The following is a 72,089-nucleotide window of genomic DNA, read 5'->3' as shown; positions in this document are numbered from 1 at the left end:
CCTTCCATCGTAGGCCTGATTTGACTAGAGGAACGCAAGCAGCAGCTATATTTTTTCTTCTAGGATACAACCATGAAACAGGCCTGGTCCATGTCCTCTATTTTTGCCGAAGGGCTCGGAGGAGGCTTGTTCGTCCCACATTCTCTTGTTTGCCGAGCCTTGGTCTGCGGCTCGAGCTACAGTGGCCACCGGAGCAGTGGTTGCCACCGCTTCCATGAATTCAGCATGGAGCACAGTCGCCGGGGATGTTTCGCGTCGGGACGGGTATGGTGCCGAGTGCCCAAAGGATCGCTTAACATGCTTCTCCCAGTGAGCAGGGAGGCCTAGGTCGTCGCACGGTGAATACACAAGCTATAACAGATCTACTTAGAGTACTGAAACTGAGAATAAACGCTGAAAATTAGAGACTCGGTTCATATGTTGCTGTTGCCCTCTGTTGGAATGGCACATACTCACAGTGCCGAATTGGCCATATAGACGGTCCGCTAATCGTCGTACTCCTCGTCTCGTGATGAATTTAGTTGATGCAGAGAAAAGCCGACGCTAAAATTTATTCTCTTGCCAATCTATTTCAGTTCTGATCCTAATCGAATTCTGAATCTATTCGCATGACATTTCTACTCGAAATTGCTTTTTTGATACGTTTTGGCTGAGTCGTTCTTGATATTTTCATTTTTACTGAGTTATTTTTGGTCTGGCGTCTCTTTCCTGTCTACAAGTAGAGAGGAGTAAGGAAGACAAGAAGGCAGTTGGCATGTTGTAAGTACAGAGAGGGAACTGTTTTAAACGCTATCTGCTACATGCCACGGCTGGGAGATGGAGGCCATACAGGCGCCCGACAGCTTTCGCCTTCATGATCCTCGTAAACCTGTCACCTTAAAAATGACGCTCATAATACGAAAAAATGAGCAGAGTAAGGTAAGCTTGTTCACTTACACTTCGCGCGATTCTTCCCACAAATACTGTATTCTGAAGCGAGTAAACAATGTTGTTGTGCTTCTTTTAGGGCGCTTTTCAAGTTGGTTTATTTTACGCGAACAAAAAGAGCTCAACGTCGAACAAAAGGATTAACAAGGTTCTTCGTTCTAAACTTCTTGCATAGGCTTTGTTGTTTCAGGGTTGTCTTTGCTTCCTGAAGGTAGCCCACTGGGCGCGGCATATTCATTGTCTGAACGTAGTAAGGCGTCTATCTAATTAAATGAAGACTTCTTGTTCAGCTGCCGCATCAACTAAAACATACAGAGTTCACTAATAGGCGCTGCACGCGCAGTACACTAGGAGGAAACAAGGCTAACGTCGTCACCATTTTCGGGAAGCCACATCAAAAATAGGAAGCCACGCATCAGCCAGAAATGAAGCGCAGTTAAGCGTCCTTTGTTTATTTGTACGTCTAAATGCACTGCCTCACTAGAAATTGTTCGCCTCACTTTTTTACACTCCCGGAGATTTTATGCCTGCCGCGTAGACCTCACACATGCTTCTAGCGACAAGATTATGATGGTTCTGTACAGCTCTCAGAAGAATGTTGACTGTGTTTTAAAAAATATTCTCAAGTAAACTGTAAAGAATGAACTCAATTTTTTTAGTTTTCAGTCCCCGCACTTACGTGAGAGCAGTCTCGTAGAGCCTGCGTATGGCCGTGGAAAGCAGCAACGCATTCCAACTAGACGGCTCTGATACCTTTTATAGCGCGGTTAACCTGAATAAAAAGTTAAATGTTACCAGCACTGTCTACTATTGAACGTTCAAATGTATGAAAAAAAGCAGATAAAAAAGCAGCAGACTTTTAATGAGAGCTATCTATCATTGCTTCACTTGCTGCTTTGAGTAGATGAAATTACTTGTCAATCATTTTGACATTTTGCCACTACCAAGCTTGCATGAAAAAAAGGTTAATTTTTGTCAGTCTAATATGCATGACGAGGTTTCCACTGCAAATGACACGGCACGGATATCACGTTCAAAATAAGAAATGAAAACAAAAATGCGACTGGCCTAATAAGAAATATTTTGTAACGAGTTAGCTAAGCGAACTGCAGGAAATGAGACCCCTTGCTTTTTAGTGATTCTTGTGGAACGCTTCCGATCAGTCTCCAGTTTTTTTCTGTGCTTTTGCAGGCATATGACCGGGGCGCCATCCCCCGTCATACTGCAATGGATCTGAGTCCTCCTGGGCATCCCACCAGCCTGGTGGCTTCCTTCTCCAGCTCGTCAACGAAGCGATGCCGCCTTCTGACCGATTGCGCTCGCCCTCTTTCTCCCACAAGTCAAACATATCATTACCGAATCGAAGGGGGCCTGTCGTAATTATGAGCTTGGTTCGATACCTCCTCTCGCCTGGCGCATCCTACAAAATTGCTGTCCACCCAGCGACCCCAAAATTGCAACCTCATCTGGGCTCCTGGCCACCACGGACTACAGGGCAATGAGTTAGCCAATCAGGCAGCCCGCGCGCTCTCTGCCCGGGCACTCACACTTGCTCTGGAAGCCTACTCTGAGCCTATTCAGTCTCTAATTACATTCAAAGACATAACTACATATTATAAGGACAGTCATCGGCGCTTTCCGGAACCCATTAAACACTTGAAACACATAAGTATTCAAGCACTTCAATTGATAATTTGATTGTGGCTGCAGCATATGTGGAGCGACCTTCTCAGACGTTTTCCACATGGTCTGGGCCTGCCCTTCCAAACCCAACCCTTCCCAATCTTTCATCCCCCACCCTTCTAGGGAGGCCTGGGAGGCGGCGCTGCTCAGCTGCCGTAACCTACAGTCCCAAGGAAGCTCCGTCGCCAGGGCGCGATTTACAGGTCAAGTGAAAATAGGCAGGAGGTGTCACAGTAAGGTCGCTCTGTTGCCGATTCCCCAGCGAGGTTGGGGAAAGTGTCGTTAATGGCAACAAAAAACAATTAGGAAACTCTTAAGCTTCGCTTCAAGCGTAGACGCGATAACACCTTTTCGTCCTCTTTTCTCATCTTATTCTTTCTTTTCTTATCTCTCACGATTACCAATCTACAATTACATTACCGGTCCTGGTCATAAATTACAATTACAATCACCGAGCACATTACTGATTGCCAATCGCCCATCACAATTATCTATTGCCAACCTCCTGCCAATATCTTGGCTACACTGTACAACATACTAAGCCGTTCTATACTCATACACATACAATACACTATTTGCCTTATTACAGTAAAGCACAATAACACTGCTTTTCCATTTCACGTAATACCTGACGCCTAATTAGCATATTTTTACTTGGCTTTACTTTCTAAATTACTACATCAGTACTCATTCCAAACACACGTTACTAAGTCGTGCACACCACAGAGCGTTCACTGGCTGTCCCTCTCCCAAGCTCGAACCAACGACCCTTCGTGGCCTAAACGTTGCGTGGCCACCTGGAATGGAGAAGGCCTGGGTTTCAACTCTATATCCAGCCATTTTCTTTTAATGATTTACTTCGGTATTCTGGTTTTTCTATAATCTGGAATTGTTTTCGGCTGAGGTAGGACGACGACCGACGCTGGGTTCTCAGCAGAACAGGCCGCACACACAACTACTGGGTATCATCGGTGCCGGTAAGGCGAAGTGGTTAACCTTACCACTGGTCTTATTTTTTCCCGCAGTTCATCACGAGGCACGTTCCGATATTTGTTTGCATAATATATCTTGCGCGACAGAAACATTGCGCCCAATACGCTTACCCATTCTGCCCTGCTTTTTTTTTCGGTATGTTTGGTAAATATTTAACTAAAAAGCTTCTGCGGAAAAAAAAAAGCGCTGAGATTGCTATCCTTAGTTGAAGAGCAATTTATGTGCGGATCATCTATTTTCACTCTTTTGGGAGTGCAAATTTCTTCGGCACTGTCTGTTCGCAATCGAATTTCACTCGTTTAGATCTGACACTCCAAACTCAGCAGACAACATCGCTGAAGGCCCGTCTGGTGGTTCTAGTCTGTGCGATCTTAATATCTGATCAGCGCCATCGGCCAAGGTTAAGAGACGATCCTTGTATAACGCATACGCGTTGACACTGATTATTGGTACAAACAGCGCCTCTGCAAAACACCATACATCATTCGCTTAATCCTTCAATATTTCTACTTGTTCATATACCCCACACTGTCTTCGTGTGATAACCACGGCCATTGTGTGTTGAAGAAGCAAGAAGCGGTGCCCAACGCTGTAATCTCGTCTATGATGCGCTCGTACCTACTAGTCCAGCTCACAAACCCTGTTTAGCCCTATCCTTTGCCTTCCGAATAACCGATGAGCACCAACGGCCGACCATGCCACACGATAGCTTCTATGTCGCGTACCCGTTCACACTGATGAATTGGATAGCCTCAGCCATCCTCACCTTCGCTAACACATCAATCGCTTATTCCTTCGCAAATTTCCAGAACTGTGTGTTACATTGTGTATTTGTGCTTGTCTTCAGAGCGCTATTTTGTAAAGTCGTGCCGTGTTCAACAGTGCTTCATATTCTAAAGGAGCGCACTGCTCCCTCGCCTATAATGTCATGTAAAGCTGTGTAGATGAGTAAAATCACGTATGATTGCAACTGTCGCGAGAAATTTACTCATTTTCTGCGAGAGCATTAAATGGCTCAGTTCAAGGTCATCTGTCCGCAAAATGTGTCGACAAAATTTGTCATTGAATAAAAAGAAAAAGAAAATCTGGGTCGATGTGGGAATCGAACTCGCGCCGCCGGCGTCCGAGACGCAGATGCCGCCACTAATCCACGATGCTTCTTTTTTTTCTTTATTGGATGGAAATATTGCCGAAAAGAAAATTCTAAGCATGCATTCGCCACAAAACACCAGGCCACCATACTCCTGCATGACCCCCCCCCCCCCCTTCCAAAACATCAAAAGTCTGGAAGGCACACATGCATACAGATAGGGGAGCCAGCTAGGCGGCTCTTCCAAGGCAGCATGAACTCCACGCACCAAAGCGCATTGCTCACGAAACAAAGATTTCGCCGACCATGGTTATTCGGCGTGGCGGTCCACCATGCGGCTCTTCCAGAGAAGAAATAGTCCAAGAACATAAATAGAACATATGCGCAACGCAGTTTTTCTCTACGGGCAATTTCCTTCTTAAGTGTTCGTTGTAATATGTACTAGAATAACATAACATTGAGGTACAACGCCAAGTCGAATCCGCCACTATGCTCCGACGGTTAGAGCTGAATAAAGGCGCGTCTAGTGACTGCACAGTTCTTAAAAACGTATCTTCGAGGTATCTACTCAGGCCTACATGAGTAATTATAAGCATGTTGAGGACTTATTGCGCCATCCAGCGAGTACCAAATTTCCTTTGTTTCCGGTAAATTTTTTCAGTGCTTGGCGTGAATTCGTAACGCCATCATGCGGCACCCACTAAAACCCCCTCGCAATGTACGTCGCTGGCCCAGTAGATGGCGCAGGTGGCGGACCGCACACAGCTCTCGCATTTTCGCACGCAATCAGATTTAAGTGCACTTAGTAATTTTTTGATGTGACATTTACAAGCCTTGAACAGAGAGAAAAATACACGGAGAGGGGAAAGGGCTTCGCATCTGTGCCGCATACAAGGCCTATATATTGAAGGCAGCCTCATTTTTTATTTCTGCTTCATCTGTCCATTCCCCAACAAAACTGCAAAGAAGTAATTGCGTGTTTTGTTTTTAAAAAGTGCAGCTTTCTTGGACATCACTTCCAATTGTGAAGCAACTGCAGAATATTGTTAAGATACGGTTATGAATATATTGATAGAAATAGTTCTAACCTTCCGATGCGTAGCGACATCTTCCTTTAAGGGCTTGTCTAGAGCACACACCATATAGTGGAAACTTGTGTATAAAACCATTAGCGTAATTTTTTTCACAGCAAAAAGCAGGATGCAAGCGTCCCAAGCAGGGATCTCCGAATAATTCACTTGTTTTGGCTCAATCCTATGGTATTCGAGAAAGCTGCGTTCATAAACATCTTCGTGAAGAAATGTGCTTTTCCAGAATTTCTGGCTGCAGCTCGGACGAAATTATACAAAATCTGGTTTGCCTAGAATTCACTGTCTGGCTTGCAGAAAAAACTGTTTTCATGTCATTTACGGTGACTCAGCCCAACACAGTTATATGAGGGTTCACTGAATGCAGATATCTAGGGGTTAAAATGAGGATATGTACATAACTCGTATGAAAGTATTGTATTCTGTTCCTCAGGCATTCGGCTGAATACATGTCAGAAGATAATGTAGCCTCCTCGTCAGTCAGAGCAAAACAGGGGTCCCAGCTAACTTTAAAGAGGCTGCCACAATACAATCAGTTTGAAGGAAAGCGAGCCCTACCAATGCAAAAGCAATTTTCATTCTCTCGAAAACAGCATATATTAACGCCCATGCTCTGACATTGGCTTTTTATCATAGAACAAATAAAACAGCTCCACTGCTTGGAGAACTAGTAAAGCTAAAACAAAATAAATAATAAAAACATATTATTGTCCTCCCTCTGTGACATCGTTTCCAATTAGCTTTCGGTGGTCTGTCTTTCTGATTCTTTGCTCTTTGTAGTGATCCCGTCCAAACTATATTATCGCATGCATCCCTCCCATCATAAATAAACCGGTGCTTAGCCTCCACGCGTGGCTAACGCGACACTGCAGTGAAATGTTCCCTCCATCTTTTGCTACGTACCTCCTCAGCATGGGTGAGCCCATTCGACTCCTACCCTCCGAAAGCATTGTGTCGCATTTTCCTGCGATGTGCTGAGTAAAAGAGGGGGCGCTTTCCGATATCATATCCTGCTTTATCAACATCAGATATTTGATAATGGAATAAGTTTGTTTACAGCAAATAGAAAACACTTCTCGTTTCGTAATTGCCTCGCCAGCGTTTCGCACATTTTTTTGCGTGCCCCAAAGCGCGTCTTTCCTGCTCCAGGAGCCTAGGCGCTTAGTTTCAGTGGTACTCTTTAGTTGCGTTCCGGAAACGCTTGGAGGATGCCGAGACAGATGTTGGGTGGCGAGGGCCGAATGAAGAGGCAACTGGGATTCTCGCGTTCTCTCAGCATCATGAGTGCACGTAGCGCGGGTATTCCACAGAGAGGTAAATAATTTATGATTCCGACGTCCACTGTGATTCATATGATTCGCGAATGTGGTAGAGCAGTCATCGACTTTTGTTTCAAATTGCGACAGTTTGTGAAGTTGCATCATCTCAATACAAAAGGCTGAAACTGTGTAGCAGAGGTTGCAGGCGTTTAATGGTGGAGAAGCAAGTCAAGCCGTAAAGGTAGAAATGAAACATATCGCGTACACAGATAAATCCTGAAGGTACTAAAGTAGAATATATTCAGAGTTCAAGCCGAACTTGAGCATAAAAGTAGGCTTTCATCTAAAGTTATCAACAATGGCTCTAGGGCAAACTTTACGTCCTCTATGCGTCCCAACATATATGAAGGCATATTTAATGCCAGTTTCCACAGGAACTACTCATCACAGCTTCATGTGATTTTTTAAATTTGGTTCTTGATTTATTGGTATTTTAACAGAAGTTAAATTATTGTTGCCTGATGAGAAATACAGTTTCGCAAAGCTCTTAACGAAAACTGCTTTTCTTGATGCTCGCTTTTTAGCAAGCTAGGGCTCATAGTGGCCATTCCCCGCCTGCCTGCCTGCCTGCCCGCCTGCCCCCCTGGCCGCCCGCCTGCCCGCCCGCCTGCCTCACTGCCTGCCTGCCCGCCTGCCCGCCCGCCCACCCGTCTGTCTGTCTGTGTCTCTCTGCCTGTCTGTCGGTCTCTCTGTCTGTCTGTGTCTGTCTATTTATGACTGTGCCTTCCTGCCTGCCTGCCTGTCTGTCTCTCTGTCTGTCCGTCTGTATGCCTGTCTGTCGGTCTCTCTCTCTGTCTGTCCGTCTGTCTGCCTGTCTGTCGGTCTCTCTCTCTGTCTGTCTGTCTGTCTGTCTGTCTGTCTGTCTGTGTCTGTGTCTGTGTCTGTGTCTGTGTCTGTCTGTCTGTCTGTCTGTCTGTGTCTGTCTGTGTCTGTCTGTGTCTGTGTCTGTCTGTGTCTGTGTCTGTCTGTGTCTGTGTCTGTGTCTGTCTGTGTCTGTGTCTGTGTCTGTCTGTGTCTGTCTCTGTCTGTCTGTCTGTCTGTCTGTCTGTCTGTCTGTCTGTCTGTCTGTCTGTCTGTCTGTCTGTCTGTCTGTCTGTCTGTCTGTCTGTCTGTCTGTCTGTCTGTCTGTCTGTCTGTCTGTCTGTCTGTCTGTTGTGATGACCCCCATAATGCGCAGGTCCACACGGGACGGAGAGGCAAAGAGACACCGTATGGCTCAGTTTAAACAAACAGTTATATTCAATAATTACACATGATTAAGATTATACATCAGAGGCTGGGGCGTCCGAGCTTACGTGCCGACGACTTCATGGGGGCGATGGAGTGGCTCCAGAGTTGGGCTCGAGCGGTTGCTGGCAGAAGCTGCACGCTGTCGGGCTTCGGCGCTGAAGGCCCTCTTGGCGAACGATGTCGTCCTGAGCGTGTATGCAGTAGAATTTCAATAGTCGTCCGTTTCTTCGAGGATGGTTCACAAACCCTTCCTCTAGTGTCGTTCGGCTTGGAAGATGAACAGGAGGCGAGCTTGTAGATGATGACAGCAGAGCATAATTTTACAACATACATATACAGAGAGTTAAACTGGAAAAAGCAGAACTGAATTTACAAAAGAACAAACTTTGCACTACTTTACTCATCGACCGGGCAGGTTAGTGCCTAAGTAGCATCACATTACATGCTAAGCATGGAGCCCCAGCTCAGACTGGACTGCATCCGTTTACATGTGCTTTTAAGCACTTGATTAACAAAGGACTAAGGGCGGTCATTTCCAGTGGCCCGCCCAAAGCATCAATTCTCCAATCCAAAATAATATGCGAGATGGGGACCACCCCTTGGGTTGGGCTTAGCCTCGAACCCAGAGTCTGTTAACAATACAAACTAAATAAACAACAAAAACGCCACCACTCTCTCTCAAGTGAGAGTATACACAGGCTCTCTCTTCGGAGCTAATTCACTAGCGCCTGTCTTTCCACATTCTTGGCGAGTACTGCCTGTCCGCCATGACAGGTGTCCGCCGCGGCCCTTCTGGGAAGCTGTGGGTGCCTTCCCGGCGATAGCCCACGACAAAAGGGGGGGAGGGAAAGAATGTCGTCTTCGCGGTAGCGCATAGCGTCGGCTGTGGTACGGCGCGCTCTGGCCCGCTGACAGCTCCCTTGTCCTGGAATGTGCCCGGAAATTGGGGAGGATAAAGCCTGTTTCACCGCGGCGGCGGCGGCGGCGGGTCCGGTTGTTCAGGTCGTCACTCAAAGAGCATGGCTGGGTAATTGATGATGCCGCTGTCACGGGTCTCCGTCTACGCCGCGCCGTCGAACGTGGATCCTCGTAGCACACACGGAATGTCACACTGTCTGTCTGTCTGTCTGTCTGTCTGTCTGTCTGTCTGTCTGTCTGTCTGTCTGTCTGTCTGTCTGTCTGTCTGTCTGTCTGTCTGTCTGTCTGTCTGTCTGTCTGTCTGTCTGTCTGTCTGTCTGTCTGTCTGTCTGTCTGTCTGTCTGTCTGTCTGTCTGTCTGTCTGTCTGTCTGTCTGTCTGTCTGTCTGTCTGTCTGTCTGTCTGTCTGTCTGTCTGTCTGTCTGTCTGTCTGTCTGTCTGTCTGTCTGTCTGTCTGTCTGTCTGTCTGTCTGTCTGTCTGTCTGTCTGTCTGTCTGTCTGTCTGTCTGTCTGTCTGTCTGTCTGTCTGTCTGTCTGTCTGTCTGTCTGTCTGTCTGTCTGTCTGTCTGTCTGTCTGTCTGTCTGTCTGTCTGTCTGTCTGTCTGTCTGTCTGTCTGTCTGTCTGTCTGTCTGTCTGTCTGTCTGTCTGTCTGTCTGTCTGTCTGTCTGTCTGTCTGTCTGTCTGTCTGTCTGTCTGTCTGTCTGTCTGTCTGTCTGTCTGTCTGTCTGTCTGTCTGTCTGTCTGTCTGTCTGTCTGTCTGTCTGTCTGTCTGTCTGTCTGTCTGTCTGTCTGTCTGTCTGTCTGTCTGTCTGTCTGTCTGTCTGTCTGTCTGTCTGTCTGTCTGTCTGTCTGTCTGTCTGTCTGTCTGTCTGTCTGTCTGTCTGTCTGTCTGTCTGTCTGTCTGTCTGTCTGTCTGTCTGTCTGTCTGTCTGTCTGTCTGTCTGTCTGTCTGTCTGTCTGTCTGTCTGTCTGTCTGTCTGTCTGTCTGTCTGTCTGTCTGTCTGTCTGTCTGTCTGTCTGTCTGTCTGTCTGTCTGTCTGTCTGTCTGTCTGTCTGTCTGTCTGTCTGTCTGTCTGTCTGTCTGTCTGTCTGTCTGTCTGTCTGTCTGTCTGTCTGTCTGTCTGTCTGTCTGTCTGTCTGTCTGTCTGTCTGTCTGTCTGTCTGTCTGTCTGTCTGTCTGTCTGTCTGTCTGTCTGTCTGTCTGTCTGTCTGTCTGTCTGTCTGTCTGTCTGTCTGTCTGTCTGTCTGTCTGTCTGTCTGTCTGTCTGTCTGTCTGTCTGTCTGTCTGTCTGTCTGTCTGGTGCATTCCACTATGGTGTCCCTCACAGCCTTAGTCTCTTCAGGACGTTAAACCTCATAAAACCATATCAGTTTCATGCGACAAACGTCAAGCTAGGTTGCCACCACGATGTTAGGAGTCGCTTTTAGCCAAAGTGAAATTATTGTGGCAGTCTCTTTTCCGAAAACTCAGAATTATGTTGTTCAGTGACGAATAAGAAAGAGGCTATTTTCTGCCTTGACATGTAACCGAAGCGAGCGCGTCCTAAAACAGAATAAAGTGCTCCGGTACAAAGGTATATGCGTGTTTCATCGCCGAAAATAGACGTGTATGCAAGTAAACGTACCCATCCCTTACCTTATCACGTTTGGCTGGGAGGACTGTCAATGACGGCATGCTAGTTTTGCTCTCGGTTCTTTAATTATGTCAGCCTAGCCGGATATCCCAATAATCTTGTTCAAGCCCGAAAGAAAAGAGAAAAGTACGGCAGCACGTAAATGCTACACTGCTGTTCTGTTTGAAACACACACGATGGATGTACCATAAGTAAAAAAAATTGAACTGCCTACGATACGCAAGCACTCCATGCGACACAGCTGTTATCTGCTGGCCAGCTTGAGCCACAGGAGTTCCAGTAGCGTGACGTCATATAACAAGAGCCGCTTATTTGCTGAGACGGAATAACCGGTGTAGTAACAATCTAACTACGTTCAGAAGACGTGCAGCAGCGCTAATCAGCATATGTTCTACTCGTGTCACGGCTTTTAAGGAAAAGCGCATGGTAATAAAAGACGCATAAAATATAGTCCCCTAGTGCGTAGTTTGTACATTGTTGGAAATAAAATACAAACTGCTGGATATTATAATGTTTACCCGCCTCCATGAATATGTGTGCAGCATGCTCTGCTCTGTTCTTTTATGGTTTATTGAGGTGGCCCTCTGCTCTACGGTGCACACAGTAGTAACTTCCAGAAGCCTAAAAACTTGCACGACGTCTAGTTTCATGAAGAGCGCTTGAAAATCTTACTCTTCAGGCCTGTGACGTATATCTACATGTTATCGTCTGTGCGAAAAGACGCGGAACATCAAAACCACCCCTGGTTCCCAGCGGCGGAAGCGATACAACGCTTTCTGTATTAAAAGCTCTGTAGCACCGACTGTCCCACAGAAAAAAAAAAAAGGTTCGTGACTGGGCTGCCAGTTACTCGAAAATTTATCGCCAAGCCGATTCAAGTACGCTTTAACATTGAAGAATCTAATGAGCACCTTCTATTGTAAGACCGTCGTACTTGGTGGCTTCATGGACATTGTAGCCAAGGAAAACATGGATCTTTTCGTAGTTCTTGACATGGTCTTACAACTGAACCTCTCCTATGTGTAGGTACAATCTCTCATCTCGTTAAAATAACTCAGGCGTTCCATGGAAGGCGTCGTGTGTGTTCGCTGCTACCCGTAGCCGTGCGCTTCTAACCCACGCCACAAGCAACGATGTCGACTCACACCGGCGTGCTTTTTAAACGTAACGGGAAAACTACCACAGGCAATCACACACGGCTGGATTTGGCAATTTGGAATAGCATCCCAGTTTCGCATTTCTTCTCGACAACGAAGATTAGTTCACATAAGTTTATTATCTGCCCAGGAAAGATACAGGAGCGCGAAGTATGGACACAGACCACTTGATTGAACGGGACGGTCGGTTGTGTCACGCTCTCACTTCGTCCACGTGTTTACTTTGCGTTCGTGTATCTTTCCTGGATATGCATAAAAAAGCGCAGCTACAAGTACTATTCGTTTATTATTTCTGAGTGCTGAAATGTACTGGAGCATGCGTTCGATTAGTGTGATTGCATGCAGGTCTGTGCTCTGCAACGTGCAGGCAGAGTCCTCACTGCCCTGCAATTATTTTTCATTTCAGGATGCGACAAGGAACCGTACTTTTGGTTCGGAATATATAGCGACTAATTTAGTCTGTTATCTTCCATGTCCTGCGGGATAAAAAAATTATAAATATAGTACTTAAAATAAAAAGGTGCAGAAGTTTGTTATTTAAAATTATTTTACACCCCGTCTTTTCAAAAACAACAGCATTAACACAAGCAGGCCACATAGACAACAGCAATACATGCCATACATGCAATAGACCAGTACATTCAACTGCCACCTGCATATTCAATAAACGGCGCTTAGCTTCTGAAAGTTCAAGAATTCGTCGAGAAGGCAGCGCCTCAGCAGCTTGCCTCTCCAGTTTTTGGGCAGTTTTGTAGCAAACGCAATACCGCCGTAAAGCTGCTTTTAAACGGCCAGCTTTTCTGAAAAAGAAAAACGACGAGCATTCAACAGATATATCGGCGGATATATATAAAAGATTATGAAGTCGTACAAATAGATATAGTTCATGCCTAAACAAAATAAAATTATGTAGCATGTCATTAGATTAGTCGGGTACAATGTTTCAAGTCGCGAATTCGAAGATGAAAACGAGAAACACAGCGAAAATGCATTGAAATCAAACAGCGTCAAAGTTACCATGTTTTAATGGCCGGTTACAGGCCCGCAAGGCTTAAAAATTTCTAATAATGAATATCTTATTCGCGTGGTGCCAGCAAAGCTATTTGTCTTTCTATGAAAAATTGACGACAACGTTCTAGCGACACAATGCAATGAGGGATTTCTTAGTCTTCATTCGTATATAAGAAACATATATGAGTATGCTCTCATTGCGCCCTTGAGCTTTGTGGAAAGCCCCTGCACTATGAGAGGCAGTAACTCATTTTACCTATTTTAAGACACTAGAATCAGGAATATCCGGGGACCAAATATTGTCCGTATAAAATGTAATCAGGCCCGTTTCAATAATAAAGTATACACCTATAGGTTGCTAATCAACCATCGTACCTATGCAGTTCCAATTCGAAAGCAATATATGACCAATTAGCACGAAAGCTCGCGTCCGCCGCCTGTGGTACGAAATTCGGTGATATCAGAAGGCCGATGTTCTGTGCCACAACATATCTATGCGAAGATGTGAAATCACGAATTATGACACCCAAACTACGATGACCTGTTAAAGTCATGCCGCGTAGTCATAGTCATCACTCATGGCTCCTAGTTATTCCACAACGTATCATGGCTCAGCACCTTTCAAGTATTGTAATGTAAGCTGTACAGAGTTTGTACAAAATATGCGTAGTCAAGACGCGTAGTCATAGTCATGATTGAGGACTGAATTATTCTGCAAGGTAGTTTGACTGAGCATTTCACAAGTAGCGTAGTCAAGACGCGTACTCATAGTCATGACGCATGGCTCACCAGTTAAAAGCAATGTAATTTAATTTGTATAGAGCTTGTACAAAGTATGAATCGTCATACCTCGTAGTCGTAGTGATGACTTGTGACTCAATCCTTCTGCAACGTAGCATGACTCAGCACTGTAGTGCTTTCGTATTCTCACACGTAAGTTAAGTGCCCTACCGCTTTTATTCTTTTGCGTTTCTTTACTAGATAGTAAGTTAGCAGTACATTTGCAACAGCATCCAGGAATTCACGTCACCTACAAGCTTCCTGCTGATGCGGGAAGGAGAAAGGGTGAAACGCAAAAAAATAATTGTCGACAATGTGCAGCATATCATCCTTGCTGGTCTGAACGCATTTTCGTGATTCCTCGCCTTAAGATGACGTATGAGGAGAGGTTTGCTGCTGCTAAGCGAAGCCTATCGTTTCGTCGCCTGGCGGCTCAGCGCTGTGCTACTGACACAGCACATCGTTTGTCTCAAGGTCATTCTAGACTGTCCCTGGAACCGGTTTTGCCTGTGAAGCAAGGCTTCACAGCCTCAAGCAGTGTGATGCTAGCAAAATGCACAGAACGAAAGGTTGCTTATCTGACGGAATGTTTTTGTCCACGCCTTATGAGCTGAGTGTGGAACAGCAACCGGAATCATGCCCATTTTCTTGCGTGCAGGTAGAACAGAAGAAAGCTCACATTTTCTTCGCCATCTTGTGACTAAACCAGAAGCAGAACACTTTGAAGGAACAGTTCCGATCCGGTTCGGGACACTGCTCAGCCTTACTCTTGGTGAAACATGGCAAGATTTTCTTGTTTTTAGGCAAAATGAAGGCTTTACCCCGTTAATTTAGCCGCTGATAGCTGCACTAGGAAGTACCAACACGGCACCCGATTCTTAGTACAACAAAATGATAGAAGTATAGTGTATCGGAAAGAAAGTTCGCGCTGCCATAACGCTCATTCGGCAGTCTAACCATGTTTTTCACCTGACTAATAAGAAATCGTGACACATTAACGTCCCCCTATTTCAGCTATTTTGTGAAAATTTCAATGAAACAGTTAGACCTACTTTATCTCAAATCGGAACGTCACCGGGTGACGCTCGATGCAGTTCACTAGGTGCGCGCGGATTCTCGACACCCTTGTACTATAGTCTATAGTCCATGAGAATATAACGTCCCAAGGGGACTCAGGCTATGAGGAACGCCGTAGTGAAGGGCTCCGGAAATTTCGAAGCCCGGGGTTCTTTATCCTGCACTGACGTCGCACAGTACACGGGCCTCTATAATTTCGCCCCCGTCATAATTCGGCCGCCGCAACCGGGACCGAACCTACGTCTTTCGGGACAGCAGCTGAGCGCGACAACTGAGCCACCGCGACGGCCCGACACCTTCCTACTGATAGTGCGTAAAAATGAGAAACAAAAGCAGACTTAACAGAAGTGTTTTTTTTTTCCTAATGACCCCTTGTAGACTAAATATGTATAATTCTTTCGCGTTTTCGTCTCCTTTTTGGCTCTCTCTATTCTTTTCCCTATCCCACTCTCTGAATTGCTGAGTGATCAATCGGCAATTCAGAGAGTGGGTACGAACCATCTTTATTTTTTCTCGCTTCACACATCCTTTTTTTCTGCGTCTTTCAGCGGCCGCGTTTAAAATTTCACAGTTTTTATTGTGAACGACGACGCTAAACAGTAGTCATATAAGTCGCGTTAAGACACCCACACAATTCACCTGACTATTGAAAGTGCTATCTGATCAAAAATAAATAAAAATAAAGTTCGGCAGTTCGACTTTTGCCAAAAACCCATGAGAAGATCTTAACTCTTCCATCATGTCAGGATAAACTGGTAGGCTGCACAACAGTACGCTCTGCAAGCTTAACGCACTGCTAAAGTAGTATTTGTTCTTCGAAAGCTCGTAGCTAACTTCAGGCCGGGCAATCAAGACTGTCAACGCTGGACTGAGCACTGACTATGTTCTGCACTGTATGAAGGCCACGGTGCACTCGTGTCAATCAAGTGTCCTCCCAAAGAACGCGCTAGGCGCCAACACGGGAGGGAAATTACAGTAATTGCAAACACGCAAGGCTGGTCGCCATACCCACCACGTGGTCCTTAAGTTGCCTCGAGAGCTGCTCAAGGTCCCCCGCGTAGCCTTCCTGCAGCACGACAATGGCGGCGGGAGCCTCGCCCAAGAAAGGATGCGGCACGCCCAGGACGGCAGCCTCGGCCACAGGCTTCAGCTCCAGCAGACACTGCTCTACTTCGAACGGGTCCACCTTGGTGTCCATGGACTTGATGGTGCTCTTCAGCCGACCCGTGACGAAGAGCCGGCCGCAGGCATCGTAGTAGCCTATGTCTCCTACGACCCTAGAAGTCCGCATCAAAACCATCCGGGTACCCCAGATAGAATGGCGACACATAAGTTAAGATGACAATGGCCGCAGAAACTGGCTCCAAACAGTTTTCGAGTGCGGAAAATGTAAGAATGGCGTTTAATGTGCTCTGTGCGCCAGTGGTAGAAGTGTTCACACTGCAACCTTATCATCCGTATGCGCGCGTACACTCGGAAAAATCCACATGTGCGCGAAAGAACAAAAGCAGCAGACAAGTAAGGAGGGTCATCCAGATACACTCTTGTTGGTACCCTGCGCTATGGTAGGAAATGGGAACATAAGCACACAGGGCGGAGAAAAAGATTAAAAAGGTAACAGTTAAACGCGTCTGGTCAATCAGACTTAAGAAAGGACTCAAGTGTCTTTGAGGCCTTGTCACCTTACAAGCGATGCGACAAGTGCTTGATTACTGTTCCATTGCGAAAGAGGGCAAGAGCATTTGCGATAGGAGCATTTGAAAAGCTGATACTTCACGGCTGTTCATAGTCACTAGCGTTGTAGGTAGAGTTCTCAGCAGCTCCGATGGGGAAAGAATAACCTAGCGTGCAGGTCATTCAGGGCCACCGTTTGCTGGCGGGTGTTACTTCATCTAAGTAAAGTCTGAATTAGGGAGGAAACGAAGCTCCACTAAATGGTTCAAGCAATGGAACGCAATAGGGTGCGAGTGAATTGCACCTCCTACCCTCAGACGTTACACGTTCACGAGCTAGAATTCGCTGGCGTAGTGTCTGCCTTTTAGTATTCGGCAGTGGTCATTGTCGCAACTTATTTTCAAGAATTTTTTTGGTCCCTTCCTTACCCGATAATATTGTTTCCGCCTCGTAAGTAAAGAAAACTCTCCGAACTCCGTGGCTTCTCTCAAGCATTCGGACGTCCCGATTGCAGGTCGCTACGAGAGAGTTTTTGCCACATGTGGTCGGATGGCAAGCGGCTGTCTGATGACATGGATGGCGATAACTACTCTCTACATGCTTTATGGCAGCGTTGCAAGGATGTGAGCTGCAGACATGACGCGTTGATCTTTCCTGCTGACAAAATTCTTTACGAAGGCGTCAGATAGATGTATAGATGAGAAAGCGACGGGTAGTTGCAAAGTACGGCATGAGATAAAGATTACGAACTGTATTAAAACTGTAATTTACCAAAATCCCCCTTCCTGTGGCCGCGTCTAAATTGAGCAAGAGGGCCGTTGCTCAAACGACCACACGTTTTTAAAATATTATTAGAGTCTTCGAGTAACATGGTAACTTTGACGCTGTTTGATTTCAATGCATTTTCGCTGTGTTTCTCGTTTTCATCTTCGAATTCGCGACTTGAAACATTGTACCCGACTAAACTAATGACATGCTACATAATTTTATTTTGTTTAGGCATGAACTATATCTATTTGTACGACTTCATAATCTTTTATATATATCCGCCGATATATCTGTTGAATGCTCGTCGTTTTTCTTTTTCAGAAAAGCTGGCCGTTTAAAAGCAGCTTTACGGCGGTATTGCGTTTGCTACAAAACTGCCCAAAAACTGGAGAGGCAAGCTGCTGAGGCGCTGCCTTCTCGACGAATTCTTGAACTTTCAGAAGCTAAGCGCCGTTTATTGAATATGCAGGTGGCAGTTGAATGTACTGGTCTATTGCATGTATGGCATGTATTGCTGTTGTCTATGTGGCCTGCTTGTGTTAATGCTGTTGTTTTTGAAAAGACGGGGTGTAAAATAATTTTAAATAACAAACTTCTGCACCTTTTTATTTTAAGTACTATATTTATAATTTTTTTATCCCGCAGGACATGGAAGATAACAGACTAAATTAGTCGCTATATATTCCGAACCAAAAGTACGGTTCCTTGTCGCATCCTGAAATGAAAAATAATTGCAGGGCAGTGAGGACTCTGCCTGCACGTTGCAGAGCACAGACCTGCATGCAATCACACTAATCGAACGCATGCTCCAGTACATTTCAGCACTCAGAAATAATAAACGAATAGTACTTGTAGCTGCGCTTTTTTATGCATATCCAGGAAAGATACACGAACGCAAAGTAAACACGTGGACGAAGTGAGAGCGTGACACAACCGACCGTCCCGTTCAATCAAGTGGTCTGTGTCCATACTTCGCGCTCCTGTATCTTTCCTGGGCAGATAATAAACTTATGTGAACTAATCTTCGTTGTCAAGAAGAAATGCGAAACTGGGATGCTATTCCAAATTGCCAAATCCAGCCGTGTGTGATTGCCTGTGGTAGTTTTCCCGTTACGTTTAAAAAGCACGCCGGTGTGAGTCGACATCGTTGCTTGTGGCGTGGGTTAGAAGCGCACGGCTACGGGTAGCAGCGAACACACACGACGCCTTCCATGGAACGCCTGAGTTATTTTAACGAGATGAGAGATTGTACCTACACATAGGAGAGGTTCAGTTGTAAGACCATGTCAAGAACTACGAAAAGATCCATGTTTTCCTTGGCTACAATGTCCATGAAGCCACCAAGTACGACGGTCTTACAATAGAAGGTGCTCATTAGATTCTTCAATGTTAAAGCGTACTTGAATCGGCTTGGCGATAAATTTTCGAGTAACTGGCAGCCCAGTCACGAACCTTTTTTTTTTTTTTCTGTGGGACAGTCGGTGCTACAGAGCTTTTAATACAGAAAGCGTTGTATCGCTTCCGCCGCTGGGAACCAGGGGTGGTTTTGATGTTCCGCGTCTCTTCGCACAGACGATAACATGTAGATATACGTCACAGGCCTGAAGAGTAAGATTTTCAAGCGCTCTTCATGAAACTAGACGTCGTGCAAGTTTTTAGGCTTCTGGAAGTTACTACTGTGTGCACCGTAGAGCAGAGGGCCACCTCAATAAACCATAAAAGAACAGAGCAGAGCATGCTGCACACATATTCATGGAGGCGGGTAAACATTATAATATCCAGCAGTTTGTATTTTATTTCCAACAATGTACAAACTACGCACAAGGGGACTATATTTTATGCGTCTTTTATTACCATGCGCTTTTCCTTAAAAGCCGTGACACGAGTAGAACATATGCTGATTAGCGCTGCTGCACGTCTTCTGAACGTAGTTAGATTGTTACTACACCGGTTATTCCGTCTCAGCAAATAAGCGGCTCTTGTTATATGACGTCACGCTACTGGAACTCCTGTGGCTCAAGCTGGCCAGCAGATAACAGCTGTGTCGCATGGAGTGCTTGCGTATCGTAGGCAGTTCAATTTTTTTTACTTATGGTACATCCATCGTGTGTGTTTCAAACAGAACAGCAGTGTAGCATTTACGTGCTGCCGTACTTTTCTCTTTTCTTTCGGGCTTCAACAAGATTATTGGGATATCCGGCTAGGCTGACATAATTAAAGAACCGAGAGCAAAACTAGCATGCCGTCATTGACAGTCCTCCCAGCCAAACGTGATAAGGTAAGGGATGGGTACGTTTACTTGCATACACGTCTATTTTCGGCGATGAAACACGCATATACCTTTGTACCGGAGCACTTTATTCTGTTTTAGGACGCGCTCGCTTCGGTTACATGTCAAGGCAGAAAATAGCCTCTTTCTTATTCGTCACTGAACAACATAATTCTGAGTTTTCGGAAGAGACTGCCACAATAATTTCACTTTGGCTAAAAGCGACTCCTAACATCGTGGTGGCAACCTAGCTTGACGTTTGTCGCATGAAACTGATATGGTTTTATGAGGTTTAACGTCCTGAAGAGACTAAGGCTGTGAGGGACACCATAGTGGAATGCACCCGACAGACAGACAGACAGACAGACAGACAGACAGACAGACAGACAGACAGACAGACAGACAGACAGACAGACAGACAGACAGACAGACAGACAGACAGACAGACAGACAGACAGACAGACAGACAGACAGACAGACAGACAGACAGACAGACAGACAGACAGACAGACAGACAGACAGACAGACAGACAGACAGACAGACAGACAGACAGACAGACAGACAGACAGACAGACAGACAGACAGACAGACAGACAGACAGACAGACAGACAGACAGACAGACAGACAGACAGACAGACAGACAGACAGACAGACAGACAGACAGACAGACAGACAGACAGACAGACAGACAGACAGACAGACAGACAGACAGACAGACAGACAGACAGACAGACAGACAGACAGACAGACAGACAGACAGACAGACAGACAGACAGACAGACAGACAGACAGACAGACAGACAGACAGACAGACAGACAGACAGACAGACAGACAGACAGACAGACAGACAGACAGACAGACAGACAGACAGACAGACAGACAGACAGACAGACAGACAGACAGACAGACAGACAGACAGACAGACAGACTACTTTGATGTCTATACATTATTTAACCTCGTCTACGTCCTGGCTTCCCGTCTGCGTATTCATGCTTTCGTTCCTAGTTAACTAAAGGCGCTGCTTCTGGATACCTGCTGCCCATCACATTAGATAGAATTTGATTAGAATCTATCATTGTGATCCCGTTTTGATCAGGTATTGATTTGTCATTCTTCAGATCAACGACATCCGAAGGATACTGACGGAAATTTCTCCCCTTTAATTATATACTAAAACTGAAATTAGAAGCCGCATATATTAGAAATGTTTCCTTGGGTGTTTTCTAACAGCACAACTTGCATCCACCCGCGTCTCCCGTGCGTCTGACACTGGGCTATGCACTATACCATAGCGATCAGAGGTGCAGCAGAGAGCTTCAGTAAACAGGGCCACGTGGCTGGCGACGGAACAAAGCGCCGGCCGGAGAGCCTGCGGCGTCAGAATAAGCGCAGGTGAACGCTAAGAGAGAGCTCAGGGAAGTGATGGCGCTAGCGAGTAGGGCAGCCACCAAGAAATCAATAAAGGCATGCCTTTATGACCGGTGTTCATCGATTGATCGCAATCATTTACTTCTGGAGCTAAAGCTCCTCACACTCAATCACGAAATAAATCTGTAGAGGCTGTCCATGGCCGTACATCGGCTGAATTTACTAGAAGAAGCCGCAGTTTCGCTAAGCTTCATTTTTCTTGCGGACATAATTATGTGAGCTTATATTTTTTCTCACATTTAAAATGGGAAGTACTTCCCATGCGCTACAAGTGCCAATGTTCTTAAGTAATCAGTATGACTATGTTTCTTTTTTTTATATCTGGGAAGCAATTGAAAACAATTGATATCAAAAATCTTTATCATGCATGCGTCCTGAATGTACTCCTTTGTACTGTGGTTTAAATTAGGCAGCAATATACTTCTTGTGATTTTCTTTTGAAGCAGGTAAGTTCTTTCTAGGCTGTTTAGAGTAGTCAAGCCCTAGACAAGGTGACATTAGTAAAGATGGCAGAAAAATAACGATTTGTTTTACAGCGCGTTAATCCTCGCTGGAAGACAAGCTCTGGGGCGATATAGTTGACCTCGGAAGAATATTCTCTGCGTGATGACCCCATGACACCGTTTGGTTGACGTCAACTCTGAGCTTTTTAAATTTTCCAACTGTCTCAATTTCTTCTGGATTAATTAGACATTTTTCTGTGCACGCAGAAGTTTATTATTTGGTTGGAAGATAACTGTCTTTTTTGTCTACATCTCCTTTTAAACTGCTTAGTTCTGTTCAGATGGTTACGTGAGATAAAGAAATATTTCTTCTGTCTATCAGGGCACTGCCATCACACGCGGAAAAGAAAATACTGGTCACATTTATTATTGTTTAAGTTCGACTCAAAGCAGTTAATGCTTGTATACTGTGCGCGATTCGAAAGCTAAAATATTAAAAGTTGCTGTGGAAGGCCCCTAACTGCGCACAATTCTAACTTTGTAATCAACAATATGTGACTTGAAGAGTCAAAGCCTTTTCTGAAATTTTGAAACGCCAAGTACGATATGCTTCATTTCGGAACTTTTCAAAATGTACTTTTTTTTTCGTTGAGAAGCGCCAGTTCAGTATATTTATTCTTCCGTTAATTATTTAGAAATTTTATCGACACTAATGTCCGCCAGCCCATCATGAACGGAAAGAAGACCTCCAGCAAACACGTGTGCGCTTTCCACTGAACGAATAGTGATATGGCAAAGTATGTCTGCCCGTTTCTACAAGCCTCTTCTTTACTCTTTGGAAAAATCATTGATAATGAAGTAAATTATCACGCATTCCGGTGGTTCATTTAGATCTGGGTTTCGAATCGATAGTATACCTGCTGGATTAGAGGAGACACCATTAGCGGAAACACAAATATGCCCCTGCAATGGCATGAAGCTCTCATGTGCCAGTGCTTTTAGAAGTAGGGACCAGCACCCACCCTGCCACATCTCTCTGCCATTCCTCGTGATACAGATCAGTCATCTACTGCGATTATCTCTATATGCGCGCCGCATTTTTGCTGTGCATTGATGCCAACGCGAATAAAGGCTTGACATTGCACCGTCCGTGTACGTATTCATATTTCATTGTCAGAGCAGTTGCGCGCAGCTCCGTCAATGCAGAAGTAGTCGTTCGGACGGTTTTAGTTGACTAGCTGTAGAGACTTTTTTCGGCGGAAAAGGCGTGGTATGTGTGTCGATGTAAAGCGTCCAGCGCCAGCACCCCTAGCAGCTTGTAGTAGATCGAGGCCCATTCCGGGCACCCTGCAGCACCGGAAGATGCCGCCTCCGGAGCACACCCGGTGGGTGCCCCTCCAGGCATCCACCGGCAAAAGAGCACCTCCCGTCAACGATCATCCACCCTCCTGAGTGTGGCCTGAGGAGAGTGAGTAGCGTGGCCTGAGGCCACACTCCTGAGGCCAATGACGCTTTTCATCGTCGTCACCTTCCAGACGCAGACACCCGCCACAGGTCTACGCGGCAGCGCAACGGCAAAGCGACGGCTAAACAAATTCAAAGACCCAATCGGAAAGCCATCAATGTCAAAGTGCAAAGTGTAATCATTCGATTCAGTTTAGTTTACTTTAGTTTATGGGAATTTAATGCCCCAAAGCGACTCCGGATAAGAGGGTCACCGTAGTGAAGGGCTCCGGAACTTTCTACCACTTGGGGCTCTTTAACGTGCAGTGACATCACACGGACCTCTAGAATTTCGCCTCCATCAAAATTCGACCGCCGCGGCCGCGATAGGACCCGCAACTTTCGGGTCTGCAGCCGAGCGCCACAACCACTCAGGCACCACGGCGGCCTCCATGCACTTCAGCTACAGCAGACTTTTTACGTCACATGGTATGATCCCCTCTGCGTTTCTTCGGGGAATTCAAGATGCATACGTCCAAAAAACATCTGAAACAGCATAAACGCGCTCTGCCATTTTAACTACTTTCCCGCTACGGCAGGGCTGTTGTCCAAGTGCGAGGAAGCCCAACTGTGAGCAAGTCTAACCTAGCGCAGTACTACAGGATTGCTACTTGGTAAAGGTATGCGCCAAAATATATTAACGCTTAGGAAAGTCAGAGAAGGAGGAGCGAAAGTCATAAACGCCAATTTATAAAGAACATAAGAGAAGAAAGTGCAATAATAAATGTGCGAACAGCACGTTGACTGCAGACCTCTATAGCTTACCTTGATCTCGGTTTCAGCCACGGGGAATCCAACACTGTCGGGCGAAATCTGGCCAGACTCTGGGCAGGAGACGACTCCGCTTGCTTCGGAGAGGCCATACACGTTCCGAACCTCACTCCGAGAGAATGCACACTGCACCAGCATAGCCGTGGTTCTTGGCAGCACTGCGCCAAGGCTGACCACCTCCTTTAGGGATGGGAGCCGGACGTCCGCCGCTATGACTCCATTCGCCAGCAGCGAAAGCACCGAAGGGGTCGTCATCAACAAGGTAACCTGGCCGAGTCCAAATGTCACATTGAGTCTGTTCCTGCTTTCTCCTCGATCAATGGCAAATTCACCACTGTCAACCTGATTTCGTGGCGCATATTACAAATAATAGGTGCAACGTGCGTGCGTGCGTGTGCAGATACATATGTGCGCGTTTTTTCGGTACACCAACGCGACCTGTATTTCTCAACGACGAAATCAACGCACTCTTGTCCTCTCTCGAGACCCTCTCCGCTCTCTCGCTATTATACTTATCTCATGATTATAGGGAGTTAAAATACAGATGGTGTTGGACACGCAAGAACACACACTTCACCTCTCTTCACGCTTGCATACCGTGTTCTTGCCGACGTTTTTTTTTTTGCAAATGGGAGTGCCGATTGCCAATTTCTTATTGTCCTTCTTTGGTTTTGTGTGCTCTGAAGCTCCAGCCGAATAATCTAGAACGGCTGGCTTACCCATCGAAATCATCTCCGTTTGTAAAGATCGACTCTTTCTGTTTATTAGAGGCGAGGTAAATCAACCGAAATTTCATTCTTACCGCTTAGTACAGCCTTGGTGAAGCGCCCTTCGCACAGATTCACTAGCTATAAGCTCCTGGTTCGGAAATATATGACTTCTGTCACACAAAGGAGCAAACTTGTTTCTTGAGGGGCTAACTTGTAACACGTCTCAGTATCTTGCTCCATTCCCCGAACGTATTATTCGTCAGTATTCATAGCTCCATGCTCTGAAAACACAACACACAGCTTCTCCCTTGTTCAGAATAGCCAGCTAGATACCGGATACTTTTCTGGAATAAAAGCAGCGCCTAGGAGTCAGCTCAGCGTCTCGGAAAATCAACTCTATAGACTGCCGCGCGTAAAATCTCCACTTTTCCCTACGTAGCTCGGAGCAGCGACACACAGCACCGTGAGACGAGAGTATCATTACCTGGTGACTTGCGGCTGTCTGTATGAAGTGAGGAACTGACCAATATTTGTTGTTTATTACAAGGACAGCTCCACAGCAGATAAATTTCAAATTGAATTTCGAATTGAAGAGAATGACAGGTAGATGATGAGATGTTCGCAGGCTAGGCAGACATCATCCGTGGCATAAATACTAGTGCCACTGCACAGAGGGAAACAAGAAAAACAAATTTAAGAGTGACCCAGAATCACACTGTGCGTACCTAAAGCCTCTGACAGTAACCGCCACGCACTGAGAAACGCCATCCAGTACAGTCAGGGTTACAGTGAAAGGCAGAGCCGAACACGCATATACTTAGAATATGCCCCGACTACTCGTTTTCACACGTCGGTGATAACGGCGTTATCCATGAGACCGAAGAGCTATCGAAGCGTTCGGAAGATGGGCTTGAAATTTGATGCTATACTCTCATTCGATAATCTCCGTTAAGTTGGCTTAACACTGATTGGAAAAAAGGGAGCCGCGAGGCGCGTAAATGAGGCACTCCAGAGGACGAGTAGGTTACTGCTCTGCATTCAACGAAATCAAAAAAATTAAATATCTCTTTCAAAAAAATTTCTCATGTCAAACATTTTCGGACAAAAATTTTGAAAACTGGAAAATGTTAACAACACTGTTGTAGAAAAATTAAGGCAATTCTTATATGTACCAAAATGTTTCTTTTAAAGTGTTCCATCGATCGCATCAAACAGTGAAGAATGCCACAGGAAAGCAATGGGGAACACCTTCGACTAAGCAAGAACGTTGATGATAAAAAATACAAGTCATCCGTTGGGTGGTGTGTGAATAAATTGATTACTGTATTAAAATCTTGCATTATTTGAAGAAATGCGTTCATAAACCTTTCCCGCTCAACAATACTTTTCTCGAGAATCGGTGAATGCGAATTCGCCACAGAGATAAAGAAAATATGAGATATCGAGCCGTATATGGCGTCATTCTTTTTCAGCATGAAATACCTTTAGCTCGCCATGCTCGGCAAACTCAGGCGAACATCGCCCATAAACCAGGGTGCAGACACCGCCGAAACTTAAAACGTCAGAAACGGCTTCTAAAGTGAAATTTAACCTGTCGAATGTTATTTAGCACAAAAAGGTTTAAAGTCCCATAATCCCGAGATGAACTTTAATCTGCGCAGGCGCAAATACACCAGCTAAGTATCCCAGCGCCTAAAGACATTCAGCCAACGCCAGTACATTTTTTTTCTGCTTAGCCTGACTTGCCATCAGTACACATCACAAGCCTTACCAGGAATCAGTGACAGCTCCCACCCAGTGCCACTGAGCCTAACGGCCTATTACTACTATTACTATTACGGCCTTTTACTATTATAGGCCTCACGGCCTATTATTATTTCTGAAATTTATTGCACACTTGCGGGACTTTTGTATACAGAGAAGTGCCGCTAACGCCACCAACTGTTTAAAGCTATCTACACACGCCAGGTCACAAACGACGAATGCATCAAAATTAAACAAAACCAAATCATACTAACTGCGTACAGGAGCATATCGCAGTCATGTTTTTTTTTTTTTACCTGCCTGAACCTACAATCACATTTTCCTGTAAATAATCAGTTTCCTTTTTTCCGACCGCGACAGATGGGGCACTGACACAATTATCTTTTTCATTCAAGATACACAGGGCTCCAAAATTTTCCAGGCTTCGATGTGAGAACTGATTCCAGTATGGCACCACGAGGGGCTGCTGTTGCAGGCGTGATTTTTCTTCTAGCCTGCGCTGCCCACTAGACTTTACCTCATGAATCAGCCTTTTCACTACCGAGGCTACGATTTCTTTCTGAAAAGCGGCCTTCTCCAGACGCCTTAGCTGGGCACCAACGCTGTCACGAACTTGATGTTGCCAAGACTTGTCCAGAGCCGCTTTCCCGACAGGCCGCTTCCCCGAATAAAATCGTAGCCTCGGTAGTGGAAAGGCTGATTCATGAGTTAAAGTTGTGACGGTAGCGCAGGCTAGAAGGAATATCACGCCTGCCAAAGCGGCATCTCGTGGTGCCATACTGGCATCAGTTCTCACATCGCATCAAAAAGGTCGGCGACAAGTGCGGAGCACATGTGGTGTTTTCGGCCCCGGAAACAACTGGGGCAGACGTGCCGCCGTGTAAATGACAACAAGAAGAGGCCAGCCTGCAGAATAAAGCACTCCAAAGTCCTTGTTAAATGTGAGGTTTGCGTGGTTTATAGAATTCCCCTCGCCTGCGGGAAAATTTACATCGGCCAAACTGGGTGCTGTCTCAACGAGCGCTAGCTAGAGCATCGCCGAAATATCGATTCGGTAAGTGGCAGGGACCATTTAGCTGCCCACATTCGTCGTTGCTTGCAGAAGCCGGCATGCAAAGCGTTTTTGAAGGAAAAGTTTGGCACACGCGAAGCCGGGAAATTTTCGGCGCCCTGTGTATCTTGAATGAAAAAGATAATTGTGTCAGGGCCTCATCTGTCGCGTTCGCAAAAACGTAAATCGATTATTTACAGGCGAATATGATCGTAGGTTCAGGCAAGTAAAAAGAAAAGAAGAAAAGAAAAAAATGTCTGCGATGTGCTCCTGTACGCAGTTGGTATGATTTGCTTTTGTTTAGTATTGATGCATTCGTCATTTGTGGCCTGGCATGTGTAGATAGCTTTGAACGGTTGGTGGCGTTAGCGGCGCTTCTCTGTATATAAATGTCCCGCTAGTGTGTAATAAGTTTCAGTAGAAAACCGGCGTTCGTGTTGTCTTCTCCCTGTCTCCTTGTCTGAGGTAGGAGCTTATTGGTTTACGTTTTTTTATGGCAGCTCCACCATACTTTTTGTCTCCTTGTCTCTTGCGCAGGTACAATGTTCCATAATACAAACAACCAACTAGCCCAGCTATCTACCCTTAGCGGCGTAGTATTATTGAATGTTCAAAGCCATGCACCACGCGGCGGCCTGCAATGGAACTTCCTCGTATTGCTTGTAATAGATAAGCAAAAGATAGTTGTCATGCTCCCTAACACTCATCCTGTTTTAAATGCTATGTATAAAAACCTTCTGCACAATACTATACATCTCTGCGTCAGCCTCGTAGCGGAAGCCCGTGTCTCATCTAAAGCACCTAGCGTTTCTGTCCTTACTTTGCAGTAAGGGTCCTACGAAACTTGGTTGCAACACACCTTCCGGGCAGGATTTTCTCCGCAGTGTTGTGCCTGGCGCTTTTTATGAATATCCGTGCATTACATGATTGTTACAGATTGACGCTACCCTTCGTTCGCTCCAAGCAGTTTGCAGGGTTCGAAATGAGCACAGCTTACCCCATTCCGCAGATCTTTCACACGAAGCGCTTTTCGGTGATTTCTATGTTTTTAGAGGCTCCTGTTGATCCTGAAGTATGTGCCATGACGATGGTTCGGGCCGGCTCTGATTCCGCTTCTCTGTAATCCTCCTCGCCGTATGCATCCAAGCTGCAGACTGATATAAATCCAGGAAGGCTACTCGTTGCAAAATGTGCCTGCGAGAAACACACGGGCGAGGTTGGTCTTGATGACTAGAAACTGAAAAATGTGTTTGAAGTGCAAAGAACTCGCTCATAACCGTGAGCATACATCATATTTCCGCATTGGCAGTCGCTATCGAAAACGCCTTCAGTAGTTGTTGTTTCCACTTCCTTCTTTCAAAGCCTTATGGTAACTCTTTTCTGTGCATGAGATGCATGTTGTTTCGACTACAACAATGTGACGCATGGGGTTCGGCCAGCGGTAATCTTTTCAGAAATACGTGCAAAGCTGCTATCTCATGTGGTTTTCATTCGCGTCATCGAATGTACACAAGAGTGTTTCCTACATGAAAGTGGTGCCCTATATACGACTTCGATGTGGCATAAATTTCCTGACGCACACGATTCCGGAATCCTAACCTCTCATTCTTTCCTCGTCATTCACTATCCTACTTATTCGTATCAGCTTATTCTAAAGGCGTCAAGACTAGCATACTGTTATTCTAGTGGGAAATTTTCATGCGTTCACCGCTACTCTATCGACACTCTTTCAATATAAAGGAAAACGTGTGGGTGAGCTTTGTTTCTGTACTTTTTTTTAGCCCTTTTTATCTTGAAGCCCAACTTGACATTCCTGGCGAAACTTTGTGCGCAGTTTATCTTCGAGCTTCAAAAGACAGGGGAAACTATTTTATTAACGCACTGGGTTAACTCCCTCGATAAATTCATTTACACATTGTCAGATTTTTTACAGCTGTTTGCAGGCTAGGATATTCGCGGCCTATAACATGCAGCAAAACATACTAACAATAGAGGCCAACGTGTGCCAGAGCGCAGCCATGCGGCTGCAGTAGGAGTTCTGCCGAATTGTATTTCACTTTGGGAATCTCCCCTAAAGCACATCACATGTATGGGAGTAGTTCTGCTTCTTAGAAATAGGCACGACAGGAAAAGTATAAAACCGTCACTCCCATTTATAGGGCCTGGTTTCCCATTATTATTAAACTTGAAGGCGTGGGTCAAGTCGGTTAAGACGTGGGTCGCATCGGTGTCTTTCATATGTCTTTGTACCTCACCTAGGGAATACGTAAAGGGGCATGTATCGAACAAATACTGGGAAAAGGCTTGCAGAGAAAAACCTAAATCGAAAAGAGGATTTAGTTTGGTTTTATGGGCGATTAACGTCCCAAAGTGATCCTGGCTATGAGGCGCGCCATAGTAAAAGGCTGTAGATATTTTTGCCACCTGGGGTTCTTTAGCGTGCACTGACATCGCACAGTACACAAACCGCTACTATCTCGCCTCCATCGAAATTGACCGCCGTAACCGGGATCAAACCCGCGTCTTTCGGTTCAGCAGCCGAGCGCCATAACCACCGCGGCGGCTAATCAAATGTAGGAATTTCAGAGTTTTGTTACAGGAAATTTTTTTAGTATGCTATCCGTGTGCTTGTTCGTAACACGAGTCTGACTTCATAGGTGTCGCCGCGATAGCTCAATGGTTATGGTCTTTGGCTCCTAACCAGAAATACGCGGGTTTGATTCCCGCTGCTGCGGTGGCGTTAAAGCGGAGGCAAAATGCTAGAGACCCATGTATTGTGCGATGTCAGTGGAACTTAAAGAAACCCATGTGGTATAAGTTATTAAAGGGCCTCCCCTAGGACATCCCTCATAGTCTGAGTCGCTTTGGGACGCTAAGCCCCATGTACCATAAACCACAGTGACTGAATTGAATGCTCCTGCACACAGTAGCCTGCACCTGCTTAACATTGACCCTTTCTTAAGTTTCCGACGATCACGCCACCTTTTCGCGTGTGAAGAAGCACTTTTGTCTCGCCTCAGGTAGGAAATTCCGTTTACGACAGCATATCCTTGCCGGGTCGGAATTTCGCACTCATCATCGAGTGAGCATTCCTTGGGCAAAAACCAAACACCTTTCTTGCTCTCTAGTTCTTTTACGCCCAACGAATGTCTCTCGCTGTCTCTCCTCTAGCGGTGCTGATCGTGCAATTTTCGTTAGTTCTTTTTAACTGCCTTTCCTCTCTCTCCTGTAGGCAACACGGCGCCACTTGGACTAAGGCGCTCTGAACAGGCCAATATTTCATGGCTATGGCGTCGACATTCATGGGCACAAAAGACCATCGGAAGAAGTTCGCGGAGAAGTACCAGGTCTTTTCACCTCGGTCACAATTAGCGTTTTGACGAGCACACGAACGTTATGAGGAGAGAACAGGCACATAGAGCCAGTAGCAACGCACAAAACCAAGGTCAGGGCAAAGGTGCCGCTGTGCCGTGACAAGTTCTGTACAACCAACTGCGAGAATGTTCTAATATTTTCTGGCTATAACGTGCTCGAATAAGCCCATTAAAGGGAAGGTGTCCTGAGAGCACTACTATTGGTACCATTTGTACCACAGTTGTAGAAATTTTATTTGGCGCAGGGTCTACTGTTTGAGTGGATATTTTTATGCAAGCCAATTGGGCAGTGATGGAGCAATCAGCCTATTGCGCTTGCCACACCGATGACATTTCCGATGTTTGCTATCGCTGCGACGATGCACAATTCTCCATTTCCAATCACTTTTTCTAGGAATGCCCTGTCAAGCAGGCCGCCTAGGCTGTCTCAAACCGGCTCCCTCCTCCCGGAAGGGGTTTATCTCACAAATCTGAGACCAACAGGTTTAGGGTGTGAGTTGGCTGCGTAAGCGTCGCTGAGCGTTCACGCCATCAGAGGCGTCGGCCTTTAGTCCCTGCTATTCCACTTGCATATTGATCGAGACCCTCTCTCAGCTAAGTTCGGAGTTGTCTGCATTTTGCTCAGATTATGCTCGAGTTTTTGCACACTACAGGCGGCTAGGGTTACCTTGTGCCACATAAACTGCATCTTCTGCCATGGCAGTGCCTGCCCAGCATCGAGGTCTTTTGCTCTTAACGCGAGCGCTCGGTGTGTCGATCGAAGTGTCAGTGCCGCCTTTCAACCACTTGTGTACTATACGATTATATAAGCGATGCCTCTTGTCTCGCCGTGGTAGCCCTGTGAATAGGGAGATCAGCTACTAAGACTGGGTACCCGAATTCGAACCCGGCAGAGGCGTCCGATTTTTGATGGAAGGCAAACGCAAAAGGTGCCCTGGTGCTGGCGATGTGAGAGCATGTTGATGATTCCCCATGTGCTCGAAACTACTCTGGAGCCCACCGCTAGAACACCTATTTTTCTCTTCTGGCACTTCCACCTAGCTCTCTTCTCTCAAGGCACGGTTATCTGACGACTTGAGTCCCTGGGGCGACTGTATACGCCGACGACATTACGATCTGGTGTTGCAGCGGTAATGAAGGGGAAATTCAAGGCCGGCTTCAGGAAGCAGCGAATGTCGTGTGCCAGCATGCGGCGAGGTATAGGTTAACGTGCTCTCCCGAGAAATCAGAGTTACTCCTGATCGACCGTGGCAAGAGGCAGAATACGGGGCTTTTGCCGTCCACTCCCTCTGTCGCCATTACGGTCCAGGCTATGAGCATTCCGATCAAGAAAGAGATCAAGATCCTGGGAGCCATCATACCCAGCGGCAACACTAACACCACTACAATCAGACAGCTCCAAGCCTATTCCGAACAAGTCTCTAGAATGCTACGCCGGGTAATCAAGAAAAGAAATGGGCTAAGAGAGAAGGAGGCCCTAAGATTAGTTCAGGCTTTCATTCTCTCTAAACTAACATACGCCACCCCGTACTTACGGCTTAGCAAAAAGGAAAAAGACCAACTAGATGTTATTATTCGAAAGGCTGTTAAGACGGCGCTGGGACTCCCTTTATGCACATCCACTAAGCGCTTACTACAGCTGGGGATCCATAACACCATCGACGAACTAATAGAGGCCCACCGTGTAAATCAAATTGTCAGGCTCTCAACATCTAAGCCTGGCAGGAAAATATTACAGAAGCTGAGAATCAGTCCACCCCGGGAAGTCGCTGACAAGATCGACATGCCCATGCAGATGAGATCAAACATTACGACTCACCCCATACCAAAACGCATGGATGAGGAATATAACAGAGGACGGAGACTAGCCAGAGCTAGACACCTCTCTAAGCGCTGGGATGGAAACAAGGACACGATCTACGTCGATGCGGCTGGACCCGCTAACGGAGTCGCGGCAATTGCAGCAGTTTCATCCCGGGGAGATATCATTGCAAGCAGCCTTATCCAAGCGGTGGATACCACATCGGCTGAAGAAGCAGCTATCGCACTAGCGATATCAAAGAACAGCGAGGCAACGGTTATGTCCGACTCACAAGCAGCGGTACGCAATTACCTCAGAGGCCGCGCTGGCGCTCCGTGTTGGGAAATTTTGGAAAGGTCTAATCCTTCCAACATCCAGATCTTCTGGACGCCAGGGCACCTCTCAACGACGGGCAATGAGGCGGCCAACACAGCTGCTCGAGCTCTCCTCCTCCGAGCATCTGGCACGCAGCCTCTCTCTGACATAGTTGACAACCCCTCACCCTTACTAAGCTACGCAGAAATTACGGAGTACTATAAGATCACAAGAAGGGAATATCCTCTTCCTCACAAAACCCTAAGTAAATATGAAGAGCACATAATCAGGCGACTACAAACTAATACTCTGCCCAATCCTTACCTAATGAGTAAATGGTACCCAGAAACCTACAATTCGTCCTGCCCCTTCTGTGGAGCAGTTGGCACACTCTTTCACGCGGTTTGGGAATGTCACGAAAACCCAGACTTGGACAGCAATCCCGATCCGACTCATGAGCGCTGGGAGGCAACCCTTCATAGCCACAGCCCACTCGACCAGAAATTGCTGGTTGAGAGGGGCCGGATTATGATGGCGACCAATGGGTTCTCGTACTGAACCCACCCAGTTTTTGTGCTCTGAATAAATGTTTTTCCTCCTCCTCCTCAAGGCACGGTTGACGTGCCACTAGAAGTGATACAGTTACTGCGCCTTTAAATCCTCATTACCAATTTTTTCTTTGGTATAGGACATTGCACTGTCAACCGCAAGGCCTGTCACTACTAGGTATCGGATGACTGCTGCTGCAGGCCTTTTTTTAAGTTTGTTATTTTTCTTTGATCAATCCCTCTTGTTTCGTAGTGCTTTTCATGCTGTACGTGCGGTCGCGAGGCGCCTTATTCCTAATTGCGCTTTGATTATGCTTTCTCTACCCTCTTCCTTTCCAAGCAATAAGCATTAGAGAAATTTAGCATAGCACATTCCGGGGCTGCGACCGTGATCCCCTTCCGTGAGGAGCTACAACACATGTGTACGTCGTCGTCACGGCGCCAGATGGCGTCCTCAGGATGTCGCCACCAATCAGCGCGCGTGCACTGTCGGCTAAGCTGAATCTATGGACTGTGGTTTTCCTAATAACAACAGTAATAATAATAATAATACAGTTGGCTGCCTGACGCGCCTTGTTGCTCTTAGTTAAGACGCACAGCTACTGTACGAGATAACTACAAGTTTTCCTGCGTTCTACTTGAACCATTATTCTTTGCCTACTTGGGCGTTCCTCACATGAGTATTCAAAAACGCAAGGTTTTACCGGTCTTGTACTCTGGGTCGCTGAGAGCGATGGTAGCACCGGTAAGAGCGATGCTGTACAGGGCCACAAATGATTCGATGCTGTTCCCGCAGTGGCAGTAGACCCTGTCACCCGGACCAACGCCATGCGCTTGAAATCCAGCGGCATAGCGGCGCAGCTTGCACAGCAGCTCGTTGTATTTGACAGCCCGGTTTCCTTCGATCTGCAATTACGGCCAGAAAGATATCAGAGGCCTACCCAATTATACCGAGTGCGCTTCTGACTGTTTACATATCGTTAGTTTAAACTCCGCGAGAGATCCGTTGGTGCAGTCTCTGCAGGTCGATTGAACCGAAAGGCATACTTTGTTCGCGTTATGCATCTCAGTGATTAAATGTTTAATTAAGTAAATTTATGTAACCAACTTTCTTACTGTTCATTCTAGGGGCAATATTATATAAAGAAATTGAAGGCCGTTCGACAAAAAGCTGAGTGCACTTTTAAATTTTATTTATCGTCAATGCATTTCGACATATTTAACGTGGAATTCGTATTTTTAGCTTGTAAAGTTGTCTTGCCGCGATGCACACATTTAAAATGGCATCCCTTGCATTTTTCATAGAGAAAAATACGGAAGCCGTTCGCCTACTACATGCCGAGGAAGCAGTTAACTTGATTGCCACGACAATACTACGCCCAGCGACGCCATTTAAAAAAAAACGCATTGCGGAAAGGCAACGTTATTGTTTTAAAAAACATGGATTTTTACACCAGATATTTCGAAATGTATTGCCAATGAAGAAAATTTAAGAACTGGACTCAGCTTCCCAGTTGAAAACCTTCAGATTCTTAAATTAACTGATCAATTTTTTTTACTTTTGATTTCAAGGTCAAGCATTTTATTTTGTTCACTTTTTAATCACTGAGGTATATCAGGCACAATGTCCGCCTTGCTGTACAATCCACCCGCACAAACCCCACCGATGTATCTCCCCCAGGGTTTAAAATAACGATCTGTAAACAGTTAAAAAGAACGCCCGGTATATCAACGCTGATTTGATATAGAAGCGAGGCCACCCGCCACCGTACTGTGGCCCGTCGCCGGTGTCGGCACTGAGAGCTTCTCAATGAAACGGAATTACGTTTGCCCTTGTTGCGCAAAGCGCCAAATTCACGGAGAAGCTACTCTGTTTAAATTACTGCCGGTCTAATTCTTCGGTCGATCATGCTTTGTCAAACTTGCTTCAATTGTGCCTTGAGCTGAGCTACAACATAAATTAGGAGAGACGCGTCACAGACGGCTTGCACACGCGGTACTAGCCTCTCAGAGTTTCTCCATTACGCAACATAGAGGATACATATTTTTTTTATTGAGTATTGCTGCGTAACGCTTAGGTCTGGAGTGGTGCAAATAGTGAAATGGTACAAAATATATTAGGCTGCGGTTAAGATTGTACAAATTCTTTCGAATGAATAAAAGATAATTCGAGCAAAGAAAATGCTGCACGCACTGCACACTCTATATCGCAATATGTAAGGAGAAATAGCAAACAAAAATGACTCCTATGGTGAAAACTCCTGTTCACGTCTGGCAGCTTCTTCCAATGAAAATTACTCCTGAAGACCGAACCAAACGCGTCAGGGACGAATCGTACGGACAAACCGCATTGCCAACTTTAATCTTGACTCGCAACGCAGGCTACAAAAAAATGAAACACCATATTTTGGCAGCCATCTTATTTTTTTTTTTTTGAAGCACAACAATAGTAACCGCGCTGGCCTAGAGTAAAGGGTGCCCGTGTTTGTAGAACCGTTCACCGTATACGTCACCGCAGTGGTAGCAGAATAAGTTGGCCACGTTAGCTGAGAAAAAATGCGAATAAATAAGCGTCAATTGTCAACTGCAGCTTTAAAATGGACCTGTTATGTTTGTTTCGGGTGTGGCGCATTCTTTTAAGCTGTTTGTAACTAAAATTTCAAATAGTTTATTTTGTATTCCGTTGGACAGAATTTTGAGCTTGTGTACTTGTGACGTGATTCTGGCGTGGGAATAGCCCTGCGTTTCAAAAGCGCATGTAATTTGGAGCGATAAATTCAAAATGTGTTTGGGCCTAATCGCGGAAGGCAGCTTTTTTTCGAAATTAGAAAAACTCAAGGTTATTACTCCATGTAAAAAGAGGCTAATAGTAAGAGTGAAGTTAACTATGCAATATTAGTTAACCATTGACAATACTCTGCCAAAAAAGTGCTCTTTTAACCCAGAAGGCTTGTTTTAGAAAATCGCAGGACATCTTAATCGAAAAACCGGTATATGTGCTCCTACTACGATTTGCTAGTGCGGAAAAACGCATAAGTAAACTCCACAAACTTCGAGCAACACTTCAAGCAACCATAGTCAAACACACTGCGGTTTCGGATGCACGAGTGCAGTTTAGAACTGGTTTAGAACTGGAATGCATTTTAGAACTGGAGTTCAGCGTCACCGATTGTTTTTTTTCTTCGGAGCACAACAATAGTAACAGTGCTGGCCTACAGTAAAGAGTGCTCCTCTTTGTTGAACCGTTCACCATATATGTCTCCACAGAGGTAGCAGTATATGTTGTCCACGCTAGCTGAGAAGTGATAATAAGAGAGTATTACTCATCGGCGTCAACCAAGCGCAGTCATACGGCTACAAAGGAAAGCTATACAGCTTTTTCAGAAACTTCGTACTTAAAGAAAATTTCGTCCTGGTCCGGGGTTCGAACGCGGGACCACCGCTAAGAAGTTGATGAAGAGAGAAAATAAGCACTCACAAAATTTCCTCCATAAAATATGCGCACTTCTATGGGAGCTTCTAGGACAAGAACAAGGAGCTGAAAAACAGTTAAGTAATTCCTAACATGTACGGTTTACTGCCTCTATGCGCGCTGGAAGTACAGGGTAGACTACAACGCATCCAGGTGGGTTTGACGGAAGGAGGCGATAAAAGATTTGTGCATGAGAATGAGATGGCCTGAAAAAAATTATGTACGCTTTTAGATAGATACCGTAGCAAGAAAGCTAGACCACGACCGGATGCTTTCAAAAACAAGTGCACATACGTGTGCGTGAACGCAAAAGCAAATTTATTGAAACAAAGCCAGCTGCTCGCAACGAAATAGGTCATTACAAGGAGTACGCGCAGCGAACATGCTTAATGATTGGAAAGAGAAATTGAGTTGGAGCTTAAATGTCCTCAAGCCCACGGGGAATGCTACGCGATGCCGAGAGTTGAGCAGCAGGCGGCAGCACGAGTAGCATATATGCTTGACGAACCAGTAACATTAACTCTTGAAAACAGGCTCTAACAAAGTTCTATCGGCCCCATACACACAGAGTAAGCATACTGATACACATGAAGTCTAAACATGTCAGCTCCGCTGTCACCAGTTCATTCTTTCGCTGAGAGAACGTATAAGTCCCATGTTTGAGTGACGAAAACCTGATCTCTCTCTGTGGGCGGAAACAGTTACGAAAAACGATGTCCTTACCAGCGCAGTTTTTTTGCCATGGCATCTAAGGCTTTCGGTGATGAGGATGTAGAGAGATGGCGGTACATCGTTGGCAGAACTGTACGGTGAAAACACAATGCCATCTTTTATCTTGACTCGCAACGCCGGCTACAAAAGAATGAAACACCGCTTGTCGTTTCCTTTTTCATGCCACGTAAGATTTTGGCTTTAAATCCGCTTGATTTTTATATATTCACCACGAAAGTGATTGCTGTTGTTTCAAGGTCCTTGTTTAACATACACGAGAAACGACGAATTTATTTCTTTAGTTGATATTAGATACCCAGTTGGTCTTCAATCATTCCGTTCAAAACAGAATGTTATTATTTAGTACCAGCTCTGAGAAGTTATTTTGTTCAACTACAAATTCGCATACAAAAGAGTCGAAAATTGCAACCATGAATTAGTTTAGTTTGATGTTCAACTATGACAGAAACAGGCACGACATTTTTGTACGACATCCCTATTAAAGCGATTAACGAGAGGAAAGCAGTGCGTACATATTTTATAGTGATTCTAACACTTCTAGTAAATCCAACGTTTCAAAAAACAAGTTCTTCGAAACACTGCCCACTTTACAGAGTCAAATTTGTGCACTGAATTTGTAGCGCTCAATGCCTCTCAGTGGTGTATATTTTCCACAGTTTGCGTGTCTTTTGTCGCTACTAAAAATTGGCAGTGGCTTAGCTCGGCTATGCCAGGATATACATAGCGATAGGTGCGTTTCCATGGCTGAGCTTGTTGTGGTCACTGCATGTTTAGCAATGAGAGACATTAGGTAGAGACATCTTTTATTGATTTTGGTTGACAAAGAGGAAGACTGCACGATGATCTGTGAAGTAGCATGCAGCGGTCACAATTCGGTCGATACAATATTTCGATTTGGTAGAGCCTCTTTAGTATACAAGCTCTATATAGTAGTTCTCCACTGGGTAGTCTGGACGCGAGGTTCCGAAGCTAAATTAAAGTAAAACCTTTCTTTCATGCACTGACCAAGAGAGTCCTGTTTCTTGTTGAAATCACCCAAAGTCACACACAACTGTGAAACTGTGCCGTAGGCTGGTATACACGTGGCAACCACATCAATCGTCAGCTTGACAGATGTTCCCGGTGCCCCGTAGACTCCTCGGATGATAATACCGCTTTCCAGAAGCCGAACACAGCAGGCTTCACCATTATTCACCGCGATCGAAGGGAGATGTCTGAGATCCGTGATACCCTGTTTCACATACACACAGACTCCAGCGTTCTTATTTGGTTCAAGCCAACTGCCACACGACAACCTCAGGATCGGAAGAGTTAATCTTCTCTTGTCTATACCGACGTTTAGCAGCAGCTGCACTCTCCTTCTCTGCGTGCATGTCAAACTTTGTGATACAGACGCCAGCTACATCCCCACATTTTATACGCAATGCTGCGCATGCGAAGCGCAGTTCGGGGCATAGAGCGGCGTGCGGCGAGGCGGGGACGAAGAACGCGGCTCAACAGTGAGGTCTCTCTGGTTACCAAGGTATCGGCGCATGCATGCGCACAACAGCTCATTCGCGTGACGTCACGCTCTGCTCTGACGGTGCAGCGGGCGCGCAGGCGCGGCGACGTCGAAGCGCGCGCCGCACTTTGCTCCTCTTCGGTTGCCATTGTAACGGCGCATGCGCACTACTTTCCTCTGCCATGCGCCGCGAAATGCTCGACTGGTAGCCCAGTGTATCTCTCGCTACAAAATGATCTTGCACGACGGCTAGATATAGTGTAGCTTTTCATGGTGTCTGTCAGTGCCAACACACCGTAACTGTCATTTCTTCACTTGGAGGTAACCGTCGTGACAATCGACGAGCAAATTAGCTGGCAATGGAGGTCTTGGTTGGGCTCATTGCTCACGAAAGGAAACTGAGAAACTCGGCCGCAACCACATCAACACAGCTGCTTGGTGGTCATTAGAGAACAGAATCACCGCCGCTCTCCGCCGTGCTCAGTTTAAAGCTGACAATGAACTTTAGAGATACGGCGCGCAAAGCAACTATCACAACCTCGAACAACGTAGAATCAGTTGCGGATGGCTGCAACCATTCCGGATAAATCTAGTCGCATCTCGGACCGCAAACAACGTGGTAAATCTGTGTTCTGCTGGCTTTGAAGATAAACAAAAAAAAACATTGCAGTGGTTCCCGCCACTACGTCATTTGCAGGAGTGTGACTCTGAAGTCAGTTTTAATGAGCCGCGTTAGGTAATCGCCTTTGAGCGCAGATCTCCATTCTTATTTGCAATGCAAAGGATGATTGATATACCCTATTGTGTCATTTTCTGCTCATTGGTCACCTCTACTGGACAAGGACCTCACTGCCAGTAAAAAGAAAATAATGTGCCGAAAAAGCGAAATCTGGTTCAATCCATGTGTCTCTTTGCAATGATCCGCACCTTTAAAAACTATGGGCTCATTTCCTCTAATCGCTGAAGCACAGTATAAGCCATCCGACCTAAAGATACCAAGGTATTTCTTAGAAGAGGTGATATTGTCAGTTGCCGGTTCCTGCACTGCAACATCAAAATTTGCTCGGAAGAAACATTCACTAACACGCCCTGAAACCCACCAACAGATATCAATTAATGCTAATATTTGAAGTGCGTTTCTACGCCAAACTGCCATCAAGCCATCACGAAAGCAGATTTTGTCAAGTTTTCAAAAACTTGTCTGTTAAAGTTTTTGCTCCGGCTAGTTAGCTCATGTTGAACTATTATAAACAGCGCACAAGAAGAAGTGGACGACGATAAGGAACACTTATAGATAAGACGGGGCTGACCACCAAGATATAATTTATAATAGCTCAAAATTTTGAATGTTTTCATCTAAATGGTTTTACCTTCAAACGACGCTTCACAAATACACAACTTGCGCAAGCAACGAAATAACACATGATTGTTTGCACTGCACAGTTCCGCCTATAGGCCGTGTTGCCAGACCGAAATTCCTGCCAGGTGTGCGTCCTTTACCTTTATACTAGTGGCTGAGTCTCCAGTCGTGCTGTCTGTGGTCGATGCTTCGCAGTGAACGACATGAGTCTCTTTGAGCTGCTGCAACCCTTGCAGATGTGATTGAATAAGAGCTTCCATTAAAAAGCAGCCGATGAGCGACGACGCGACGAAGAGTTCTGAAACATAAAGCGAGGATAAATCTTAAGATTAGAATATTTTTCAACCTAATCTGCACGCGGAAAGTGCAAGCGCTCCCTTTGCAGCAGAAAGACCCAATGAGAGGTATAGTCATAAAAGCCGAAAAAAATATGCAATTGCTTTGTTTTCGGCTGCTATTGCTGCAGACAGCACGCAGTCCCGGCCATTCTTCGCCGCGAAAGGGAAACTTCGCACCCAGAAACTCAGTCGTAAGTGCTACCTGCGTGTGAAGCCGGAGGTAGACCACAGCAGGAGTTCGACAGGCAGGAGCCTCATTTCATGTATCGATTTGATATTCGGCGCATGCTCGAGCTATAGAAACACGCACCGGAAGTTTGGCACAGAAAACTGAATCGAGTGCGCGCACCTGCTCGTACTAACGAGGACGAGCCGGAAATCGAACGGAATACAAATGCCACACTGCTTTGTAACTGGAGCAACGAAAACGCCTTTGCATTTTGCACAGTAAAAATAAAAGCTGTCGAGCGCATAGAAAGCAGCCGCGAAAGATTTATTTTTTCTGCCGCATCTACGGAAAATGAAATACTGCTACCACACGGTCGGTCCTATGCATGGCAACCACGTAAACTATGTTTCATGATAGTGACGGATGATTTTTGATAGTTTAAAAATGTTCATGTTCAACTTACACACAAATTAAAACAAACTAATCTAACGTACCTGCTTCGTTTCTTTCTCCGTTCATTATGTTTACGGCAGCGAGAATAATGTTCTCATGGACAACAAGAGGCTGCTTTATATATTGCCTAGTGACGGGTCTGCATCTGAGCGTTGGTGCCTAGAATGTAAGAATAAACAAACGCTCGTCCCCTCTATTTGAGCATTATGGAGCGTGAAGCTAAAATTCACGGTTCTGCAAACTAACACTATTTAATAGCTGATCTTTTCCTACACCCAAACCGCGCCATAAGGGAAGGGATAAAGGAGGAAGTGAAAGGAGGAAGTGGAAGAAGAAAGGAAAGAAGAGGTGCCGTAGTGAAGGTCTCTGGAATAATTTCGGCCACCTGCAGATTTTTAACGTGCACTGACATCGCACAGCACAAGGGCGCCTTTGCGTTTCGCCTTCATCGAAACGCGGCCACCCCAGTAGGGTTCGAACCCGGGCTCTTCGGCTCAGTAGACGAGCGCCCTAACCACTCAGCCACCGCGGCGGGTAAAAGGAGGAAATTGAAAATTGGTTGTTGGGGAAACAAAATCGCGCAGTATCTGTCTGATATTTCGGCGGACACCTCAGCCTCACCGTAAGGGAAAGAATAAAGGAGGAAGTGAAAAAAGAAAGGGAGAAAGATGTGTCGTAGTGGAGGTCTTTGGAGTAATTTCGACCACTGGGGATCTTTAACGTGCACTGACATCACGCAGCACACGAGCACCTTTGCGTTTCGCCTCCATCGAAACGCGGCCCCCGCTGTCGGGTTCGAACTTGGGCACTCCGGCTCATAGACGAGCGCCTTAATCACTGAATCTCCGCACCGGATCGATCTGATTGGTTACTCGAATTTGTTTTGCCGCTTGCAGATTCATTGTGCGAAGGCTTGCCATACGGACTGTCAAGCTGGTGGCATCACTCCCATTTAGACAGCCTATTTGGATCGTAGACTTTCAGTTGCGCAGATTCATTGTGCGAAGGCTTGCCATACGGACTGTCAAGCTGGTGGCATCACTCCCATATAGGCAGCCTATTTGGATCGTAGACTTTCAGTTTTTTTCATCACGCCAACCAGATGGCCCAGTTGGTTTCCTGGGTTTCAGCCGAGCAATCCAAAAATTGCAGGAGGCGTTATAATGCGCCAAACACAAGTTTAGAATTTTTATTAAAGCTAAGCATTTTACACCTAGAGTTTGTTTCAAACACTGGTTTCTTTGAGAAATTTAAAAATACATAAAAAATCATCCAGTGCTCGATCACCTAAAAGCGACATTGGGTCTAAAGGTGGGCGTTTGTTGTAAAATGTTCTGAAATATTGCTTTCTTAGTTTTTCTAGTTTCATTGATGAAATTAAAATGTGGTTTACTGCGAGTTCAGCGCCACACCTTTCACAGAGAGGTTTGTTGTTGTTTTTTGTCACTAGGAAGTTGTATCTGAGGTTTGTGTCCAGTGCGTAGCCGACATAAAATGGCTTCGGTAAAGTGTTTTTGATGCCTACATGATTGTCGTTCTCCTAAAATAGGCTTTACAGAAAGCAGTCTGTTGTTTACGTGCCCTTCCCATGCTCCCAGCTACTTATTTCTGAGTTTACTGTGCATTAACTTAAAACAATCTCTGCGCGGTGTCCTCACTTGTTTTATTTGACCATTCCTGGCTTGTGCAACGCATGCACCTGTTTTCTCATTACCCCCAGTTGCAGCGTGTCTAGGACCCAGCCTAACTTAATGTTCGGTTTTTGTTTTGTGGTTTTAACTATGTTATATATATTGTATCCTATTATGGGTTCAACAGCATTTCTGCAGTGCAGTGCTGCGTACATGCTCAGGGAGTCACCGTAGACAATGCTGCTTTTGATATTCTCATTTATTATTTGCTCTACAGCCAGAGACAACATAACACTTGGCAGTAAAAATTGATGCGCATTGCGGAAGCCGTATAATTTTTCAGGTTTTCTTTGAAAACTGCACTTCCAAAAATACTTTATATTTTTTGCGCCAACAGCATAAAATTCGGTGTAGGTGTCGTTTTTCTTGCAGTACAAATATTTCTTGTAGTATCTGCCCATGTTGCCTTTGAATTTTGTGAAAATATGTCAGTGTGGTGTCACTTACTGAAAGGAGGCTGTACAATGGTGGCAGATATTCTTATCTTTGTGCAAAAATAAAGCGGAAGCATTAAATGGTTATTGCGCGTCAGCAAAGTGTCCGCAAATTTTGTCCGCGCGATTATGTCATTCTGCAGAGATAAATGTGCGAAAGTTTGATTGCGCTAGGTACTGCTTGAGTAGAACTTGAAATTGGAAAAGTTTATTGATCAATTGTACTGAGTTAATTAAATTGAATAAATAAAAATAAATGCTCTGTTTGAAGCAGTTTTTGTCTGAACGCCGATGAAAAAGATATAAATGAAAGAGCAGGCTTGGTTAGTATAAAAAATAAAAATGCATCAAATTTAAATAAAAATAAAAATGAACAAATAAAAACTTGAAAAATAAAATGAATAAAATTGAAATAAAACAAAATTTGAAATATAAAAATAAAAGCTTGAAAACAAACAATGGAGGGACAAGTAGGAAAGGAAAAGGCTTTCGCAATTCCGCTCTCATGCAGACTTTAGTGCAATCCTGTAATTTTTCAGTGCCGTAAAAAGTATGAACAAACTAGCCCACACTACAATCCTCTTACCAGTGCTAACTCTTAGCATTTATCTTCAATGCGCTGTATTAGTGGCCTCATAAAATGTGGTTTGCTGTTGAGTAAACATTTCTAGAGACACTTGGTTGTTAAGGGATGGCAGATACGTTTCGGGCCAGAAAGAATTATTAGGACACATGCGCAATTGCGATTCAACGAGACTGCCAATAAGTTGGCCCGTCCCGAGGTTTGATTTGCTGGGCTCAGAACAGTCACGATCTAGGATTCTCGAGGGAGCGGGTGCACACCTTTGCAGTGCTCACGCAAATACCCCGTTTGGTCTATCGGACTTACCCCCTCCCCACCCCTCTCTTACGCACTCCCAACAGATCCTCTTCAGACGCCTCCAGACCCGCTCTCTGTCATCCCCTCAGCTTTTATCCCACTATTGCGGCACATCCCCTGCATACTCCCTATGCGGTGACCCTCACGCCACACTCTCCCATATCTTTTTCGGCTGCCCTGCTAACCCTCCCCCGCGGGGACAGCACGCCATCTCGAGCTGGGAGGACTGGGAGGTACTGCTCATGTCTGTAGACCGGACATCGCAACTTGCTGCTGTGACTCGGGCTGCCGACGTCATGTCCCGGCATGACCTACTTGATGCAGTGCGGGACCGTGCAGTGGCCCAGGGACCCAGCCGTGTCTAAAACTCGCTTGTAGAAATTAGGTTTCTCTGTCTGCCTGTCTTCAATCCTATAGAGCAGGCTCAGTAGATTCAACGTAAAGGCCGGCTACCGGTGATGTTCTGTATGCTCCAGATGATAGGCGCACACAAGATAATGAACAGGGTCTAATCGTTTTAGATAGGATGTCCTAGCTGAACAAAACATTACGCACCCGTATCCAGATTCCAGCCCACCAGAGAAGAACGGATTTGTAAACGATATGCTCTATCGGACCTCCACCGTTTTCGTGACAGCACATTTAAGACATTGAGGACTTCAGAAGCTTCCTTTTAATGATGTGAATGTGTGGTATAAATGTCAAAAGTGACGCCTTGTCAGATGTCACGCCTAAAAATGCGTGTTCTTGTTCTTGTCGTTTGGTTCAGGTACAGATTTGGATCCACCTGTAAGCCTCGTCGCAGTGAGAACAGAACAGCTACTGTTTTTTAAGGAGAAAACGAATTAATTTCGCTCTGCTCAAGCACACAGTTTATTTAGTATGATTTGTGCTTGTCCCTCACAGGTAGATATTCTGGAGGAAGTCCATGCTATCTGGAGGTCATCTATATAAACCAAATACCTTATTGAGTTGAATATTACCAAAGCCAATGAATTGATTTTTACTATGTCGTACTTAGAATACACACCTAGGGTACGCCGTTCTCTTGGGTGAAAGTCATGGAGAAAGTTGCTCATAAGCGGACTCGGAATATCCGATTAACCAGCAAGTCGGTCAAGAAGTTCAGCATTATGCCGCGGATACCTAGCTCTGCTAGGTCATGGAGGATGCCGAACTTAAACGTGGTATCATATGCCTTCTCGAAGTCGAAGATCCCGAAACAGTGCTGCTTGTGGATAAACGCCTCCCAGGGGAGTGTTTTCTAGGCGTGCAGGATGAGCGGTGGTTGAACATGTTTAAATACATATCAATGTATGTCTAAAACTTGCCAGATTCAAGTACGAAGGCAGTCTAATGTTTACTACACTTTCTAAAGATTTAGGAATGCAGCTGGTGAGGGCCACAGATCGTTAACTGTTACGACATGGTAGTGGTATTCCGGGTTTCAGAAAGATACTATCACCGCTTTTTTCCACTCCAAGTATTTTACCAGATATTATTAGAGAATTTCAACAGTGCCGCTATGGCATCTTCAGAGAGAAGGGCAAGCATAGTGCAATACACTTTGTGTGGACCTGGTGCTTTTTTACCAGAACATACCACGTGATTAAATTCCTGCAGTAAGATAGGCTGGTTGTACTCATGCATGCCTGCTCTAGATAGAAGTTTTTGTTTTTGAGGTATTTTTTGTGTTTCTGGATTGGGTTCGTGTAGTTGGACGACCTTGAGACTTAGCAAAATGCTCGCTCAATATATTGGCCTTTTCTTCTAAAGGTGTTTGTGTGCCGGGTTTTCTCAACAGCGGAAATGTGAAAGGAGTTTTTCTCTGCATTTCTTCGAATGTACCGCGCTCTTAAAGGTAACCAAGTGCTCTGCAGTAGGATACCGACAGAGAGCGTCCCAGGTTTAGTTTTTCTGTTTTTTTTTTTGTCGGCGTGCATTCTGGGGTCCTCCATACATCGTTTCCTTTGTACGAGCCCTGTTCGCGGTCAAGTAAGTGCTGCGGCCTATATTTGCACTCAGTAAACTGTTCATTAACTTCTTCTATTCGGAAGACTTCATAAAAAATTTTTTCCAGAGTGGCACGTACTTGTGAAAACTACCAGTCGGCGAGGTGTATTTTCCAGCGCCGTGGTCATGTGGGGACGACTGGAGTAGACGATGAGAGCCTAATGACAGTAGGCAGGTGATCACTTCCCAGGGGGTCATTTAAAACATCCTATTTAAAATCGTTAAAAAGACATGGTGATGCAGAAGGTAGATCAAAGAGTCGCATTTCTGGCTGAGCTTAGGCACAAATATGTGGCTTTTCCCGTGGCCCCTACAGTCACATCGTTCGCTTCTCCAAAAGTGGGAGTGAGCAGTAAAATCGCCAACTACGAGATATGACTCCGGCAGTGCATCGATCAGGCCTTCTAAATCTTGGATTGTTAATGTGATATGTGAACGAGGATATACAGAACATATTTTTATGGTTTTCCAGCTGGCGACGCTTACCGCAACTGCCTCAAGTTTTGTCTTAAGTATGATTTCTTGAGCAGGGACGCCACTTTGAATGGCATTTCCGGCGCCCCCCGAGGGTATATTTGCCTGTTCGTTATCGCGTCGAAAAGTTTTATAATGTTTCAAGATACTTGCATCTTGTAAATTGCTCTCCTGAAAGCAAACAAAGCTAGATGCAACATTACCCTAAAGTATGTGTTATGTCCCTGTAATTTCTCAGCAATAGGTGGCTTTTCCCGTGGCCCTTACAGTCACAGCGCTCGCCACCCCAAAAGGGGAAGTGAGCCTGGCAGTTTATGCTTGTGTTTTAGATTGGAATGAAACGGGGGGAATTTACTTTTTTGGACCCGTTATCAGGGCTCTGCATTTTTTTCGCTCGAGAGAGCAGTTCTGCCGCTTCAAAGTGGGCGGCATAGGAGTTACATCCACCACCTCTTGAGAGGTGCTGGAGGTCCACGAATCCGCGGGCGTGTGAGATTCAAGCCTTCCGCTGCGGGGGAAGTGCTGCGGGGTGCCGACCCCTGGGCCGGCACTCTCTGCTTTGCAGATAGCAGAGCAGCTTTCGCTGTCCCTGTCTAGGATGTGGATGGCCCTGACATTGGCTCAAGGTGAAGGTGGCCTGGCCGATGTCGAAGTGCTGTGTGGTGCACCGCCTCTGCGCACCATATCAGCAAAGTTTCTTTTTGCGTTGAAGGTAAAAGTGTTCTTCGCGTGAAAGAGACGTCTTGCTTCTTTGAAAGTAATATTTTTTGTATGCATTGTAACTATCTCTTTCTCGTTCTTCCCTGAGGGAGACGACCTTGAGTATACGGGGTGATTACTTTCGAAATTTCCTCGGCGAAGTGCTGTTTCTTCACAGTTCTCGGAAGCATGGTCTTTTGAGGCGCATTTAGCGCAAAGTTTTTAGCCACGGCAGCTCTCTGACCATGACTATACCTCAGATAATTGAAACGTCATCGTAGAATTAAGATGTATTCGCGGACTTTAATTTCAAGTACCCTATTTCTTTGTACTCTGGGAGTGTGCTGAAGTTGACCGTCAGGAACATATGTTCTGTTGATATTTGTTTGTCATCTTTCCTTACATTTATATGGTGTAAATTTATCACATCTTGCTCCTTTAGACCTTCCGGCGTCTCTTTCTCTCAGTGAGGTGGATTAAACCTGTTTGAGAAATCACACCACAGACGGTGTTCAGGGATCGCTGTGTAATGATCGATGCAGTGTTGTCCCCAATGAACACTTGGTTAGAAAAATAAAGTTTGGAGTATTGGACGATGTCTTTGATGTCTAGTAATACGTCACCACTGGGCATTTTTGACAGTTTGTAGCCTGGACAGGGCGCATCAGTTAAATATATTGTGACTATAGGAACGGGGACATAGTTCTTGCAGTTTTTTTCTGTTTCCTCACTATAAAAGACGTGATATCTTGGAAATGATTCTTTCATTTTTCTGACGCAGTAGGCACTGATATCACCGGTCCGCAACCTTGTCAGAGTGTGATGATTATGAATGGGAAGTAGGGCGATAAAATATGATATAGTGTTCGGCCACGGTGCTAGCCGCCCACTACGGAGGCCAACGAGGGGATGAGATAGAAACTTGCAAGTCCCGGCCACGCCAGCAGTACACCTCAAATATAACTAAGTATGACGCAACTCAGAGCAGTTCGTCACACAAGGTTAACCCTCGTCACCAGAAAAAATGAAGAATCAAAAAGTGAGTAGGATACAGGAGAGTTCTGAGAAAGGGACAGTAAAGTGAAAGTTGGAGAGGCAGAGAGGAAAAGACAATTGCCGATTTTTCCCGGTCGGGTCAGGCTGGATGTGCCGTCTGCAGGAAGCTGGTGCCAAAGTGGTTCGTTGCCTCCACCGAGCGGCGTTAAAGGTTCAAGTACTCGGCATCGGTTCAACCACCATGATCCCCTTTTATCCCGGACACGGCGATTCCATGCACGGCTAAGCGCCGGCGCTCGGGTCCGTGGTGCTGCACTACTCACCATCCCCCTGCGGGGATGTTTCTGAGGATGCTCAGGAACCCGTGGTGTCGCCACTCACCAACGTCTACATGTCGCAGATGCTCCTGCGAGGTCCATTGAGATACACGTCTGCTTCAATCGCAACACAGTAAAATAAGCCTACATTTGTGCCGAATCCGATCACACTCACAGATATTAGCCCACAACCGTGTCCATACCCGGTATTTTATGCGTTGGCCCGTACTAGTTGCAGTATGATCGATGCACATGTATTTTCTAGGTTGTAAAATCGTCCAAGAGGTACAAAAATATGTCCAACAAGAATAATTCTTAAAAAATTATTTTTAAGTGTTTCGCCGTAGACAGCTCTCGACATTAGACACCAGAATGCTTTTGTCAAGTGAGATTTGGTTTTGTATTTAGTACGTATAATGAACAATGGGCCGCCCCCAGGACCATGGTTTTACGCTCAACGCTCACTGTATTGTTTGCATGCCTCGGTCGGTCTTGCCCGAAATCAATATTCACAAACACGTCGACCGTTCGTATATAATGGTCGGTGATGCGAATTTTTGCCTCAAAGAACAAAGCTTCTTAGGCCGCGTGGGCATATATGGTGAAAAGCGCGAACGCGTGGGGGACCGCGCCTTGGTTGCGAGTACATAGCTGCAGCATTGCAGACGTATCACTCGTCGTAATACTCCGTGTCACGCACGATGCCATATTAGGTGCCTAATTTTTTTTCAACGTGAATGCATGGCCACACTGGACCGCGGGGCAGAGCAGTTATTCTCCGCTGCAGTTTGCTCCCTACTGTTGTGGACGACTCACCCAGCCGCAGTAATGGTGTGTCTGTCAAGCAAGATGTGCTCATACTAATCATGGCAGCACTGCTCGTTCCTGTTCCCCCTCTTGCTTGTTGACCCAAGTGTGCCCAACACTGCGAAATAAAATTTGCTCGTGCCACGGGTCATTGTTGCCTCATTAAAACCTGTTTTAATCACATCGCGGCTTAAACTCGCTCGAGTTACTGCTTAACACACTCTCCCGTCAGTGTCTCATCGCAAGCACCCCAATCAAGCCACTGACTTCTACGTCAGTATGAACCATATGGCGAGAAATTCAGTAAAGGGGCAAACTGGGCTAGTCATCGCTTGTCCCCTTATTTCTATCTGTGTTTGCTTGTGCGCTGCCGTTCCATTAAGATGAAGAATAATTCGCTTCCGTTGTCCGACGACTCGCATTACACTGCCCTTGCCCACACAATAAACATGAACCTCTCGAAAGGATGCTCATACGGGCATAAAAAGGCTTGTCCTCTAGCGCATTGCCTTTTCGCAGCGACGGAGATGTGGACACGTCTGCATACACCGCCATCTCGGCACGCACAGCAGTCACTTCCCAACCCGTACCCACGGGCCATCCCTTGAATGCACCTGCCGAAACCAGCGACTGCCGCCGCCGCGCATCACGGCCGAAGCGCGCGAAACTGCCGTCCAAACAGACCGAGAAGCTGTTTGAAGGAGTCCACTAATCCACAAACCATGGCTTTGAGGTGCATGTGAATTAGAGAGGGGCGCACCAAACGGTCGTTCACGAGACCAAGTAGCACAGCAGGACGAGCGATGCACGTTAGAGAGTAGAGGGCAGACAGATGTGCGGGAAGGAAGCCGAGCGGAAGGCGCTCGTCGTGGCTGCCGCCGAGTTAACCCGTTCACACTTGTCCAAAAATCCGGCGAGCGAAGCGGATTCGGCCGCTTTTGACGACGAGCGAGGCGGAAAGCGGCGCGGCGATGGCGTCGGGCTGGACCCGAATTTTCCGCGGCCTTTCTGAGCGCGTTCACTGGTCATAAATCGGACGCCGGTACATCGCTTCGTCTCACCTCACCTATAAGCAAAAGTATAAGTGATAAATTTGCTTTATTTTTATTTTGAGTGACGATTCTGGCGCTACTAGGCCTACGAGGAGCGCCGGTTTTGTTGACAGTACTAGTTCCCGTCCGGACAAGCAGATGGCGCCACTAGGCTGGGCGTTTCGTTGCGAGTCTGCATACGCTGAACTAAAATTGGGAATGTGCTTGCGTACGCAAGCGTGCATACGGTTATGGTACACAGACAGCATCGATTTATTCTCTTTTCTAACCATATCTGTATACGCCGTGAGCGCTGACGTGTTGGCCGGGAAATGTGTGGAAAAAGCGAGAAATAGCAGCGGCGCGGCGGTTCCGCCTCGCCCGGGCGTCAACAGATGAGAACAGGTCCTAGTTTTTCCGGCAAGCGAATGCGATTCGCTCGCCGGATTATTGTTCAAGTGTGAATGCGCCCTTAGCTAGCAGCGCGGTAGCAAAGAAATGGGCCGCCGAAGACGGCGCTGTGAGCATGGCCGCGCTGGACCATTTCAAAGGACGGTCACCCGAAAAAACGGTTCAGCGGAGCTGAAGCTGCACAGAAAACGGTGGTGTCCCAACAGAACGGGTGCCATGGCTGGCGCGAGCAGGAAATTAGGCGAGCAGGCCAAGATGGCTGATTGTCACGAAATTGTAACGCGTCACCGAGTGCCAGACGGAACGCTGTCGCGTGCAGGTTCGAACAAGACAACAGAAAGATCAGACGAAACAAAACGAAGCTGCATTTATAATTTAAAGGAAAAAAGCCAATTAGAAACGAAAACACAAAGAAAAACACACAAAACTGCAGGTTGAAGGAAAATATTGACGAGATATTGAGCGTCCCAGGTGAAGTGCGGATGCCTTGCAGACAGGACGGTCGCGAGTGAATGAACTGCGACGCGCCGCTGGTGTTGCGTCGAAGGCAGCAGCGGAAGGGAGCCAGGTGGTTGTAGGAACAGAGAGGACCACAAAAAAAACAAAGTATAAGACTGGGCGAGTTGGTATGTACTCATACTGAAAAACAGCGCACACAATACAGGGACGAAGAAAAGAAACAACACGAGCGCTGACTTACAACTGATCTTTATTGAGCAACAGGTGCACAATATATAGGAAGGAAGGGAGTAGCAGATGCAATCAGAAGCAGTCAAAGTCAGGTGTAAATGGCCATGAAAGCGATAAAAACGTAACAGGGTGGTAAGGATAAAACAAGATGAAATAATAAAAGAGAGTTAGTAACGGTGACCAAGCACTATGGTTAACTACGTAGCGAATAATGTCATAGGGTGTAATGAGCCATAAACAAGGAAAAATTAATAACCAAAAGTCGATGAAATCTAACAAGTGTTTGGCAAAAGAAGGTGACAAGGTTATGCTGACAACTGCACTACCTTAAAGGTCTAAAAAGATAACATGGTTCAATTAGGCATGCGCGAATAAATTTAACAAATTTTCTAGACGGCAAGTTCACTCTCATTCACCAGTTTTTGTCATGTTACCTGCACATTGACACGCTTGCATAAAGAAATAACAAGCACATGTTCTCACATTTTTATCTTTTTCTTCTTCCTTTTTTCGAAAGGAACGACATTTCTTTGTCTGATAAGATTATAGACGGCGCACTGACACAGGTATGTTTATTATATTTTATGTTGAAGGCGTCAATCACTTCCCTGGTTAGTTCATCAGCGTGGCGTCCTATGACATTGCATTGTTTGAATTCTGGCTGACATGCACTGCAGTTTTCTACGTGGACTGCTATATATCCTTTTTCCTCTTTTCCGACATCTTTGTCATGTTCACGTAACTGGTCATTTATGCATCTACCTGTCTGGCCAATGTATTTGTCACCGCATGTTAAGGGGGTTTAATAAATCACTTCCTTGTATCATGGAACGATCTGTTCTTGATGTTTTGTCCTGCATGTTCTTGCTCTCTTGGAAGAAGGGTAAACACGATTGCAGATATTATCCACTTTTTCGGGTGCTGAAAACACCACCTTTACTTTTCCATGATTCATAATCTTTTTGAGATTATGGAACAGAGCGTGGCAGTGTGGAATGACTGCGACATTTTTTTCTTTCGATCTTTATTCTCCCTAGCTTCGATTTGCCTGCCTTTTCTCTTCATCTGCTTTTGAAGCTTCTGGGAGACGGAAATTAAAAGGTGATTGAGGCAGCCTGCTTCTGATAACCTATTGCATTGTTTTTCAAAGCTGGACAACATGCGGTGGGGAAATGATTTTTTGAGTGCATTAGACATACAAAGACTAGCAATAGCTCTCTTCACTAATTTGGAATGAGCTGAATGGTACGGAATCACCGGTTTCTTATTACATGGTTCATAGGTCCAACAAATGTGGTGGCCTTCGAATTCCAGCTTGATGTCTAGAAATCTGATAGTCCTATCGTCAGGCACCTCGTGTGTTAAGACTAGAGGCGACATGGACGAAGTAAAAGTATTCATAATATTCTGTAAGGCCGAGTGTAATGGCTGCATGTGACTATTTATGACCACGAGATAAACATTGACGTATCGAAACGTCCGTACCACTGACGAGCTGGGAAGGGTGGAAGCCAAGGTCCTGTCTGTGGAAGCCAGAAAAATGTCACTTAGTGTAGGTGCAATACAGGAGCCTATGGGTATTCCGGATTTTTGGAGGCAAATATGCCCATTCCATGTACAAAAAATTGAGGAGAGGTACATAGATAACAACCCGAGAAAGCCTTCTACTGATATACCGAAAGCGTTCCGAAAAGCGATAGAACCATGGTGATCAATGCACTCTTCTACTGCCTTGAGCAATTTCCCTTTTGGTATAGAATAATAAAGATCTTTAATGTCAATAGAAAAGGCAATATTACCTTCCCCTTTGTGACCTTTAAGGCTTAAACTCTATAACTTCATAGGAGCTTTTTATCAGAAAGGGATCATCTATTTGCAGGATTGCTAGATGTGCTTTCAGGAACATGGAAACTGACTTTTGCCATGTACCATTTTCGGACGTTATTACACGAAGAGGGCATTCAACTTCGTGAGTTTCTGCAGAGAAGAACATCGTCAAGGTGTTGTTTTCACTGCCATCAATACGTTTTAAGAGACCATTTAAGTTCTGCTTAGAGCATATCTGTCTTGCTTCTTTCTTTGCTGAGGTTAATGATTTTTCATTCATTTGAAAGAACGCCGAGTTAATGGCTTCGAGTGCTTTCGTTGCAAAGATGGCTTTTGAGAACACAGCGAAACCCCTTCTTTGTCTGCTACCAGCACGCGTAGGGATTTTTCGTTTAGACACGATGCAGTTCGACTAACAGGAATGTTGCAGTTTGACGGCTCATAACGAATTACAGCGTCTATGCCTTCTGATATACATCTTTGTTTATCACATTCCTCTTCTAGACGGGAAGCATGATGAACCATTGCCACTAGTTCCGGGGGCGTTTTCTTTGGTGGAACAGCGAAATTAGGTCCCAGTTCGAGCACACGGCGCACATCATGCGGAAGGGAAACCCCACCTGTACAGTAGACGGCGCTCGCTGTCGTGCCTCTTTTCTTCGCTAGTAAGGCTCGCAGGTGAGCCAAACCTGTTGCCAGATGAAGTCGGTGCATCTGTCAGCTACGGTTAGATGTTCTCTGAAGACCTGCTTGCTTCTGGTGGGGCCACATGTAACTAGACGCTGAAGGAGCAAAGCGTACCGATGAAGACGGCCCAACTCCTGCCACTCGGATCTCATGATTTATGATTTCATCTTGTTTTATCCCTACCACCCTTTTACGTTTTTATCGCTTTTATGGCCCGCTTTTTACACCTGACGTTGACTGCTTCTGATTGCATCTGCTACTCCCTTCCTTCCTATATATTGTGCCCATGTTGCTCAATAAAGATCAGTTGCAAGTCAGTGCTCGGGTTGTCGTTTCTTTTCTTCGTCCCTGTATTGTGTGCGCTGTTTTTCAATATCAGTATCACAAGAAAACGCCGGTGGACTCCCTTCAGAAGCCCCGAGAACTTGGAAGCAGCAGGAGAAGCCTAGTTAGTACCCCTCGACGGCGTCTCTAAACGCCTTAGGCTTAATGCAGGCGATCCAAGGGAGCCTTTTGGCAGCACAGACCCTCAATCCATCGGCTCAATCCCTCCAAGCTTGAAAGGGACGCAGGAAGCTTGCGTAAGTGATCCAAGGAAGATCCAGGGCGTCACGGACCCAACGTCCGACAGCTCCCACCTCCACGCTTGAATGACACAACCTCCGATGCGCTCTCTCCCTTCACACCACGGTTTTCTGACAACGTTACCAGGCAATCTTGTAAACTGGTTATCTGACACGTCAACTCTCCGCTCCTCGTGCTCGCCAAGCTCTTCGTCGTCGTCGCCTCGCAAACACCATTCGCACGTGCACACTCGCAACGCTGGACTGGAATGTGTAACGCTCCGCTGTCGATGCACCGCTGTCAACGCACCACAATCAAAAATCCCTCGATGAATTGTTGTGCACCTCACACTGATACGGCGGTCTGTCCGCTGGCTGGATGACGACGGGCCCTTGGGGAGAGATACCAGTCTCTATGCTGTGAGCCGCGCGACGGGTCGAACAAGATTCTACCTTGCGGCACCACTGTTGCAAACATGCTTCCGAAATACACACAGGCCTTTTTACCTTTTAGCAAATCGCGCTGTCAGCGGATTTCAAGAAGCTACATTGCCCCCAGCTTTGGAAGCATTGCGTGTAGAGTGGTTGCTATGGAATCTACCAAAACTTGTACCTGCTCGTCATATATTAAGCTTCATACAAGTACGCGACTGTGTCGGTTTGAATATAATCTCTGCACTTAACGCGTTTCACATCGCCACAGCAAAAAGCGCAGTCGAAAACTGTTCAACAAATGGGGCCGGCGCGAGCAGCCATACCGCCATACTGGCCTCCGCCCGCCGCGTGCCGTACAGAACGCGGTTTTTCCTATGTTGTGGCCGCTGTTCCAAAAATTTCGCTTGCACAGCATATTTGAGAGTTCTGTCTTGTTGAAGAGCTTGGTATGAACTGCAGGTGTCATGTTATAAGGTTGATCTGGTTGTTTCAGGCACCACGAGTGTAATTGAGATCAAGACAATTCCGAACTCAAGTCGTAACTCAAGAAATGTAAACTAAAGATATGGCAGGCTTGACAAACCTCATTAATCCCAGCACAAGGCTGAGCAGGTGATTTGCTCTGAGAAAACGAAGCGTCCTGCTTTACAAATCTGGTTCCAGCTATCGCAAACGCGTTCATAGTCAGAAGATGGCAGAAGTAAACTCTGAGCAGGTGGTTCACGAGATCTTCTAGCGATTTTGTGGTACGGGTGGAACGGTGCCGTCAGGCAACGGCCGTCGCAAACAGCATGAACCAAATTGTCAAAACCGTGATGAGCGCTCTAAGCTGTTTGATTAGCCGTACGGGTAATATCGCGCTCCCGGCCTTTCGCACTTAACTGCAAATAATGAGGAACCAACTTGAAATAGAAAAGCCTGACAAGCGGAAAATGTACTGTATAATCACCCACGAAGACAAGCTTAGGCGAAATTTACTCCGTTTCAAAAGGAAATAAAGCCAGGTGATGCAGTGTTTCTACCTTGCCAGATGCCGCAAAAAAATGACAGCTTATTGCAAATACGTATTGATATGCAAGGAGGTCATAATTAACCCTGCGAGTAATTTAGCACATGTCCTTTTCAAATTTCTATATTCGCATATTCTTGTTTAGTGCGCAGTATGCCTCTGTGTGATTTAGCTAAGCCAGCCACTCCTCTTCACTGCAGGGTTCTCGAATTCAACACCAGATAAACAGCGGTACCGCTCCACCTATCCGACAGAAGCCTTACGCGTGTGCGAAGTAGAACGGAAGGGGATCAACGAGCATGTGCAAGATATGCTACAAAAAGGCGTCATCCGGTAGTCGTCTAGTCCGTAGGCTACCCCTCTTCACCCTTTTGCGTCAACTACCGTCGGTTAAATGCTGTCACGGAGGAGTACGTCTACCCGCTTCCGCATATTGATGATGACGTCGATTGCCTTCAAAACGCTTGGTACATCTCGGCGGTTGACCTGCGCTCTGGGTATTGGCAGATCCCCATGTATCTATCGCACCGGCAGAAGACTTGTTACGCCCAGTGGACTATGAATTTTTATGCCGTTCGAGTTATGCGATGCCCCAACTACATTCGAGCATTTTATAGGCACGATACTGCATCAGCTTAAGTGGAAGGTATGTGTTCGTTACCTCAATAATGTTATTTACGAAAAGGCTTTCGCCAGCTTAACGAAAGACTTGGTATTGTGCTGGCCTGCATCACACAAGCTGGACTGGTCTTAAGTTTGATGAAATGCCATTTTGGTGACAGACAAACCTTATTCCTCGGATTTCTGGTCGTCAAGGATGGTATCCGACCCGACCCACACAAGGTAGCTGCCGTCCGTAAGTTCCCACAACCACGCTCTTTGGAACACCTTAAAGGCACTCAGGGCATCTGTTCATTTCCCCTGCCTCATCCTAGGTTTTGCCTACCTTGCTCGTCCCTTGCATTCCCCTCTCCATAAAGGCGCCCCGTTTTTACGGGCGTCTGAGCACTGCGCTCATTCAGCTACAAAACGACGCTCAACACATGGTCACATACGCAAGCCGCACTCTGACAAATTCGGGACCCAACTATGCTATAACAGAAGCCTAGTGTCTCGCGGTAGTCTTTGCTGTGGAAAGGTTTCGACCATATTTACATGGACGTCACCTCACTGTTATTAGAGACCATCATTCTTTGTGTAGGCTTGTCAGCCACCGAGATCCTTCACGTCGACTTGCTCGTTGGTTCTTGCGCCTTCAGGAATACAAATTTACTCTGATATAACAGCGGTCGCCACCATGCTACTTACCACTGTTTATCTCGTTTCCTGCTGCCAGACATGGTGAGTTGCGAAAAGCATTTCGATCGCTGTATGTTTTCTTCTGCACTGAGTTCCCCAGCCTTGCGACTTTACAGCACGAACAACGCAACGATCGTAGTCTCCAACCGTTGCTCCATCAAGCCTGTACGTCTGCGCCTCTCACGTCATTGGTCACATCGGAAGGTGTGTTGTTTAAGAAGAAATAACTATTTGTTGGTGCACGTCTGCTTTTCACCGTCCTTGCCAGAGTTGGTGGCGTCCTCCTTCATGCAATGCAGGATGATATTGACACGAGGATTGGAAGTAGAAGAAGAAAGAGAGCCTCTAGAAGTAGACGACGCTGAAGTGTGTCCGTTTCTCTGGTGCCCTCGTTCAGTCGCTGCAGTTCCTTTTCAGTGTAACAACTGTTACACATCTGGTGGAGGTGCTGGGTATACGTCCTTTTTGGTAACATTATTCAGTTTCCTGTAATCAACACAGAATCGCGACGTGTTGTCTTTCTTTTTCACCAGGACCACCGGCGACGCCCACGGACTTGTTGACGGCTGTATAACGTCGTCTGCAAGCATTTCATCGACTTGCGTCCTAATAGCTTCGCGCTCTTTAGGCGAAACGCGGTATGGACGCTGACAAACTGGTGGCGTCAGTGTGGACATCAGTCTCTGCATTCTCGTCAAAATGAGCTAGTATTGGTGGACTTTGAAGGCGGCAGCGGAGTTCCTCGAAGGCTGCGTCTTGGGCACTTCCCCATACGAAGAGTGTGTCATCTCGAGTCAAGGCAGTGAATGGCTCAGCTAGGCGAGAAAAGCTTTAACAAAGCGGCGGTAATACGAGCAGAGGCCCAAAAAACGTCGGAGGGCCTTCTTGTCGGTTGGGCGTGGGAAACTGGAGACGGCGGAAGTCTTGTCGGGGTCTGGAAGAACACCTTGTGCGCTGACAACATGTCCTAAGAAACGGAGCTCCTCGAATGCGAAATGGCATTTCTCTGGCTTGATCGTTAGTTGTGCAGACTGAAGAGCTTGAAGGACAATGCGCAATCGCTGCAAGTGTTGTTCGAAGCTAGACGAAAAGATGACCACGTCGTCCAGGTACACAAGGCACGTCTGCCACTTCAAACCAGCTAAAACAGTGTCCATCATGCGTTGAAATGTGGCCGGAGCGGAGCAAAGTCCAAACGGGAGCACCTTAAATTCGTACAGACCGTCGGGTGTCACGAAAGCCGTTTTCTCGCGGTCTCGCTCGTCCACCTCGATCTGCCAATATCCGCTTTTCAGATCTAAGGAAGAGAAGAACCTGGCGTCCCGGAGTCGGTCAAGGGCATCATCGATCCTCGGGAGTGGACGAAGAAGTCAGCGACTTCAGCAGCAGTACCGTTTGCAAGTGACGTGGTCTCAGCGTATCGGGTCAAATAATCTGTCGCGACCGCAATCCACCGGTTTCCTCTGGTCGACTTCGGAAAAGGGCCGAGGAGGTCTATGCCAATTTGCTGAAAAGGGGTCTTTAGTGGTGCTATGGGCTGCAGAAAGCCGGCTGTCTTCAGAGGAGGAGATTTGCGCCGTTGGCAATCCCGGCATGTTGTTACGTATCTACGCACGGATGGGAGTAAATTGTGCCAGTAATACTTAAGCCGAATCTTTGCCAGTGTGCGACTAACCCCCAAGTGGCCGGCGGATGGTTCATCATGACAAGCGCTTAAGATTTCGGAGCGTAACTGGGATGGCACAACAAGCAGAAACGTCTCTTTGTTGCTGTCGAAGTTGCGCTTGTAGAGGACTCCACGCCGCAGAATGAAGGTCTGTAGTCCACGGCGAAACACACGAGGTACATGAGAATTCAAACCCTTCAGATACTTAACGAGTGGCGCCAACTCAGAATCTGCTCGTTGAATCTGCGTCATACGGGAGATGCTAATGGCACAAAGAACAGGGCAATCTTCGGGGATGTCTTGAGTAGCCGGTTCCACGGGCGCTCGTGATAAACGGTCCGCGTCCTGGTGCTGCCGACCCGATTTATAGACGACCGTAACGTCGTACTCCTGTAAACGGAGGCTCCATCTGGCCAACCGGCCAGAAGGGACTTGAATGCTGGCCAGCCAGCATAGCGAGTGATGATCGCTGACAACACAAAACGGTCGGCCGTAGATGTAAGGTCGAAACTTACTCAGAGCCCAGATGACGGCAAGGCACTCTTTTTCGGTCGTCGAATAGTTCCGTTCCGATCGAGAAAGTGTGCAGCTCGCGTAGGCGATTACTCGCTCTGCGGCGTCCTGCCACTGTACGAGGATCGCTCCAAGGCCGACATTGCTGGCGTCTCGGCGAGGGCTTGGGGAACGGTAACGCAGCGGAGATGACGACCTAGGATCGTAGCGACCGTATGTCCCAGGCCTCTGACGGGCCGACAGATGAGCTTCAATTTCGAATGGTCGTTCGCCATTCCGGGGGAAGGGTCGTCGGGCGCGAAACCACGCAGACCCACTCGGCGATACGGGCAGGCCCTGTAAAGATGTCCCGCCTCACCACAGTGGTAGCAAAGGGGCCGCCGGTCCGGTGCACGCCACACTTCACACTTCCGTGGCCGCTGATAAGCTGGTCGAGCAGGCACACGGGAAAGACCAGACTGCTGCGCTGCGTGAGTCGCGGTATTCACGTCGTAGCCTGGCGTTGGGGTCCGGCAGAGGACAGATGCATAGGTTGGTCTGACCTCAGTCTTTCTTGGGATCTCAGGCAGTAGTTGCTGCTGTGCTGCTAGGCGCACCTCGTCCCGGACGACTTCAGACAGCGATGTAACAGACGGCGCGCTGGGAGGCAGCTGAAGGGCTTGTAATTCCTCCCTGACGATCGACCTGATTAGGTCCCGTAAAACGGCCGCATCACTCCCTAGCGGTATCGAAGAAACAGCGGGCCCAAGCGTGCTTACATCCCGATTGTATTGCCGGGCTCGTTGCAGGAGCGTCGTCTCCATGGTAGTCGCTTCCGTGAGGAATTCGGCAACAGTACGCGGTGGACTGCGCACAAGACCGGCGAAAAGTTCCTGCTTGACCCCGCGCATGAGGTGGCGAAGCTTCGTCTCCTCCGCCATGGATGGGTCAGCACGCTTGAAGAGGCGCGTCATGTCCTCTACATACATGCGGACGCTTTCGTTAGTCCGCTGGTTACGGGAGCGAAGCGCAGCTTCCGCTTTCTCCCGGCGGTCTGCGTTGGGGAATGTAGCTATGAGATTTTGGCGAAATGCCTCCCAGGTGGACAGGTTGCTCCGTCTCTGTGTAGGTCCGTCTCTCTGGTGCCCTCGTTCAGCCGCTGCAGTTGCTTTTCAGTGTAACAACTGTTACAATATTGCTTCCGTTCTCCAAGGGCTTTCTCGCATGTTCCACAGAACGCGGTAACGTTTTTACTGGCGTAGACTTTAGAAGGCAACTAAGCAATACGCTGCATCAGTGTACAGTGTGAACGGTTTAAGCATCGCACTACCTCGCGCGCCGCTTTGTTGATACCGGTCAGACCACCTCACACCCATTTTGAGAAGATCAGAGCTGACCTGCTTGGTTCGCTCCCCAAGTCTTCCACAGGCAAATGGTGGATATTTGTGTGCGTCGACTACTTGAACCGATACATGTAGGCCGTTGCTCTCGTGTTCGCCGAAGCAACAGACGTCTCGTCCTTTCTACTGCACTCGATCATCCTTCGCCACGGCGCTCCTCGAGTCATCATCAGCGAAAGTGGGCGCCGGTTCACTGCCGACATTGTGGAAGAGTTACTACGGCTGTTACTGTGACTCACGGTTCGACGCCCTAGCATCCTCAAGCGAATGAAGAAACCGAAACGATCGACTAGGTGTCGCGGAATGTTCGCAACCACATCGCAGGACTGGCACTGTACTGCGCTCACCGTCACAGCATTGTAGAAGAGGTTATTCGAGTTATCCCATCATTTTTTTTTTTCGTCCGATAAGGCACCAGTTAGCCAGTGACCTTCTGCGGTGGTTGCTGCAGTGAAATAAATTTACTCGGGAACAACCCTTTTTCGCAGTTCAGCAGAGACTAAGCAGAAAAGGGGAGAGACGGGCCCTTGTCCCCGTGCCGTAGGGGCTGAGTTTTTCGCTTTTTGGGCTAGGATTAAAACATAGTAATTTGGAGAGACAGTGCGGGGTCGCTAGGGCTCAGAAGACCACTTCCCGCGGCACAGCGACCAAGGTCAGTCTCCTTCCTTTGCCTGCCTAGTCTCAGCTGCATTGCCAAAGAAGGTTGTCCCCGAGCAAGGAACCATGCTTCAGAGCCTGAGCAATCAAGGAAAGCATCCTTTTGGTTTGCTCACCTCGGCACACGCAACGTCGCGATCGCGCTTTAAAATTCCCTTCCAAACGAGGCGTTGCAAGTCGTTGGAGAGGATGGCCGATATCCCGACAAGCTGATGCTGCAAATAGCATTTGTGTGTTCGTATCATGGCAGGGCGCAGGAAATTCCGCATCGTACACTCCCCTTACACATGCGCGAAGCTCTAATTTCGTACCGCCGCTCTGACCGCTCAGCAGCTGTTGAAAGCTGCGTTCTGCTTCCAAAAACACTAGCGGCGGCCGGGTATGACTGCGTGCACCCGGAAAATATGGGCTCACAGTTAGCCTGCGGAAACCGCTCCAATGTTCGAAGCACTCTGCACACTTTACAATGCACAAATTCCCAAAGGGGTTGAAACGCCACCAGGAAGATATAATGAGGGCGCTTATCCTACCTAGGGCACAAGAGGTTGATTGGTGATTGGGAATCGCTACAAGGTATCGCATGCAGCGATGTCTGCATGCGGTACTTTGCCTGCGATAAGAGCAGTCGGCGTAGAATGCCTTGACTAAACATCAGCGCTTAGAGACCTCCCAATGGCAGTATTTCTCACTTTAGTAACCAGGACATCTGGATCGACGGCGGCAACTCTCGGCGCTACGCCTCCTGTGGAAGGGGTGCAACACCAGGTTGCCTTCTGTATAGAGGCATCTCAAGATATAATGCGTGTAACGAGATCGGCATTTTTTAAATCTTGAGGTAAAGAACATGCAAATGCTAATGGGGCACTCGGAAGAGTATATGCGAACTTATTTTATAAAAAAAATGCCTCCTTCCATCAAAAAGAAAAAGTCACAAATCAAGTTTTGTGCACAAACCTGTTTACTGGATTTTGCAAAACTTACAAAGCTGCGATTGTTTTAAAATGGAATCCTTTCCAGCCACCAATCCAGATATACTTCTCCCGTCACTTCCTGTGGAAGCAAGTATGGCAATGTCTGTCTCCTCAAGAATATGCTCATATAGGGACAAAAAATGTCAAACATGGCATATTTTTAATATACTCTGCCGTATATCCCAGCAATTAAAGCAGCTAGAATGCATGAATGTTCAGCCGTAATGGGGCCTAACACTGAATGCGTGCGCCAATTCTACTTCATTTAGCAAGCGTTCTTTTACTTGTAAGAAAATGCCGCCTTCTATTTTTTTCTAAAGATGGGAAATTAATGATTGTGCGCGAATACTACCCTTAAAATCTGAATCGAACACCAAAAGAGCAGCTAGAAGCCTAAACGAATATAATTCAAATCAATAATACTACCAAGCCTTATACAAATTAGAAATTTTTTACGAACGTTACGTACTTGCGCGAATATTCGGAACAAAACGAGTCGTCATGTGACACTGACAAGAGCCAGCGGCGCCGCTGCGGTATGGCCCTTTGCTTAAAAGGCGAAATACTCAAAACTAACCCCCACCAGAAGCCACTCAACATGAAATGAGTATAATGCGTCCCAGCTAACGTTACCCAAAGATTAATTAAAGCACAGAGACAGCTAAGATAGGCGGAGGCGATTTTCAACCACCCATGTTCAGCACCCATGCAGTATTAATCACTCAGAGTATTTTTGTACTTTTTTCAAATGAATAATTGAATGATGTGAATAAAAATTGACTTGCAGCCATTGTCATTCTGGAGCAAATTCGAGTTCCAAACTGTAGGGCTTGCTAAAAATCTCGAATTCGTTAGTTTATATTTTGATTTCAGCTACAGATGTGTTTTTTTTCCTCGTTGAAAGGAAAGTGCGCGAAATATGAAAAAAATCTCACGTGACCATGCGTTTTTGCGCCTCCACCGCAGCGCTCTCAACGACCAAATTTTTTAAGGTTACCGTTTGTATGGTCTACGGACGTGACGGGGCGAAAACAGTGAGGTGGGCGCTGCCCGAGGAATTGAAAGTAATAACTGTTACCTGACAGCGTTCGAAGCGGAAAAAACACCCGACGAACAGAGTTAGGTGTCTGGCGCATCACATGTGGCATCTTTGAGTTCTGACACAGGGCTTTGCTTTCGAAATTAGCGATTTTTCTGCGGCCAAGCTAACGAAACACCCCACCGACGACTAGGCGCTTGTTTTATTCGGCATGCGTCTAACTGCGGCAAACTGGCACGCCCACTGTTTACCGCACTGAGCGCAGCCAGGTCAGGAGTTACCAGATCGATCCAACAACACATAGCCAGACTGGCCTCCGTAGTATGCCAAATGTAGCAAAAACGAGTATGTTAAGTCGGCCAAAAGCCGCCAAAACGTTTAATTTTTTTTTGTGAAGTGATTAATTAGACGTATCGAATGAATTTCCAGCAAGGATATCTACTTATTTATTTTTTTCACGTATGAACTGTGAAATCCTGCGCATGGCATGGTTTTCCGCATCGCGTGCACCATCATGGTGGCCATGTGCCACGGAAAGCATCCGCTGCACCAGTTCAAGGAGTGCGCCAAAGTAGGCATGCAAGCAAAATCATGGTGACCCAAATGCGGTCTTCATCACCAAGGCAGCATTTTTTTATATTTTTAAAGCAAAAAATTAGAAACACAAATAGCACCGCACAGTAAGCTCGCTGAGCAACGGTATCCATTTAGCCATTCAGTATAGCTTCAGCTCATGTTAGTGTCGCTGAACGCAACGTAATTAACGAAAAACGACAATAAATTTCAAAACAAAATCTAAGACATGGCGGCTAGTACAAAATATAGTACAATCCATAGGATTAAGCAGGATGGAGAAGAATCTGAGGCATCATGGACTGATTGGCAAGAAGAACTGATTTTCTCGTACAAACTGTTCGAGCTGAAACGGGACAAACAATCTTGTCCCAGTTTAAAATCCTTGCAGCACACTCCTTTCGTGGCAAGGCCAAACTTCACGTGGAGAAGCGCTTCCAATGTATCATTAGACAATCCGTTAGTATATTGATTTTAGTGATACTTGGCTGAACACTCGTTCGACGGTGGCGTTGTACAAGGCTGGTGATAACAAAAACAGCGCCCGGACATTAGACATTAGTGGGAACGTTGGCTTGCCGCCAACATTGCTTGGAATTTTCCCGCTTACCCAGAATTCAGCTATAAACCAAGTACCCCCGCCAAATCATCCGCCCTGGGTTGGAGCAGGTGATACTGAGAATGCAGTGCAGAAAAGGAAATGGTCGCTATAAAAGCTCCGAATAAGGAATAGACAAAATAGAAGGCGCGTTTCTTTAAACTTTTTGGTTCGAGAAGCTGCGCGTGGCTCAGAAGCTTCACGTTTCGAGGAAGCTGCTGCAGCATTCTTTTAATGCACGCTGCAATAAACTTCGGCGCCTGTACAACAGAAAAGCTCTATCAGAGTCGCTGACAGAAGAATTCTCGAAGCATTCCAGCAAAAAAAAAGAAAAAAACTCCCACGTCGCAAGCTCTGACACGTAATATGTCCTGCTTGCATTCCGCGCTGTCGTGGCTCTGTGGAGCCTGGCATTATAACACTACCATTAGCAATTTCACAGAATAATTAAGCTCCTCGTTTAATCTGACAGGGTCCGAAGTCTCGCACTGAAAGAGGTTGTTCATTCCTTCGAATTCATCCATGATTTCGCTTACAAATGTAAAAACTAAAGTTTCCTCATTAGTAAATTTGCTTATTACTCTTGCTACTTAGCAACATCCCCTACTTCCATTGCTTCAAAGCGGGCTGCCAGTGCAGCCCGCTAATTCACGAGCGATCGCAAATCGGATGCAAAGCCGAGCCATATTGTCGCACCGACACCTGAGAGCTTATTTGGGACACCACCCGAGGTTATGGCGACGCGCGTTTCTCTGTACTCTTGCTGCCATTCTGGAGAATGTGCCTTTGAAATGTTTGCGTGCACAAGGTAGCCAAACTATATCGGCAGCACATCGATCATGTCATTACAAGCTAGTTCTAGGGAATGGCTCACACGCTTTACAATCTCAAGGAGGGCATTTTCTGCCTTCAGTTTTGGGTAAAGGCTGTTGTGCTGCCCACACATGACGCTTGGCCCGTGGCCCGCACAATATTTTGCGTCAAGCTTCCTGTGAGTTCAAAGCTTCGTTAATTGAAAAAAATAGCTCCTCCACTGATGCATCAGTCACTGATACAAGGCCGAGAAAGGCCGTAACAAAATCAATAAAAATATTTGTTGGAGAGCAAATAATAATGACATGTTTACTCCTTTTTTACATATCCACAGGAAGAAATGTTTACCGAAAATATGCACATATGCTCAAGGAAACGATTGACGCCAGCTCCGTCAAAATGTAGCCCAATCGGGTAACCCTGGCCAGGTCACGGGTGTTACTTACAATTTTACCGCCAGCGCCTAATTCATTGTTATCGGCCCATCACATACGCGGCACCTTCGAGCGCCATTACGTTTGCGAATTCCGCGTTTCAGAACACCGCCGTCGCGTCCGGACGCCAATGGTCACATGCCAACTTCTTTATATTGTCCGCGGTATTTACATATTAATTTGCTGCCGCACGTAAGCACCTCAGTGCTTGTGGCCGGCAGAAGCAGTGCACACTATACTATGCACCGGACAACGAAACGCTCCCAAATGTACTCAATTGATTCATAAATCAACACTTACAAAAATAAACGAACAAGTATATCCTCAAAAAGTAATCCCACACACAGGTACCAATTTAAAAGACGTAACAAATGCAGAAGTACAGTAATAAAAGATTCCGAAAGTAGTGCCAAATTTCACACAATTCTGCTGAATAAGACAGCCAGAAAGGAGAAGAGAACTATACACTGCTTCCTTAAATCCAACCAGTTCTACAAGTGCACTTTTCATTCATATTCACCTTCTGCACGCTTTCTTTTCAACGCAGAAAGAAACCACCTATAGGACAGATCAGAATAAAAACTGATGCATTAGACGTTTTCTGGCGTGGTCTAAAATTTGGCGCCGGAATTGTCGCCGAAAACGGAATAGCTGAAAAAAAGGTTTCTTCAATTTTTTTAATTACTCGCTAGAACAAAATGCATATTGATAACTACATAAACGGTAAAGAACATGCTTCAAGTTTCCTCCACCTGTCTAGCCTGGGTGTAGTTTCAGTCTTTGGCTGATGTTAACTGGAACAACTTACTTTATGACCGCCATACGTTATGAAAATGTAAACAACCTTTGGTCAGTGGCGACGGTGGCGACAGCAGAGAATAAAACAGCGCCATAACTCAGTAGATAGCAAGCTCGAGAGCTGTATGATTCATGGATTCCGAGATCATCACATAGGCAGCGATTGCTAAACCTGCCGGAACCCTGCCACAGCACCCAATCCTTAAGGCCATCTATGGGCATTATGAACGCCGCCACATAACTCGACGCCAACGCGGCACCGAGCCCTCTTTTGCGCGCCCACCGACCGGGACAGCATGTTTTGCGGCGTTGCAGTTGATCTTGGTTTTGAAACAATCGTAGAAGAAAACTACTTCCAGAATTATTCGAACTTCCTTCTGAGTATTAAAAAAGCATTCGACAATTTCAGTACATATTTTAAAAACAATCTTTGAAATAAGTTTGGAATTTTGGAAATAATTTCGAAAATTTTCTATTTAATTCCTTCAGCGTATCGGATAGAAGGGCATTCGACTCCCTATTCGAAACTTCCAAATACTCAAAAAACCCTAAAAAAAGACCAGAATTTTCCACAATTTCTCCGAAACGTTTTGCAATGTGCGTATAGTTTTCGTGTTACATATGGCCGAATTTGCCCACTTTAGCAGAGTTTCGGTCAATCAATACAAAAGGGACACTCCCGGCCGTTGTGTAGAGCGACCAACTTTTCATGGATATAGAAAATTTTTCTGACAATAGGACTACGTTTACTACAACAAAATGAACACCAATATCTCGTTTCGTAGGCTTTAACATAAATGATTGCAGGTTACAGAATGCTATCTCCCTCCATTCCTCTATCGCAACAAAGGAGAGAACAACAAGGTGTGTGCACTCCGGCGTTATTTACTGCTTGTGCAGATAATATAAAGAGTGGGCCAGCTAGCTAGAAAACATCAACGAGGAATTCCCGGGAAGAAGAAGGCTACCCAAGGAGGGCTTCGACTTACAGGCTGATTCAAGGGCTCGACCTCAGTGGTATCGGCGGCGCACGTTTCGACGCTTCAAGTGACATTTATTTCTTAAAAACTGCGTCCTGCGCCTATATACTTCTTCAATGCAGGTCCTACGTCGGCGCTTTCAAGGTTTCCCAGGGCGGTCATGCGCTCCTCGCCAACACCGTTGCTCCCAAAAATATGCTTTAGGGACGAGATGTAACTAATCAGATGTTGTAAACTAGGAAGCGCAAAATACCGGACGACGGACAGAGTAAGGGACACAAAAAACAGGTTCACGAGCGCTTTTTTTTGTGTCCCTTACTCTGTCCGTCGTCCGGTATTTTGCGCTTCCTAGTTTACAACATGCATCACCAACTAGCCCGGCAGCTTGCTCTCCTTAACTAATCAGAGTTGAAGCGATCGCAGCAACAGGTTGCAGGTAGGTCGCATTGAACAGATTCCAAGCGGTATAGAAATGCTCTTACTTTGCGCACCACTAGGCGTAAGCACGGCCCTGCGATGTTGTCATCCGCACGAACGTGGTCATCCGAGCCGACATTCGGTCAGCTATGAATTAAGGACGTGTTCACACAAGTATACGTGCGTCCGATAGCGTGTGTTTTCGACAGCGTCATCGGTCTTTCGGGGCCCGTGCAGCAACAAAAGGAGCTCAGCGCTCATGCGCACAGAATATATCAGCTGTACCCTCTGCTATCTTCGGCTGCCCGCACGTGCACGAAAGGCGGAACCGACTGCTCAGCCTACGCATACTACAGCGGGGCCAGCAAGGCATTCAAACTTCACAAATAACTGCCGCTAATTGATCCACGACCATGCACACTAGCTTCACAATCGACAGTACCCCCCCCCCGTCCCCTCCCCGTCCCCCCGCTTCCTGCTTCTACTTCGGATAGCTTTGCCCAGCCGGCGCACGCGCAGGTAATGACGTATAGAGTCAGGTACCAGGAGATAGACACTTTGTGCATTGCGTGCGGAGAGGAGGAGGAAACGGCTGAACACTTGATACTTTTCTGTAAAGGGCTTCACCCTACAGTGGAAGGCAGCGGGGCTGACTTAACCAAGGCATTGGGGTTTAGGGATAGTGAAGGGAAAGTGGATTTTAAGAGGTTAGAAGTAACCAAGCGAAGGTTATCTGATTGGTGGCTAAAAGCAAGACAGGAGTAAAATTTCACAAGACATGGCTAGGTGGCTTGAGCCACCGCCCGATGTAAAGGGTTCAGCCGTATCCATCCATCCATCCATCCATCCAACCGAGCTTGTAGGTCGTCGTGTTCTTTCCGGGGTGGTGTTGGGAGGGAGGGAGGGAGACGCGCTATGTCTCCGTGTTTGCCGGAAGCCTGGAAGCACAAGTTTTTCAACTTCGGGGACGAGTTTACGGCGCCTGTTTCGCTATAACTCTGTGGTGTGCCCACAATAGTTCGCTCTATGCGAGACGAATTTCCATTGCTGTAATGCATACTTTGACGGCAGCACCACTTCGTTTGCAACAACCCTTCATTCGTTACATCTGCTGTCGTTATAAGTAGACTCGACTGCAATTAGTATTAATTAAGGCAGCATGCTAGTAAGATTATGCAGACCAGGCAGCTTGTGAATAGTTCGTAGCACGGCGCAAGGTGCTCAGCTTCAATATTTTATTTCCGGGACAGTGTCACGGGAGCTGAGAGGCGTCCCTCCGTCTACACGTTTTCTGGAAGCATGAGCTTTTCAACTTTCGGGCCGACTTTACGATGCCTCCATGTTCGCTATAACCGAGTGGTGTGGCCACATTAGTTTTCTCGTATCTTGGACGAGTTTTTTTTTTCTAGGTGGGAAGGCTTAAAACCTTCCCTACATTTGCTGGACAAATAAAGTTTTACAATCCAATCCATTGTTCTACTGCATATTTGAACAGTAGCACCACAAACATTCGCAATAAGCTAGCGGTCGTTATAAGTGCGCGCGACTTTTCAAAAGCTTTGCTAGTCTCGTGTAGTTCTATATATGCAGTCGAGCCCACTTATAACGAACCTGGCGTTAGCGCGGGCTGCACTCATTGTATCCGTGGTTTGTAATAATTGGAGTTCCAATTTTACACGAGGAAATACCAATTCCGGTGAAACTGGCGTTTTTTTTTCTTAGAAAAGTTGGTTATGTACTTCGGCTTCCTCAAAGGAGCCTACATCACGGCCCGTTCCTAGCTCTCAAGAGCGGTCATACTTGGCGTTTCTCGCCGAGGCCGTATGTCTTCAATAGTAAGGATTGTTTAAGAACACCACATAACTAGTCGCGCTTGCATGACGTAAGCCAACAGTCATTGAAGCTAAGGAGTGTAGGGTGAGTGTTTGTTTTAAATTTTATGGCAGCACAATGCTTCATTTTCATCATATTGTAGGCAGTCGGGCAGTTCTCGTACTTCTTTTACCGCAGCTTCGTCAGTGTATGACTGTGATGCCCGCATCATGATTCGCACGAACGAAATCATCCTGTGCGAAATCATGTCCAACCATCTGTACATCAACGATGCGCTGCCACACCTTCTTATGCGTCTGAAAACGCGGATGTTCAACGGTGCCCTCGGTCTTTCCTTGGCCCATAAATCATGCTGTTACTTCCACCCAAACAGACTTGATCGTTTCTGCAGCGGGGAACAAATATATCCGAACCGAATCGGAAGGTCGCCACTTGGTGCGTCTATAGCGTGCTGCGGGAGCCCGGCAGACGAAAACGGCGGCACCCCCCAGCACGCTCTTGTGGAGCGCGCAGCCCAGAATCCGGCAACTACGCGATCATATGTCGGTAGTGCGCCGTCTCTGCTTGCCGGCCGCCCCGCTTCCTCCTGGTTGAGCGAGTCCGCTTGGAAAAATATATTTGTGAACACCAGACATCGACGGCTCGTCTGCGATTCTCCTTTCACAAACTCCTGACTCCAGATTTGGAGCACTCTCGCCCATTCTCCCGGCCTGAGCCTTCATTACCATACGTGACCTGGAAGTGATAGCAACCGCTTCCTCCACTGCCTCGTCGCTTCTGTCGCAGCCGCCGCTGTCCTCACTTGAGTACCTCGGCTCCACACTGGCTGCTCGACTCGGAACTCTGGTTCCTTGCTATCGAGTGCTGTTGGAGGCAATGTACGATCACGTTATCGCTGCTCGCATTCCTGTCACCGCTACTGTAGTCCGCGACATTTTGCTCTCCCTTGCTTGCCGATAGCCCTTGTACCCATCTACGGGTGGCGCTCATGCGTCGCGTTCCTGAATCCGAACAGCCTCGCCTGCAACACCTGCTTCAATCGGAATATCTCGGCGACCACAAGTCACGGAGCTCCTGTTCCGCGTACCTGGCTGCCTCACCATGCTCCGTCCGTAGACACATCGCTGCTGCGGGAACTGTCCCTGCAACGCCTTTCTGAGCGAGTGCGCTCGATCCCTACTGCGTCAACAGCGCACCTCGCCTCACTGGCACAAATGGCCGACCAGATCATGGACGTCTTGTTCTCTGGCATGCCTGCCGTTCACTGTCCCTCTGCTCTTGCCTCATCGGCTCGTCCAGTCACCGGCGACCGCTTAGACCGGCTACTCGCCTCCAAAGCAGCGCTCAGCCGTGCGATCGACTAGCCGCCTTCCGACAATGCAGTCCTGCAAGCACACAGCGCTGGCACTCCAAGCCAGCCTCGGCACTGTGAGGCATTTCGCAGGCAAGGCCACTCACTATCTTCTCGTCGCCGCAGCTCGTTCGACGCGAAATGCGATATCCGAGCCCGCCAATGCTCATAAGCGTGATGTGCCGCTGTCCACAGCCTCGGCGACCTCTTGACGACCACTACATTTGCCAGACAGAAGACCTTCCCCGCTTGGATTTCCCTGCTGTTTTGATACCGTTGTGAGCCGCTGATGATGACTCTAATAACTGTCAGCCCAACTTCAGCACCCGTTGCGTCAGTCGTGCCTGCCACGCTCTGTCACCGCCCTGTCACCGGCGGAGAAGAGTTCGCCTTCCGCCGCTGCCCCTGCTGAAGAGCAATAATCTTTGAATACTGCTTAGAGTACCTCG

At 46.5% G+C, this 72,089-nt stretch overlaps 1 pseudogene; it reads right to left on the bottom strand.

Annotated features, from left to right (window-relative positions):
• Positions 1-12,699: 12,699 nt before the first annotated feature.
• LOC144095475 (3-[(3aS,4S,7aS)-7a-methyl-1,5-dioxo-octahydro-1H-inden-4-yl]propanoyl:CoA ligase-like) lies at positions 12,700-71,541 on the bottom strand (annotated as a pseudogene).
• Positions 71,542-72,089: the final 548 nt, after the last annotated feature.

This window comes from Amblyomma americanum, chromosome 6 (assembly GCF_052857255.1).
Source record: "Amblyomma americanum isolate KBUSLIRL-KWMA chromosome 6, ASM5285725v1, whole genome shotgun sequence".
In the NCBI taxonomy this organism is placed as follows: Eukaryota; Metazoa; Arthropoda; class Arachnida; order Ixodida; family Ixodidae; genus Amblyomma; species Amblyomma americanum.
The sequence above is the reverse complement of the archived record's forward strand: the minus strand, read 5'-3'. Positions and strand labels throughout refer to the sequence as shown.